Source organism: Diceros bicornis, chromosome 28 (assembly GCF_020826845.1).
Source record: "Diceros bicornis minor isolate mBicDic1 chromosome 28, mDicBic1.mat.cur, whole genome shotgun sequence".
In the NCBI taxonomy this organism is placed as follows: domain Eukaryota; kingdom Metazoa; phylum Chordata; class Mammalia; order Perissodactyla; family Rhinocerotidae; genus Diceros; species Diceros bicornis.
The window spans coordinates 4,670,422-4,731,369 of record NC_080767.1 but is presented as its reverse complement, the minus strand read 5'-3'; the positions used below and the strand labels follow the sequence as shown (position 1 = coordinate 4,731,369).

The following is a 60,948-nucleotide window of genomic DNA, read 5'->3' as shown; positions in this document are numbered from 1 at the left end:
CTAATGAAACAAAAATAAGCAGATCTTCAGCCTATATCCCTTGCCACCAGTCTGACTATGGGGGTCCCGGAGCACCAAAAGTGCAAGGTACATCCTTTATAAAATGTAGCAACAGTTTTCTATTATAATGTAGCTTAGATAAAATGTAATAATATTGATTTTTCCTTCAATCTCATGAAACTAAGGGTTCTAAAAATGTTGAGGTCTGTGACTATTAAGGAATCTTAAGTCCTCTAGTTTAATCTCTTCATTTTTCTTCTTTGCTCAAAGCAGTAGTATATCAGTAAATCTTTTGAATGTACCTGTGTGTGAAAACAATGTGAAAAAGACTCTTGAGATTTTGATTGTAGATTTTTGTTTCTACCTTCAAGAAACTCAGAAGAAAATAATTTTTCTAGTGGAAAATAAAGTTATCAGATAGAATGGTATATCGAAAACAGGGAGTTAACACTCAGACACTATCCTCCTACTTTCAAGCTACTGTCCTGGAATACAGGAAGAATTCAGAGCCACGTTTTTTTCTTCCTTTTCAGAGAGGCGGGGTTCAAGATTTAGTCAGGAATTTAGAGGCCTCTTAATGACTGTTCTGTGGCAGCTAAACCAAGAGAACAAGCAGCTGCTCTGCTCGTTAATTCCAACAACACCGGGGTACAGAGCTTGTGCTACGGGATGGAAATCAATGTGTATCCTTACTGCCAGTGGGGCTTTCAAGGACCTCATGTAAGTAACTTAGCAATTCAGTAGAGCTTTATCATCAAAATTGCAGTCAGCAAAAAGGAGGAATTATGAGGAGGAAGACGAAAGCTTTGGTTTTAAATCTATCACATCCAGGGGCCGGCCGGGTGGCGCAGTGGCTAAAGTGTGCATGCTCTGCTTCGGGGTTCACAGGCCCGGATCCCGGGTGCTGACCGACACACCGCTTGGCAAGCCATGCTGTGGCGGTGTCCTATATAAAGTGGAGGAAGATGGGCACGGATGTTAGCCCAGGGCCAGTCTTCCTCAGCTAAAAAGAGGAGGATTGGCATTGGATGTTAGCTCAGGGCTGATCTGCCTCACATACACACACAAATCTGTCACATCCATCATGTTTTTTAGATGTCATTTTTTTACTCCTAGCTCAGGTTAGTCATTCTGCGGTTGCTATTTGAAACTCATGGTCTCTTTGCGTTTCTAAACCGAAAGCTGGAAATGAATTCTTTCCTTTAGAGTCCTGATGCTTTCATCAGATAAAGTGGCTTTGCTTTTACATTTTGAATCTTCTGCTTCATAAATGCAGTATATTTCTAAATTACTGCAACTATTTTTATTTTTTCCTTTGCTTTTGAAACGGTGTATAAAGCTGCCTGGCTTATACTTCTTTTTCTCCCGTATAACTATTGACTGACCACGTTGGGGCCGAGAGTGCGTTTACTCTGAGTAAATTAGTATCTAAGCCAAATAAAATGGAAACTACCATGTTTATTAATATATAAATATGTCATATACTGTGCTATACTATAATGTAGTTTATATAACCTTTAATTTTTATTGAGGCATATGGAAATCCAGATGTTTTAGAAAATCATCACATTTCAATTTAGTGATTAAAAAATATATATTCAATTTAAAGATCATCTATAGTTAAGGAATGGCTTACAAGAACTTTTCAATCAAATGATGTCATTCTTGCAATTATTTTCAACATAGTCTACTTCTAGCTATATCGCTAATGCCTAATTTCAATTTGCCTTCTTCAGTGAGAATTTATTATTTTTATATTTTAGTAGCACTTGCACTCATATTTAAACTTAAGGTCAGACTTTCTGAGGTTCTCGTTGGAACTTCTTAGTTTTTTCCCCTCATATCTTCAATGGAATCTGCTAAAAAATAGTTGTCTCTAGTTACAAAGGTAATAGTTGCTCTGACTCATCTCTTCACCTATTTTTCACGTGACTGATTTTTTTAACACTCTGAAATTACCATTGCATTCATCTACCTGATGTGGTTCTACGACCACATCAACTCTGGAATACTCTCTGTGGCCTTTAAATTACCTTCTAAGGTATTCTCCCACTTAATAATCCAACCACATTCTCCGATAGTCCTTAACAAAACTTTTCTCCTGTCAGGCTAGTCTCCTCTATATGCTATTCTCACTCTCTTCTTATTACCTTCAATCACACCATATTCTCTTCTAGGAAAATGAAATGTAAAATTGAGAGGACTTCATGACGGACTGAATTTGAGAGATAAAGGAGGAGAAGTCAAGGATGCCTCCCAGGTTACTGAGTGGATGATGATACCATTCTCTGAGAATTAGAATGGAGAAAGGCCAGGTTTTGAGGAAGAAGAAAACTTCATTTTGGCCAGTTGATTTGAAGTGCCTGTGGAACACATCCAAATAAAGATGTCCTAAAAGGAGTTGGATAGTTGGGTTTGAATGGAGAAGACTGGGCTAACGATTCAGATTTAGAAATAATTTAAAATGGTTGTTTGTTAAGCCATGCAAGTGGATGAGATCACACTGTTTACTAAAATGACGCAAGAAAAGCTAAATACAGCATCCTACGAAACATGAACTTTTAAGTAGAGGTTTGAGGAAAAACAGCAGCCAGAGAGGTTGGAGTTAGTGGGAAATCAGGAGGTGTTATGGGCACCCGAGAAGAAGAAAGTTAAAGAATGAGGCAGTGACCAAAAATGTGAAGAAAGGGTTAAGAGAGAAGCTGGAGGGCAGAGAAGACTAGGTGCACGGGTGATTGGAAACAGTGAGTTGGAAAAGAGGGAACATGGCCAGGAAAGCACCAGAGAATGTTTAACATGAAGGGCAATAAACTGAAGTCCCTGGGTTTCCACGGAACTTTACACCCTATAAAATTAAATTTAATAATGTCTGAGTCTAATTGTCTAAGACTTAGACAACTGCTAGATGAAAAGCATTATAAAAAGAGTTCTGAATTGGCCAAGAGTAAAAGTATAACAATTTGGGAGTCAAGGGCATTAGAAAAAATCTGGTGAAACAGGTAGAACAAGAAATGTAGCTGAGTGCCTTGAGGCCAGTGTATTTCAAACAGTTGTAAATGTTCTTGGGTGAATTATGCCTTTCACCAATCTGTATCTCCAACTCATATCTTTCTTCAGATCCTCAATATCATGAAAATGTCCTGTAGGTGCTGCAAATTCAACACATCCAAATTAGAGCTCCTTATCTTCTTATCTACTCCAGCCCATCCCCAGACTGCTTCTCCTCTGTTGCAGATAACAGCACTGCCAGCCACCCAGTTGTTTGAAGTAGAAACCTCAATCATTCTCTTCCATCATCATCCCTTCTCCTTCATCTCTACCATCAAGTTCTGTCCATTCTCATCCACATTCTTTTGATTCTATCCTCTTGCTCTTAATTTCCACTACCACTACCTTAATTCAGGTCCTGAAATATTATTCCTAACTATCTCCCTTCTTCTAGTCCTTCCTCCTCTTCCCAATCCATCATCCACAATTCTTTTTTTTTTTCTTGAGGAAGACTGGCCCTGAGCTAACATCTGTGCCAGTCTTCCTCTTTTTCTTTTTTTCTCCCCAAAGTCCCAGTACATAGCTGTGTATCATGTTATAGAATTGTAGCTCTCCTATGTGGGATGCCTCCTCAGCATGGCTTGATGAGCGATGAGTAGGTCCACGCCCAGGATCTGAGCCGGCAGACCCTGGACCACCGAAGCAGAACGCGCGAACTTAACCACTGCGCAACCAGGCCGGCCCAATCGTCCACAATTCCAATTAAGCAAATCTGATCATGTCACTCCCCTGATTAAAAAATCTCCCAATTCTAGTGAGGAGAAAGTCTGACCTCCTTAGTGTAACATCATGCAAGGCTCTTGCTGACCTGGCCTTACCCCATGTCTTAGTTGCATCTCCAGTTACTTTCTGCCTCCACACATCTATCTTATAACGCCATTAAGTTTCTCCTTGTTCTTCAACTCACCATGCTCTTTCACACTTGATTCACTATAAAGACTGAGCAACAGTGTTGTACTACTAATGTCATAAGCTTGGGTGCTGGAGGAGGGTAGATGGGAAAAGTTGATTCAAGATACTTGGACTAGCCATAGAGAAAAGAAGAGGGATGGCAATGAATCTTTGATGAGAGATGTGATCCCCACCCTTGACTCAATACTTATTAGACTGTATTTCTTTTTTTTTTTTTTTTTGTGAGGAAGATCAGCCCTGAGCTAACATCCATGCTAATCCTCCTCTTTTATTTTGCTGAGGAAGACTGGCTCTGAGCTAACATCTATTGCCAATCCTCCTCGTTTTTTTCCCCCCCAAAACCCCAGTAGATAGTTGTACGTCATAGTTGCACATCCTTCTAGTTGCTGTATGTGGGACGCAGCCTCAGCATGGCCGGAGAAGTGGTGCGTCGGTGCACGCCCGGGATCTGAACCCGGGCCGCCAGTAGCGGAGCGCGACCACTTAACCACTAAGCCATGGGGCCTGCCCTAGACTGTATTTCTTAAGTAAGTTAAAATGCAAGGAACTATCAGGGAGACAAGTATACCCAACAGAGCCGACTTCAAGGACTTTATGATGTGATGGGAGGAATAGGACATACAGAGTGAGGTGACTAATGTGACTGATTTTCTCAGGTTCCTTATAAAACACGGGGCCCATTACTTTGCAGTCATAAATATATGCATTCAAAGATACCAGGTAATTAATAATAAGTGTGAAATGAGTAGTTAAGACAAGTGCTACAGGAATTTAGATGAGGAAGAGACTATTTTGGAATGGGTGTTCAGGTTAGGTTGCACAGCAGAGGTAGGACTTGGAGCCTGAGTGGGGTGTAAGTAGCAGGAGGATTAGCCTTCATTGTGGGGAATGACACAAACAGAGGCAGAGAATCTGTTCAGGGCAGAAGGACCTGGGTAGAGGAGTAATGTTGGTAAGGAAGAGGTCAGGGCATCATTGTGGCCGACCTTCAGTATCAAAATTGATCCCCTCGGCACCCTTCAGCTAGCAGGGAATGGAGAGACACTGAAGTTTTTCTTAAGCAAAGAAATGACTTAATGAAAGCAGTCTTTTCAGGAGATCAATCAGGCAGTAGTGTGCGGGACAGACTAGAGAAGAGAGGGAACGCAGGCGGGAAGAGCAAGCAGAAGCACAGTGATCTTGGTCTGAGATGCCATATCTTCTTAATTCTGAAACACTATTGAAATAACAGATTTTTGTAAAAAAACAACCTCAACATTAAATGTATACATTGGTTATAAATTAAATGTTGATTTTAGATATGGAAAATCATGAAAATCTAGGCATTTTCAGAATTAAGGAAATAAGAGGATGAAGATCTGAACTAAGGTGATGATGGTAGGAATGGGAGGGGAAGAGTAGATGCAAAAAAAAAAAAAAAAAACATTTTGAAGAATTTGAGAGATTGGATGTTGCAAGTCAGAGAGACAGAAGATTAAAATATGACTCCATGATTTTGAATCTGAATGAAAGTGGCAAGTTGGTACCATTAAAAGAAGTGGTGAAGTCAAGAGGAAAAAAACCAAACTAAATTTTATACAATGAGTTTGAAGTGAGGAAATATCTAGCAGGCAATTGAAGATAAGGGCCTAGAATTCGGAAGAAAGATCAGGCTAGAGTATGCATCCAGGGAATATCTACACAGAAGTCAAAATGGAAGACTTGGGAGTGAATGAAATTCTGAAAGGTCAAGTATGTAGAGGAGCAGGGGCAGAGGTGTCATCATGAGGGAGTGCCCACACTTAGGGACAGAAAGGGGGGTAGGGAAGAAAAACAGAAATGATTCGAAAGGTTGAATTAGATTCATTCCAAAGTGGGGGCATGAAAAACATGAGGAGAGGTTGAGGCCTTACGTTCATGCTTAGGATTTACAGACATCAGTTATGTGTACTTGGATGTGTCTTTGGCCTTCACACTGGTACTAAGAAGCCCACTTCAGTACTCCAAAGGAATGTCCATGGGGGACCCCCTTCATTCTCAGCTGCATGCTGATTACCAAATGTGGGTCGTTCCTCAGCCTATGTTGAGAAATCATGAAATTTTCCTAAAGGCTTGTTGCTGGAATTGGGTACTGTTGATCCTGGCCAGATTCTTTAAAATCCAGAACATACTCCCCACATAACTCTTTAATGAGCAGTTATTTTAGAACGTAATTTTGTTAATCCAACTTTTTATAACAGAGTCAAAGTTAAAGGCAAACTAGTTTTTAACACCTTTCCAGTTCTTCTGGAATAGCTGTGCCAATTAAACTTTCTGAACTCGTATTAGTCAGGGATGACTGAGAACTCTCTGGCCTACCTCATTTTCCCAGCTGACAGATAAGAAATACAATTATTTATTTGTTTAAAATATGATACCTTCATAGCACATAAAGAAAAATACATTTAAAAATCCCAATAAAGGGCAATATTTCACAAAAACAAACAAATAGTCATTGTATTTATTTGTACTTTTCTTCTATAACTGGGAAAGTTAGCACACAGAGGGCTTCCCTTTACAGGTGCTCTAAAAAGCTGATTGGCTGACATGATAAACTGATTAGTAATTGGAGATATGAATAGTGATTAAATGGTCCTGAAATATGAATTTCAAAAAGGCTTCTCTTCTTGTTATGGATATCTTAATCAGTACATTTGTAAGCATATTTTTCAGTCTTATGCTCTTGCAAACTTAAAGTTGACTCATACAGTTTAGGATGTTACTGAATTTTTTTTAGCCAATGTAAACTTAATCCTTACATGCTTTTCCTAAGGGGAAGAGAACTGCTTTCCCCTCTGTGTACTGTTGCCTCATCAGAGCAACAGGAGCAGTTCTCTCTGTTCTGGGGAGGCACCTCGATAACTTGGCTTGGCTATAAACAATCTGGCTTCTGCAGTGATATCTGGTTTGTAAGAGGTGCTTTACCTCTTTATATACTCAAGAGACTCTGGCAATTAAAAGTGTGCCTGAGCTATAGAGTGGGGTGAGGGGAATAGCTAAGGGAAGAATATTTATTAAACAGAAATATCCAGCTTACTATGGTGATTAATTGCTCAGTTTTTTCCATCTCTTGATTTTTTCATGATATTGGCTAAGGGCAGGAATGGAGGTACATGGCACCATCCCTGCCTCCCTTCCAACCTCCCCCAAAAAACAGCAGACACCACAATACTCTTTTCCACTGAACTTGGCCTCAGAGTCATTTTCCACACAGTTCTCTAGGCAGCCATTGCCAACTGGTTGGAGTTGGGAATCGAAATGATGGGGTTGGGGATTCTTCCTGGTTTACGGTTTTGTTGTTAGTAACTTCTGATTGCAAGGAACAGGACACCTTAAGAAAAAGAGGATTTATTTTAAAGATACCTATGGATTGAAGTCAGAAAGTTGTTCCGGATCCAAAGCAAGTCAGGGACAGGATTCTCTCCCTATGGCTCACCTGTTCTACCTCTCCTAGCATATCTGTGTCTATGTTTTTAATGTGCCCCATCTTTCAGTTCACTTCCAGCTTGCCAATCCTGTCTATATGCCACACTCTAAATGCTTCAGAGTGCTAGTTTAACATGTTTAGTTGATACCGTTGTGTCTATTACTAAGCATGGCCTTGGTGCTAGGTCTTTCCATGGGTCATGGATAGTCAGCCATTGGGTAGACAGCCCATGAATGCTGGTAATGTTTTCTTTTTTTATCTTAGTGGTAGTTACCCAGGTGTGCCCACTTCATGAAAACTCAGAATTCAACACATGCTTATTATGTACAAGTTTCTTTGCTATACTTCAGTAAAAAGTTAATTTTTTTTAAAAAGTGCCAAACGGATCTCATTTTCTTTCTTGAAGGCTTTATTAAACTAGTATAGGGGCCGGCCCGGTGGCGTAGAGGTTAAGTGCGTGCGCTCTGCTTTGGTGGCCGGAGGGTTTGCAGGTTCGGATCCTGGGCGCACACCCATGCACCACTTGTCAAGCCATGCTGTGGCGGCATCCTGTATAGAGTAGAGGAAGTTGGGCATGGATGTTAGCCCAGGGCCAATCTTCCTCGGCAAAAAGAGGAGGATTGGCATCGGATGTTAGCTCAAGGCTGATCTTCCTCTCTCATACACACACACACACACACACACACACACACACACACACACGCAACAAAAAACTAGTACATCAGGAGATTGTCATAGACATTGTGTATCGTGATTTTAAAGAAGATAATATTTAAAAATTTCTTAAGACATTTATGTGAGCAATTCAGTGAGATGTGGCCTGGATAACAGAGGAATTATGTGAATTCTTAACTAGTGGAACAACTTACCCAAAAATCAATGATCAAGATCAACCTGAAGATAGGTTTCTATCACAATGCCTAATGGCTCTGTTTAGCTTAAAGAGGCAATGCCGGGTAGTGACTAAGCATGTGAGATCAAGGGCTGGGCTCTTCTGCTAAACAGGTGTGTAACCTTAGGCAATTTCCCTTCTGTGCTTCAGTCTCCTTATCTATAAAATGAGAGTGATAGAATCTACATCTTAAGGTTGTTAGGAATACTGAGTGAATACAAATAGTGTTTAGAATAGTAAGGTACTAACACGTGGGTAGAACTTAAAGAGATGCAGAGTATTTTATAATTAAATCACCAAAGAGAAGAGCAAGACAAGTCCCCATTAGAATGTCCCCAAAGTGGCCAGATGAACTTCTGTCAGGGATGCTGTAGAGAGGACTCCTTCTCTGATGAGAAGCCTGGATTAGGTGATCTTTTAAGGTCTAGAATTCTTTGATAGTCTAATTATGCCCTGAATGCTTGAAGTTATAATTCTGCTTATGGAATAATCTATAGGAAAATCTGATTCATTATACTACAAAGGCGTAAGTACTTTGTGCAGTTTGTAGAGCCCTCAGATTAAAGCCAAAGGAAACCAAATCAAACAGACAAAACTTAATGACTTGGGAAGATTTTTGATGTGTTAATTCACATTGTTAAATAGCAAAGTAACAGAGATCCAGAAATGTAATATTATTTACCCATAAAAGAGTGATCCCCAAAAGCCAAGAGAAAATGCCTCCCACGGCTTCTTGCTGCACCTTCATCTCAAGAGAACATGGGGGAAAATTCTAAAAAGAAGGTATTTCATTTAAGGTTAAATGATTCTGTGAACACAGAACTACTAGACTATATGTGGAAATATAAAATTCTCAATATTGGTCAAACACACACAGAATTTACAAGTGGCTTCATAAGTGCACAGATTCTCAAAATGGTATTACCTATTATTTAAAGTATTAATATTTCTAGTTACATTTTTTCCTAGCTATAATGTTAAGCATTAGGTATTTTAAAAACATGTTGTACTTACACATACAAAATAGTGCACATATCTTAAGTGTACAATTCGAAGTTTTACAAACTAAGTACATCAGTGTAATAAGCACCCAGATAAGAAACTGAGCATTAACACTGTCTTTTGTGTGTGTGCGTGAGGAACATTAGCCCTGAGCTAACATCCGATGCCAATCCTCCTCTTTTTGCTGAGGAAGATTGGCCCTGAGCTAACATCTGTGTCCATCTTCTACTTGATATGGGACGCCGCCACAGCATGGCTTGACAAGTGGTGCATCAGTGCGCACCCGGGATTTAAACCTGTGAACCCCGGGTCGCTGAAGCGGAGTGCGTGCACTTAACAGCTATGCCATCGGGCCAGCCCCTAACACTGTTTTTGAAATTAATTTTTCATAACTTTCAAGAGAAAAAAATTAATGTTTTATTCTGGATATTTGGTGGTATGGCATGTAACTTGAAAAGGAATATGCCCATCTTGAACATCTCCCGGGACTTTCAATACCGTTTGTGGTAGGCAAAATAATAGCTCCCCAGAGATATCCATGTCCTAATCTCCAGAACTTGTGAATATGTTTCCTTACACAGCAAAAGGGGCTTTGCGAATGTGATTAAATTAAGGATTTTGAGATGAGAAGATTATCCTAGACTGAGTGGACCCAGTGTAATCATAAGGGTCTTTTTAAGTGAAAGAGGGAGGCAGGAAGTCAGAGAAAGAGATATGACAAGGGAAGCAGCGGTCAGAGAGGCCACAGCCAAGGAATGTGGGCAGCCTCCAGAAGAAGCTGGAAAAGGTAAGGAAACCAATTTTCCCTTGCAGGCTAAGGAAGGGAGACCTACTGATATCTTTTTAAATTGAGATATATTTGACATATAACATTATATTAGATTCAGGTGTACAACATAATGATTTGAGATATATATATATAGTGAAATGATCACCACAGTAAGTGCAGTTAACATCCATTACCACACAGTTACATATTTTTTTTCTTGTGATGATACCTACACACCTACTTTGATTTTGGCCCTGTGAAACCCATTTCAGACTCCTAACCTCCAGAACTGTAAGATAATACATTTATGCTGTTTTATGCCATTAAGTTTGAGGTAATTTGTTACAGCAGCAATAAGAAACTAATACACTATCTATAGTCTGGTGACTCTGTCCAGATTCATATACCATGCTGCCTGTTTAACAGCTTCCGTGTGGCTATCTCATAGGCATCTCAGATAGCCCATTTTAAAACTTTCCTCTTCACTCCCCAACCCTGCTCACCCCCCCAGCTTTTCTCATCTTTGTAAATAGCACCAATCACCCAATTACTCTCGCCAGATACCTGGAAGTCATCCTTGCTTCCTTCCTTTTCTCTGTCATCCCCTAATACCTAATCTATAATTAAGTTTCTTCAATTCTACTTTCAAACTAAATCTCACATCCATCCACTTCAATTGAGTTTCACTGCCACCATTTTTTTTACAATTAATTTCATCTTGTTCTCTTTAATACAGAATATGTGTATATACTACAAAATACAAAAGGTATTATAAATAGGTATTTAGTGAAAAATCTGTCACCTCCCAGCCCCCACAGATGCAATCAGCCGTACCAGTTTTTTAGGTATCCCTCCAGAGACTTTTTTTTCACTGCCACCATTCTTGACTCCCACCCAATCCGTTCTCCAAAGTGATATATTTACAAATCTGATGGCACTTCCTTGCACAAAACCCATCAATGTCTGTCCTTGTGTGGTTGATGTGACCCTTTAGTGGCTCCAAGCTAGCTGCAGGGGAACTAACAGTTCGTGAGTTATTCTGCAAATTAGAGCTTCATTATTAATTGAAATACATCAAGTGTAAAAGTTTGGTTGGATTTGAAATTCACTTTATGGCAAGAACTCATCAATGAGTTGTTACACTGTTTAAATAGTTTCACCTGTGGTAAATTATCTAATGGTTGTAAAAAATGTTTTAATATTTTGCACCACCAACTCGTTCCAAGTTTCTTGTCAATGGTGACTCAGGAGTTTGAAATCTAATATTAAAGTCTTTATCAGGAGCTGTGTCAGCCCTTTCCCGCCACTTTTTCTGCCTCTGCCACCACGTTCTGCTCCGATGTCCCCGGGCCAGGACTGGCTGGGGGCCCCTGCAGGGAGGCCCAGGCTGAACTCCTTAAATGATCAGCCGGCATCTGCCTTGCCTTGGTCATCGTCAACACTCCGTCAGAGCCTTCTAGCAGGCACGGTCCTGGAGGGGCGAGGCTTAACTCAGTAGCCGGCACTGGGGTGGACAGGCCACATGACAGTGTTGTTTGGTCACGGCCCAGGAAATGACCGAGGAATGGAAGGCAGGAATGGAAGGCGTAAGATATTCCACCTTGGGTGCAAGGCCAAAACCACTACCCCATGAGAAGACGCGCGTTTCCCAGCGGTCTCGTACGTGTGGCCCGAGGAGGAGAACGTTTCGGGGCGGGGACAGGAGCTGGGGGGAGCGCCGACGCCACGACAACGGAAGGCGTCCTCTGAAACCTTTCGGGAAGGGGGCGGGGCGCGGCCGGGCACAGCCAATCAGGACTTGCTCTCAGGCGACGTGAGCGCGCTCGCCGATTCGGTGCTCGGGGGTGTGCAGGGGCGCGCGGGGCCGGGGTCGAGCGACGAGTCATCGAGTCGCGTGGCCGGGTCCGGAAGCTGAGGGGTGGTCTTGCGCCCGGCCTGCCGTCTGCGCTGCCTTCGGCTCCCGCCTGCGAGGCGTGGAGGGGGCGTCGGACCGGCGTCTGGTGAGAGCCGCGCGTCCCCCGGGCCCTGGGCGAGCATCCTCCCGGCCCCCGGTCCTCCTGCTCCCGGCCCGCGGCTTCGCACCGCGCCGCGCCCCCGGGCGCGCCCCGCCCAGGCCTGCCCCGTCTCCGGCGGACCCAGGCGCCAGGGCCCCTCTCTAGTGACGTCACCGGCGCCGCCTTGGGGCCCGTGGAGCAGACAGGTTCAGGGCGCGTCCCGGGCGGGTACCCGGGGAGTTGGGGCGGGGGCGTGGGAGGGAGGCCCGGCTTGACCCCGGCCCCACAGACGGTGCGGTGCGGTCACGGGACGGGCCGTCCGGAAAGACCGGGAGTGTGCTGTCCCGGCGGTGTGCGAGGGGGCGGAGCTGCCTGGTTGACAGGTTGCCCTGGGGTGGAAAGGGTTCAACTAAAAGATGAACTTGAAGGTCTGCGCCCGATCGGGACCAAATTCTGTCTGGGCTTCCTTGGAAGTTTGATACGCGTTTATTTTTTCCTCCAAGCACACTTGTGAAATTGTTAGAGCACGAAAAAGTGTTTTTTGCTCCTCTGATAGTGGGGTACGGTTTGGCGGAATAGATAACTGGTTAACCCAACTGTAGAAACCCTGGAAGAAGCCAAACCGAATTATAGCTCAGGAATAGGGTTCTGAATTTTAGGCCACTTTTATGTAGCCCTCCGTATCTCTGCGAGTCTCGTCCCCTCCGCCCGGGGAAGAGTGCTACGTCGTGTTCTCTTCACGCTCATGGGGCCCGGCGGGACCTGGCGCAAGCAGCGTTCTCACTCGGGCATGTTAACAGACAGACACTAGGCAAACACTGCATGTGGCGGGATCCTGAGTGCTGGCTTTGATTTTCGGTTCTGGCAATTGTTAACTGTGATTTGGGGCAAGTAAATTATTTTCTCTGTACCCCGGTGTCCCCGTCTGTAAAATGGGACTATTAAGAGGGCTGTGAGGATGAAGAGTTAATGCTTGTAAACCTGCTACCACGGTGCTTGGCCCTCAGAAGTGCTTAGCAGATGTTTACTGTCATTGTTTCCTCTGCTCAGTGACTGCTTGGGCCAAGTGTTCATCTGTCTTTTTCCACAGTTGAGTGGGACATTATTTTTCTGGAAAGGGTTGATCACCTTTTGTCAGTATTTAGAATAGTCAGTCTTGAGAGAATACAGGAAGTAGTCTTCAAGAATTGGGTTTCTCACAGATTGCCAGTGGGTTCAAGATGAAGGCATACTTGTCTGGTATCTATCTATCTGTCTATCTGTCTATCTATCTATCTATCTATCTTTTAGTGGCTCTGGTTACAATCTTGGAATTGATGAGTGAAATGGGTACAAATATCTAGTCCCTTCTGACTCTCTGAGCTTTAGACTTGAGGGGACTATGGACAACACACCTACTTCACAGTGTCTATTTAAAAGACTTTTTGTTTTTAATAGTGAAATATTTCGAATATGCTGAAAAAGACAGAAGACAATATGACACCATCTACCAATCACCAAGATTTAACACACATTAACATGTCACCATGTTTGTTTCAGGCCTCTGCTTATAATTTAAAAAAATAAATGTTTCTATAGATAGCTAAAGTGCTATCAGCCCCATTTTCCTTTTCCTTCCCTCCCTTTCCAGAGGTAACTACTTTCCTGAGTTGGTGTGTAATTTTATTATGGATCAATAAACAACACACATATTTTTAAAAACTTATAGGGGCTGGCCTGGTGGCATAATTGTTAAGTTTGCGTGCTCTGCTTTGGGGGCACAGGGTTCGTGGGTTCGGATCCCCGGGGGGGGGCCTACACACTGCTCATCAAGCCATGCTGTGGCGGCGTCCCACATACAAAATAGAGGAAGATGGGCATGGATGTTAGCTCAGGGACAATCTTCCTCAGCAAAAAGAGGAAGATTGGCAACAGATGTTAGCTCAGGGCCAATCTTCCTCAACAACAACAAAAAAATAAATAAATAAAATAAAAAAAAATAAAAACCCCATAAAAAATGGTACCCTATTGTATCTAACTGTTTAGAATTTCCTGTTTTCCTCTAATTTTCTGTTTTTGAGATTTATCTATATAGACAAATGTAGACATAGTCCATTCATTTTAATTGCTGTTTGGGATTCCACTGTGTAAAGAAACTAGTGTTATCTTGTTTGCTTTACATTGCACTTTATGCAACTTATATTCTCGTATTATAGTTTAAATCCATTTTGTCACATTTATTCATTCCATACTGGTCATGGAGACTCTGGTCACAGTTCTCAGTATAAAAATGTATCTTTGGGCATGACATCTTATTCAGAACAAATAATAATGTATACTGGTCGGAGAAAAAAATTTATTAATTTTGTTTCTGGTGCTTCTATTTGGGAGAGTGAACTGCTTAAGATCTATTATGTGGCCTCGACTAGATTGTAAGTTTCTAAAAATGGGAGACCAGGTCTTTCTCAGCTCCACGACTCTCTCAGTTTTCTTTACAATGTTCTGCACAGAGTAGATGATTATTTTTACTTTCAGGCTCTCATAACCCTTCATATATTTGAAAAGTTGATGGCCAGCTGTTTTCAAAATTTGTCAGTTTTAGGTTTGATACTTCCAATACCTTTAAACTTTCCTATTTTACCATTTAATTCAGAAACATAATTAAAAGCATTTAAAAAGCAAGGTATGCACAACACAGTTTGTAGAATGTTACCAATTGCATAATATACACTATATGTATTTATAAGTAAATATATATGTATTTATTTATATATGCATAGTTTATCTATAGACAGGTAGATAAGAAACTAGTAACTCTTAGCTTCCAGGGAGAAGAACTATATGGCTGGGGAACACAGATAAGAAAACTTTTTGCCATATAGCCTTTTATGACATCTCAATTTTAAACCATGTGAATATACTACTTAATCAAAAAATAAGTAAATTAAAATTATTTAAAAAAAAATAATTCTCCCCTTAAAAAGGCATTTTACCACTATTTTCTTTTTTCAAGATTTAACTTCTTTCCTTAAAAAAGCTTTCGCCTTAGTAACATTATTGTATTTTTCATTTATTTATATGGCTAGCTTACTCTCAGTTTTGGTAGAATAACCTTTGAGTTACCTGGTAAATACTAAGCATTTTAGTATTGCCAAATGGAAAGTTTACTGTTCTTTTAAAATAAATACAAAGTGACCAACCATGAATGATTTGCTTTGCCTCACCCAGCAAATTAAATATCACCAACAATTTATTCAGCTCAAATTTAATGATCAGTGGAAGAAGGATTATGTTCAAGGGATTATGTTCAAGAACACTTAAGACAACCATTTAAAAAAATATTTTTGTCTCTTTAATGTTTAGGTAGTGCTTAGATCTTATGGATACAACTCTCTTGACACAATGCTCATTTCATTATTTTATGAATGCTTTCCATTGGATGGAATTAGCTTTTACAGGAGATCATTAAGTTCAGAATGGGCCTAATGATGGGCCAATTTGTATGCTCACAGAAGTTCTAGCCTACGAGAGATGAGGTACCAATAGCAGAGGGCTACTGATGGGATTTCCAGTGAAATTTCAGTGTTTACCCTGATCTACAGGGCAGCTTGCCTTTTACTGGCATCCTTACTCAAACTTCTCTGTATTCCTCAGTGCCAGTTCTAAATATTGATATACTCCATGAAACAGGCATCGAGATCAGTCCATGAAGTGGAATTTTATGTTGATAGAGAGAAGTTGAAAATGCTTCATAAAACATCTCTTTTATCCCTTGCCCCTGATTTTTACTCTTTGAATGGAGGGTATAGATGGCAGGGGGCTGGGGAGGGTGGGCAGAGGAGTTGAGCAATAGCATATATGTGTGTGGTAGGGCCATAGTGCTCAGAGGGAGGCAGCATTCAAAGGGGTGGGGTGAGGAAGAACTGAAGTTTAGGTAAAGGCTTTCCAGAAGAGGTGACACTTAGACTGAGTTTTGAAGGAATAGGAGTAGTCCAGGCAAGAGGGAACTTAAGTTTTAGGTAGAGGTACTTGCGTCTAAAAGGCATAGAGATAAGGAGACCCACTGGTTGAACTGCACTTCGATATGGCTTTGGTACAAAGTAAGGGTAAATGTAGGTAGGGGAGAAGTGATTGGAAGGATGGGCTAGGTCTAGATCAGCAATTTGGACTTTATCCTTAGGTGTATCCTGTCTAGCGTAATAATCAGATTTATGAACTCTGGAAAGATCACTCTGAAAGTTTGTGGGAGGCAGGGCAAGACTAGAGCCAGGCAAACCACTTCGACAGCTGTTACAATAGTTCAAACCTAAAAGGAGGACTTGGACTAGGGGATGTCCTGGTGGGGATGAAGAGGAGGAGACAGATTTGAAAGATATTCAGGAGGTGGAATTGGTAGGGCTTAGGAGGTACAGGGTGGGAATAGAGAAGACCAGGATGTCAAGGCTTGTGGATGAATGGAAGTTCATAACTGAGTAAGAGAACAAGGAAGGAGGAAGAGGTTTGGAAAAGAAAATAAGTTTAGTTTAAAACACTGACTGTAAGATGTGTATGGGGCAGGAGATAGCTGGTAGGCATGTGGAGTTTGTAGGCACTGGCTATAGGTGCTAATGAGGCCTTGAAGGTAGGTTTTTGTTTTTTAATCTTACTCATCTTTCTCTTCCTCAACATTAATCACAGTCCTTTTTATATAGGGGGTATATATGTGAGGGTGGATAGATTTCATCCCTTATAAGATGTGATCTTGAATCTTGGGGAAGTAGTTTCCTCTCTCAAGACTTGTGTTTCCCTTTCTGTAAGTTAGACAGTTGAACTAGATCAGTTCTCCAAGTTTGCCATAGTCTGGTATGTTGGGATCACTTGTGAGGTATGGCACGTAATTTTTAATGATAAAGGATTGATGTTTGCTTGCCTTTTAAATGAGAGTAGATTTATGTTACTCTTTCTTAATTGCATTCCAGTGTGTTTTCTTAAGTATGAGAGAAAGGAGTGGAGTTATAGGTGATCTGATGGAATTTCATAGCTCTGGACATACCAGTGGATGTGTCACACAGGCGTGTTAGTGGGAAAAAAAGTTAAGAATCACTGTATTAAATGGTAGTTAAGGACTTAGAACTGCAAAATTTATGTTTATATTTAGGACCTATCGTTCTGATTATAAATAATTTTTATTTTTGCAACTCTAGGAACTCTATTTTAAGAATCTCTTAAAACGAGAAAAACAAGTTATGGAGAAGAATGGGAAGAACCGAAAGCTTCGGGTTTGCGTTGCTACTTGCAATCGTGCTGATTATTCTAAACTTGCCCCGATCATGTTTGGCATTAAAACAGAACCTGAGTTCTTTGAACTTGATGTGGTGGTACTTGGCTCTCACCTGATAGACGACTATGGGTAAGACGAAAGCATTTTCTTGTGAAACTCTTCATTGCAACGTGGTGTCCTGGAGAGAGCTTGGATCTTGGAGCCATGCGGAACTAGCTTCAAATCCCAGTTCTACCACTTCGTTTTTGTGGGGCCTTGGAGAGGTTGCTTAGCATCTCTGAGCCTCAGGTTCCTCAATTATAAAATGGAGTGAAAACCTATGTTGTAGGTTATTGTGAAGAATGGAGATAGGGGTATAAAGTATCCATCACACTGATGCTGCTTAATAGATGCTTGATAAATGATAGCTATAGATATTTTTATTATTTTTTGTTATTTGTTATTACATTCAGGAGAAATTAAATATATATTGTGTGACTATAATAATGTGATTCCATGTAATCTGTTTTGTGAGTTCTAATGGTAATTCTACATTAAAACTGGTATAGAGATCAACAGCATATAAAGTAGTAGATATGGGGGCCGGCCGGGTGATGCAGCAGTTAAGTGCACGTGCTCTGCTTTGGCGGCCCAGGGTTCGCAGGTTCAGATCCCGGGCGGGCACCGACGCACTGCTTGTCAGGCCATGCTGTGGCGAAGTCCCATATAAAGTAGAGGAAGATGGGCACGGATGTTAGCCCAGGACCAATCTTCCTCAGCAAAAAAAAGAAGGGTTGGCATCAGATGTTAGCTCAGGGCTGGTCTTCCTCACAAAAAAAAAAAAAGAAAAAGAAAAAAAAGAAAGTAGTAGATGTAGAACAAGATTTTAAAAATCTAATTGATCTACAAGGTAAAGTAGAATGTTATATTACCATTACCATTGGTATTTATTATTTTGGTGACATTAGGTTCGTTAATGATCACAATCTAAATTTGAAAAATGAAAGTTGGGAAGTCTTTGAGGGAGCAGAATGTATAAACCAAAGATGAACACGCGTTTTGTTGTATGTAATAAAAGGTCATTTAGTGCACCCTTGTGGCATGAAAATGTTAGTGCAGCCTCCACAGATGGTCAAAAATACAGTATTATACAGTCATGCGTCGGTTAACGATAGGGATATGTTCTGAGAAATGCTTGTTAGACGATTTCGTCGTTGTGCAAACATAGAGTGCACTTACACAAACCTAGATGGTACAGCCTACTACACACTTAGGCTATATGGTTCTAATCTTATGGGACCACCGTCCTATATGCAGTCTGTTGTTGACCAAAATGTCATTATGCGTCGCATGACTATATGTGAAAGAAGCTTGTCTTAAAGTAAAATTGTCTTTTTCAGACTGTTCTTTAAAAACAAGACAATAACAACAGCAAAAACAAACAACACCTGCCTCCAAAAACCAATTTGCTCTAAGAAAATACTTAAAGAGTAGAGAAGAAACTTATGGATAGCTCAAAAAATACAGAGATTTTAAAAATATGACATGATTTCTGGCTAGCTAAGAAAATCCACTGCGTTTCCTTACATACATAGGACAAAGATAGGACAAAGTAGAAGAGAAATTTTAGCTAGAGCCTGAGATGAAAGCCTAAGTGGGTTCTTTCACTTCTGTGAGAAAAGTCGGACAGGAAGACTAGTGGGAGAGAGGCTCTCCTGGGAATCGCGGTAGGTGTCTTATCTGCCTACTGCAGCAATTAAGCGTGGAAAGGTAGTATTTGTCTGGTGAGACTGTTAAATAGGAAATTTGACTAGGACTTAATGGAAATGTATGTTTAAAGTACATTCTAATATAAGAAATTGGTTGCTTTGGGGGAGGGGAACTGGATGACTGGGAAACAAAAGTGAGAAGGTAGCCTTTTCACTGTAGAATCTTTTGTGTCTTGAATTTTAAACCACGTGAATGTATTATCTATTTTAAAAAGATATTAAAACAGCAGAAAAAAATCAGCTATCTTCTATTTCAACTACTTAGATATTTTTTTAAAAAGCAGCATTTTTGCACTCTTAAGAATTGGCAAAAAAGCAAATCAAGTAACAACAGACTACTTAGAAATTCATTTGTTCATTATTTCATATATGAGTTGGTGATACAAAATATTAAAACATTTTAGAGCGGTTTTGAGTCTACAGCAAAACTGAGCAGAAGGTACAAAGGTTTCCCATATACCTCCCTGTCTTCACACATGCATAGCCTCCCCCCATTACCAACATCCCCCACCAGAGTGGTTCATTTGTTACAATTGATGAACCTATATTGACACTTCATTATCATCCAAAGTCCATAGTTCACATTAGGGTTCAAGTTGGTGGTGTAAATTCTAAAAGTTTGGACAAATGTATAAATGACATGTTTCCACCATTAGAGTTTCATACGAAGTTGTTTCACTGCCCTAAAATTCTACTCTACCTATTCATCCCTCCCTACCCCTAATCCCTGGCAACCACTGATCTTTTTACCATCTCCATAGATTTGCCTTTTCCAGAATGTCATAGAGTTGGAATCGTACAGTATATAGCCTCTTCAGATTGGCTTCTTTCACTTAGTAATATGCATTTACATCTCCTTCATGTCTTGATAGTCCTTTCTTTTTAGCCCTGAATAATATTCCATAGTCTGGATGTACTACAGTTTATTTATCCATTTACCTGCTGAAGGACATCTTGGTTGCTTCCAAGTTTTGGCAGTTATGAGTAAAGCTGCTATAAATATCCGTTTCGCAGATTTGTGTGTGGATACAAGTTTTCAGCTCCTCTGGGTAAATACCAAGGAGCACGATTGCTAGATTGTATGGCAAGAGTATGTGTAGTTTTGTAAGAAACCGCCAAGCTGTCTTCCAAAGCGGCTGCACCATTTTGCTTTCCTACCAGCAGTGAATGAGAGCTCCTGTTGTTCTACATCCTCTCCAGCATTTGGTGTTGTCAGTGCTCTGGATTTTGGCCATTCTAATAGATGTGTAGTGGTATCTCATTTTTGTTTTAAGTTGCATTTCCCTGATGACATACGATGTGGAGCATCTTTTCATGTGTTTATTTGCCATCTTTATATCATCTTTGGTGAGGTGTTTGTTAAGGTCTTTAGCCACCCCCCCCACCTTTTTTTTTGAGAAAGATCAGCCCTGAGCTAACATCCATGCCAATCCTCCTCTTTGCTGAGGAAGACTGGCCCTGAGCTAACATCTGTGCCCATCTTCCTCCACTTTATATGGGACGCCGCCACAGCATGGCCTGACAAGCGGTGCATCGGTGCACATCCAGGATCCGAACCCGGGCCGCCAGCAGCGGAGCGCGCACGCTTAACTGCTATGCCACGGGGTCAGCCCCCCATCTTTTTAAAAACTTATAAAAGAAAAAGTAACCATTGTTAAAAGTTTGGTCTCTTTTTTTCTTAATAAAAAACGTTCTCCGTCAGATGTTTCTCCCTCCAGGTATTGATATTGACCGGGACAGGGCACAAGTGAGACTTCCAAGGTGCTGGATGTGTTATATCTTGATCTGGGGTATTCAGGTAGAATAATTAGTTAAGCGATCTGTACATTTATGGGCTGTGCTTTTAACTTTTTTCTGTAAGTTATACTTTATTTATTTTAAAAAGTAAATTTTATAAAATACTTTTCCTTTTAGGGTTGATGTTAAATTACTTTTCTCATATGTTTTTATGGCTGTATGTTTAAGAACATGCTCTCACATCTTTGTTTCTCTCCTGCTTTAGAAACACATATCGCATGATTGAACAAGATGATTTTGACATTAACACCAGGCTACACACGATCGTTAGAGGGGAAGATGAGGCAGCTATGGTGGAGTCAGTAGGCCTGGCCCTAGTGAAGCTACCAGATGTCCTTAATCGCCTGAAGCCTGATATCATGATTGTTCATGGAGACAGGTTTGATGCCCTGGCTCTGGCTACCTCTGCTGCCTTGATGAATATCCGAATCCTTCACATTGAAGGTGGGGAAGTCAGTGGGACCATTGATGACTCTATCAGACATGCCATAACAAAACTGGCTCATTATCATGTGTGCTGTACCCGAAGTGCAGAGCAACACTTGATATCCATGTGTGAGGACCACGATCGCATCCTTTTAGCAGGCTGCCCTTCCTATGACAAACTTCTCTCTGCCAAGAACAAAGACTACATGAGCATCATTCGGATGTGGTTAGGTACGTATCAGACTTTATTCAGTCTAATGGTTGTTTTTGTCAGTGTTGGGTATGTTTCAGTCCTTTCAGAAACTATTGTGGATAGAATATTCCATTAGCAATCAGAAGGCTAAGATTTTAGTTCATAGATCTCGCCCGATGGTATGACTTCACCTCTCTGAGACTCACCTTTTCTGTGAAATAGGGTTAATGAATTGAATTTTTAAAATCTATGCTATAATTTATAGAATGGAATGCTTTTAATCCATTAAATATAATGTTATGGGTATTTAGTTACAAGGACAGATCCTGATATAATAAAAAGGAAAAAAAAAGCAAACTACAAAATTACATGGATAATATGATGCCATTTTTATAAAAACTGTAATATAGTGGAAAGGTTAGGAAGTATGTACACCAAGTCATTTATAATATTTATTTCTGGTTAGTAGAATAATGGGTGTTTTTATTTTTGTTTTCCTGTATTTTGTTTTTTAGTACAATGAAAAAAAATTATTTTTAATTTTAATGCTTGTCTTATGGGATTGCTGGAATACTCAGATGAGATAATAAATGTTGAAAGCAGTTAATAGGCCATAAGTACTTATTAATATAAGAGATTATAATTATTATTATTAAGCAAAAGTCATAGTTGTACGATTAGAGTTTATTATCACTATAAGTGAGCCTGAAGGTCTGAAATCATCACTGATCAATGATCTAGCTGCCTGGAAATTACCTTTTGCTAATCAGAGGCGAAGAAGATAGGTTAATAAACAGAATGTCACTTGGTTAATTTATAGTGAAAGTACTATCTAGAGGACAAATCAGGATTGATCATCTATTTAGGTATGTAAGACTCTCCTTTTTTAAGAGGTAGATCTATTGAATAATGAAATTAATGAATAGAAAATTGATTTAGTGATTGTGTATATTTTTAATCCAGATCACATTAGAACAGGAAAGGCAGCAGGCTTTCCTACTATGTAAATTAATCCATTCTATATATTTCTTATCCTTGGACAGATTTGTAGTTACCAGGGAGCCTGTCTAGATTATGCTGGTGGAGCAAACTTCTGCCTCTTCAGTCTCTCTTTTTTATATGTTTCTAAGTAAACAGTCTTGCATTTTGTTCTCATTATACTGTTAGCTGTCTTTGTATTCTGAAAAACTTTTTCTGAAAAACTTGTGATGAATAGAAAATAACCCTTATAAAGCAGAATGCAGCAAGATTGTACTTGTAGGGCTTAAGGTTCTATTGGAACCATTTAAGCAGTTTCTGTATGAAAAGAAGGATGAAAAAATAGGTTTTTTTTTTTTAAACCAGTGAAAAAGAAAACACCACACAGTGCATTGGAGCCTCCCACCCCGGCAATAATACATTTTGTGCAAAGCCTATAACTGCTTCTCGACCTGCAACTTCTGATGTATCACTCTGCTTATAGGAAGAATAAAGTTGAGTAGGCCACTCAGAACATGCAGGTTATAATCAGAACGTTAATAAATAACAGTCCTAATAAAAATATTAGCAAAGTTAAAAGGACATGTTAAATTCCTAATAATGAAAGAAATACCACGGTAAATATAGAACTTTACAATACAATACAAAATGATGATACCTTAATGGAAAGGGTGGGATACCTTAATGGAAAGGGTGGGGAGGAAGGGCTGAAGCCGCTGAGTTCTGGAGACAAAGGCAGAGTGATGCTGTCAGAGTTGCTGAGAAGTTACTGAGAAGCAGGTGCGGGCTTGCATAAAATGTGTCCTTGCGGGGGATGGGTAGCTCAGGCTCATTGTCGTGCTTTTGCTTTTTTACTGGTTTAAAAAAAGCCATCTAGTTTTTGCTCTTTTGCCATCGTTCTTTTATAAAGAAGCTGCTTAAATGGCTCCATATAGAAGCTTAAGTTACAAAGTGCAATCTTGCTGCATTCTGCATTCTATGGTTATTTTCTATATACTACAAATGTTTCTTTATCACACTTAACATAGAAGATAAATGAGAAGTGGAGAGCTCTCATGGGGTAAACTGCTGGAATTTTTCTTCCTTTTCACCTTTCACTTAGCCCTTAGCCATAAGTTGTAGCAATAAGTTGTATAGAATGATGCTCTGCATGGGACTGCAGAAGCTCCATAACATCCTCACTCTCAAAGAAAAATTGTCACCAGAAAGAAAGCACAAAGATCAGAGAGACTTGCCCTAAAAGTGTTCTCAAGACAGAGTACATGGACAAACTGAACCAAGAGAGAGCATGTGGGGTGAAGGGGCCTTGTGACAAGTACTGTGTTTTTCCACAGCTTGTTGTGTACATTTACAGTAAGGTTCTTTGGATTCAGCAGTGAGGAATCATGTATGAATAACTCAACTACTACATTAAAGGCTGCCATCATTCCTCTATTTACCAGTCCCAGATGAGCTAAATTCACATTGTAGAAACACACATTATAGTGGGACCAACTTGTACCTGTGGTCAGATTGTGACATAGACATAATATTTCCATATCCTTTACAGTGAAGAAATATCTTTTATTGCTACTCCTCCCCCCAAGTTTTTAATTCTCTTTGAAATAGTTTCTTTCTAATGGTCCTGATCTATATCTGGTAGATTATCTGAATTTATGTTGATCTCATCTTTCTAGACTTTTGTTTCTGATGGATTCTTTTAGGCCTTTAGGTCTTTTTCCTGCTTTGTACAAAAATTTATTAATTATATCACCCCCACTCTCAGTTTAGAACATAATATGGGACTAATAATTATTTAAAATAAAATTTTGGAGTCTGTAGTCTTTTAAATCAAATACTACTGAAGATTCTTAGTAAAAATTCTCTGTTACCATTAAATCATAAAAAATAACTGCTACTGGTTGAGTTTGGAAATTAATGATGAACTTATATAGTTCATGAGAGTTGATCATTAAAATTAATATCACAAAGAAATATATTCTTTCATTAAAAATAAGCAAGTGGAGCTCATTTTCAGTTTTATGGGATAATATAGGTCTGTTGATAAATGTTTTGTGTTATTTGGCATAGCACTGTCCATTTGAACCTTTTACACTTTAAATTTTTGCTGAGGAACTATCCTTGGTATCCCCGCCTGGGGATGAGTAAAACCTTTCTAGTTGCTTTGAATAGAGTTAGAAACACTTGCCATTTGTTGAATCTTGTGGGCAATGGTATGGGGAAGCTCTTATGCATTATATGAAGTATATTGAATGCTCATTCAGTCTCTAAATGCCCTGATCTGCAACGTTATTATTCACTAAAATTTCTGATAATTCATTAGAAACACTAGTTAGAGATTGGGAAGATTCACGTTTTTCTAATGCTTTGAAATATTTCGGATTTTAAAACAATGAATTCTAGTGTCTGCTATTTAAAATTGTGTATTTTGTTTGTGGTATCAAGCACTTAGCAAAATGTTGTTTGCTTAATCTTTGGACTTATTGCTATAAGTTCTCATTGTTTGATCCAAATTTGGATGCCCTGCTTAGAGTGTGACAAACTGTTTTTTCTTTAGAATTTTTAAAAGCGCAGACTTTGGGGTCTTGCTTTTTAGAATTTGCTTCTTCCTCCTTTACGATTCTTAACTAATGAAGCAATGTGGTTTGATTTTCTTTAAACAGGTGATGATGTAAAATGTAAAGATTACATTGTTGCACTACAGCACCCTGTGACCACTGACATTAAGCACTCCATAAAAATGTTTGAATTAACATTGGATGCACTTATCTCATTTAACAAGCGGACCCTAGTTCTGTTTCCAAATATTGATGCAGGTAATTGAACTTGAAAAGTATGCCAGCTGCCTGTCCCGTTTTATGTTTCTAGTATCTCTTCTTTTGACTGCCCTTCCTATCTTGTTCATCTCATCATTGAAGCCCACTCTATTCTGAAATTTATTCCGATTTTCAAAGGATCACCATTTTTGCAGTAGATCAGAGACTTTGTGATATTGTTGTCAAGTTTAGTAGAAACTTAATGGGAAAGAAATAAATACTGAAAAAAGTAGTCTCTAATCTCCACTTTAGTTTAATGTTTAGTCTCTTCCCTTCAGTTTCCACCAGCGAGAAAATGCAATAGCCAAGAGACATAAACCTTAAAAGGTGAAAGAGTATCTGTAGAAAAGTAATGATCCCACTGGCTGCAGTATAATAGCCATTCTTGTTATTTTGTGTTCTCTTGCTTATCTGTGATACCTTAAAATAATCTTGAACTTAAGCAATTTAGATCTGGATTCCCCAGCCAGTTGGTCCTCAAGCCTGACATGGTTGATCACCTACTGGTGGATGGTACTGTCGCTTTGGTGCTGTGAGACCTTAGGCAGGTTAATGGGGATATGAGGTATAAGTGAGAAATGAAAGAGTAGGACCTGACACTGAGGAACTTGCAAATACTGGTTATTATTAGCCAACACCACTTATTGCTGAGCTCTTAGGCATTTTTGATAAAGGAGGCAGGACCCCTTCTCTGCTGTGCCAAGATGTCACTATCTTACTCTGAAAGAATCCTTCTCTTAGTGTCTCTTGAATAATGTTTTTGGTTAGGGGAAACAAAGTAGGGTGTTAGTTGAAAAAAAAATTAAGAACCCCCAGATTTTGTCTAGGGAATGTGTCATATTTCAAAAACCTTAATATTTATTCTTTTCTAATTCTTTAAATTTTTGTAGAAATATTTGTAATGTAATTATATATCTCTCGTTCAATATTCATTGTCACTTATATTCTGTTTATAATATTATTTCCTGATTGTACACACTTTAGAATTAGAGATATTTTTTCCCTATGAAAGTAAAGGGTCCTAGGAATGCCTGAATCATGTCTGCCACTTGCCTCTCCTCCTCACAGGGTTTTTGATAAAATATACACAATGAACAATAGGGAAATAAGAATCAAGGCATCACTTTCTCATTATCTGGCTTAGTGCCCAGTTCCCTATGTAGGGTTCACTGGAAGACAGGATTAGTGCCTGTGGTTTAGGCTCTAGGCCAAAGAGAAGCCTTCAGCTGAGCCCAAATCTGAATCCTGGAATAGCAGCACCTGGTGTGCCCTGTACTACAGTAATTATAGGTGATGACCGGCATGCTCTGCAGGAGAGAAGTGGCCTGAGAGAAGTGGCCTAAGAGAAGTGGCTGTGAGGACTTAAACCTTGAGTCTGTCACCTACCATGCCACAAAGAGAAAGAGAGAGAACGCATGCATGCCCAGCTTCTGTTAAATCAGTGGCTCCTGCCCATTGGTGAACTTCATGGTATGGTCGCTGTCCTGCCTTCTAACCAATCAGATTACCAACTTTGCCTCCCTTGGTAATCGGTAGCTAGAAAGGGGTGAGTAGAGAGGCAAGCAGAGAGGCGTTAAATATTGCCTCCCCCTCATGCATCTGTAACATTTTTTAAAATCATGCATTTAAAATAAAATATGAGCCACAGTATCAGAATCTATCTTTATTTTCTTGGAGCCTAGTCCATGTAAGTGGGAGTGCTATCCTGTTGAACTACTGTTGTTGTAAATGTGTGCATAGCTGAGGCAGATGCTGTCTGATCAGCTGGGTGTGTGGAGCCCGAGACCTTTCCATTTAGGAATTCCCAGCTTAAGAGATAGACTGTTGGCCTGTCTTGAGCCTCTTACTTGTTGTGTAAAATAAAGGCTTTAACCGGGGCATTAATAGACAGTATTTGCTTTGCTGGGTGCTGTTTGAAAGATCCCAACTGCTGCTATTTAAAGTTCCTAGATGAGTTGAAGCAGAGAGCTGATCAGATATTTTAGATATTCATCATTCATGAAAAGATCAGTAATTAAAATTACTATCTCCCTAATAACCAGTGTGAATTTTTATAGGGAGATTTCTTCAAGTGGGGCCATACTTGCCAATGAAAATAGTTTCTTTATCTCATAAACCATTTAACAATTGGTTCTTTTCATTTTCACAGGGAGCAAAGAGATGGTTCGAGTGATGCGGAAGAAGGGCATTGAGCATCATCCCAATTTTCGAGCAGTTAAACACGTCCCATTTGACCAGTTTATACAGCTGGTTGCCCATGCTGGTTGTATGATTGGGAACAGCAGCTGTGGAGTACGAGAGGTGGGAGCTTTTGGAACACCCGTGATCAACCTAGGAACACGTCAGATTGGAAGAGAAACAGGTATCTACCCTTGCTTATATTTCAACTGAGTAGGCTTGATACATACGTGAATTATTACAAGGTATGCAGGTATCAGTGCTGGCACATGTTTTTATGAACGAGTGAATGAGGTTAATGACCACTTGTAGTGTAAAATCTATAAATAGCACACGGTGATTACCAGATGTTTTTAGGGCTCTACTTACATTTTTATTGTCTTAGTAATACCAGTTAGAGCTAAGAGTTTCTTAGTTAATTATCTTTCATTTTCTGGGCCCAGTAGAGTCCCTTTAGTCAGTACTTTAGAGCGCAGCAGTTCTCAGTAAGATGACCCCATAATAACTAGCGCATAAGTAGGATTATTATTAATGAATTTGCTAACTGAGCTAGATCCTGTTATTAACATTAGTCCAAGTTCTAATCTATACATGGAAATATGTTTCTGTAGCTAGTGGAAAAATGTATGTAGTTTATGGGAAAAGAACTGGACTAGAATCAAGGAGATTAGTTCCAGCTCTGCTTTTTCTCTGTTCTTCATAATTGCTACTCTAACTTTCTATTATCTTTAGACCTTCTCCTTTCATTCCCAACATATTACTTTGCTCCCCACTTCACAGAGAAAATAGAAGCCATCAGATGGAAATTCTTTCAACTTCAGTAATTCATTCATTAAGAAAATATTTAATTAGTACCTATTATGTGCTAGGCATTGAGTTTGGCAGTAAACTAGACTAACAAGGGCTGAGCTCTCATGTAACTTCCATTCTAGTGGGAGGGGAGGTAGATGATAGACAGAAAAAAAGAAAGAAAAATATCAGGATTTCTGTGTGCTTTGCCAACTATAACACAAGGTAATATGATGGGCTACGTTAGATTGGATAAGGGAAGGCATCTTTGATGAGATGACACTTAAGCTGAGATCTGAATAACAAGGAATCAGCTATGTGAGGATCAGAGAGAAGCAGAGGGAACAGCTAGTATGAAGACCTTGAGGTGGGAACAAGCTTGATGTATTTGAGAAACAGAAGGGCCAGCATAGCTGTAGAGTAGTAGGCAAAAGGACAAGTGATACAAGATGATGATAGAGAAGGAGGCAGGCCTCTGTAAGCCAGGGTAAATGACCTGGGATTTTTTCTAAGGATGATGGGAAGCCATTTAAGGGAGAAGATGACACGATATGACTTACATTTTGGAAAGATCACTCTGGCTGCTCTATGGAGAGTGGAATGTGGTGGGACAGGAGTGGAAGCAGGGTGACCAGTCAAGGGGTTATTTCAGTTCATGTGAGAGATGATAGGGGCTTAGACTACGTGGTAATATTACAGATGGGGAAAAGTTAGATTTGGGGTTTGTTATAGTACTTGCTGATGCTTGGATGTGAGCAGTGAAAGGAAGAAAGGAATCAACAGTAACTCTCAGATTTTTGTATTGAGCAGTGGGGATACTCTTTTCTGACATGGGGGATACTGAGGGAGGCACAGATTTGGGAGGGGATGGAAGTAAGATTTCTCTAATGGCCATGTTAAGTTTTAAGTTTGAGATGCCTATTAGAACTCAAATTGGAGATAGCAAGTAAGCAGCTAGATAGTTCCAGAGAGAGTTAGAGTTGGAGATATAAATTTGAGAATGATTGGCATATAGATCGTGTTTAGTTAGGATATCAGGTCTGCTGCTGTAACAGAGAGACCCAAAATAATAGTGTCTAAGAGAGTTAGATTTTCTTTGTTTCTCATTGGTATGGCAGCTCCACAGTCATCAAAGACTTAGCCTTCATCCATCTTCTTGATGGGTGCTCCGGCTCTTGCTGTCAAGTTCACTTTTTAGCCACTGGGAAGGAGGAGAGTGGAAGATGTCAAAGATGAACAAAATCACAAGGCCACATCTAGCTGCAAGGGAAGCTGAAGAATATAGTCTTTAGCTGGGTGATCAGACACCCAGCTAAAAATTCTGTTACTGGCACAGAGAAAAGATATTGAGGATAATGGTGCACTCTGCCAGAGATGGTATTTAAAACCAAGGGGCTAAATGAGATTACCCCGAGGAGAACGTGTAAATGAGGAAGAGACTGGAGCCCAGCACCAACCTGCGGAGCCCTCCAGCATTCAGAGTTCTGGTGAGGAGGGAAGGGCCAGCACAGCAGACTGAAAAGGAGCTGCCAATGAGGAAAACCAGGAGTGTGATATCATTAAAGCCCAGAAAATAAAGTGTTTCCAGGAGATGGTGTTGAATGCTGCTGACAGATCAAATAAGATGTGAACAGTGAATTGAACACTGGATTTGGCAACGTGGTCTTTTTTCAAAAGCAGTCTCTCTACTTTCTGCGACCACACTTATATAAACACATGCCCATCCATCCTTTCCTTCTTCCCTTCTTTACATTGGAGGGTCTGGAGTGTGGGGTCTCTCCTGCCTGTCCACTGCTCAACTTTCTACCTGTGTTCTAAATCCCCACACCTCCTGCCTTCTCAGGGACCTGTCAGTCATCCTTTTTCTACCATGTAGCCTCTTCATCATTTAAACATGCCTAAGCCTCTCACATCTTAAAAATAAAACAATGCAAAACAACCCCTTCTGTGACCCCACACCTCTCTCTAGCCGCCACCCTTCTGCTCTTCTCTTCTTAGCCAAGTATGTTGAAAAACATGGCTATTTTCATTGTATTTACTTCCTCACATTGGTCAGAAAATGTATGGAGAAAAAGTGACTGCCTGAACAGCTGACTGGCTAATTGACTAACTGCCCAACCTGGCCTGACCAGCTGATTGAACGACTGGCTGAGTAGGTGGAAGGCAGGGCAGACTGAAAGACTGGACATGCTAAGGTGACTAGATGAGTGGTAAGTGGATACTAGATTAATCCACCTTATTTATTTCACTAAACAAACAAAAACTTAGTTTATTCTCTTTGGGAATAAAGGACCCTAGTGTCCTTAAGTATTTGATATATGGAAATCTTGCTGAGAGTGCTTTAAAGGGTAGAAAATAGAAAAGTTGATGTTTCTCTAATAAAAGAAGACTCATTTGAAGTCCTCCAGGTTTCAAGGTCCATTGTGAGCACAACACGCTGCTAATTTCTTTATTCTTTGGATATTCCCACTTCTGAATCATTGTAACGTGTCACTGGATTTACCTAGGAGAGAATGTCCTTCATGTCCGGGATGCTGATACCCAAGACAAAATATTGCAAGCGCTGCACCTTCAGTTCGGTAAACAGTACCCTTGGTGAGTATATACCCTTTTAAAAAAAGTGATTTAAAAGAAGAGCTGCCTCTGGCACCATTTTCAAGCTGTGATCACCATTTAATCCTTGTAATAGAGCCCTCATTCTACCTCCCTAGGATCTCTAGCTTCTGGTGAGACAGGGCTTGCTAAGATACCCCCTATTTCGCCACCAGGGGTTCCAATGGAGAATAATGTTTTTATTTGTCTCAGTTAATTAATATAGCACTTCTACTAGGAAATACTTCTTTAGGCTACTTTGAATCTCTGTAAATATTAGAAATTAATGTAACTGATTTTCTATAAAATGTCTCATTCAGCATTTTAATTAATTTAGACTACCCTCCTTTCTGTTTCAAATTAATGAGATTTCCTGTATTTGGATGTTTTTTTCTGAAGGTAACTTTTCCCCCCACAGATGTGAAGATTGAAAAGCTAAATAAATAAATAAATAAATAAATAAGTAAGTAAATTCACCATCCCAGACAATGTTATATTCTGAAACTGGCTTAACAGAGAGAATTTTTTTTTGATGATACAGGCATTTTGTTAATGGTTTATCAGGCTGGAACTAGTTGTATTTCAGTCAGCAATGGAATTAGCCGTTGCACTGGTAATATGTAGGTCCTTAGTTGCTATGTTGCTGAAGAGATTAGATGTTATTTTAAAAGGAAGAAGCACAAACTATTTATTACCTGTAGTCTCAGATTCCATTAATACCCTGTTCTCAATATCACTTAAGATGTATGAGAGAAGCATTTAATTTAATTGCCTTTTTGGATATTACAGTTCAAAGATATATGGGGATGGAAATGCCGTTCCAAGGATTTTGAAGTTTCTCAAATCTATTGATCTTCAAGAGCCACTACAAAAGAAATTCTGCTTTCCTCCTGTGAAGGAGAATATCTCTCAAGATATTGACCATATTCTTGAAACTCTAAGTGCCTTGGCTGTTGATCTTGGTGGGACGAACCTCCGAGTGGCAATAGTCAGCATGAAGGTGAAATAACTCCTAAGATCTTAACTTTATATCCTATCTGAGTAATTGAGTTTTAAAAAGTATGGTTGGAAGGTAGGACTAGAAACATACATGAGAGCTTGTAATAGTTTGCCCACAGTATTGACTTGGATCCAGTACAGTGTTTGTCTCGCTATTTTACCATCATTAACATTTTAAAGAAGTAAAATTCTCAAGGAATCCAAGTTAATAGACTTGAGCTGAGAGTGAGAGACCCTTTAGGCACCAGAGAGTGCTTTTGCCACCCAGGAGATCTGAAATTCCATACCTGGTAACAGCTTGGAGTATGGAGTATGCTGATTACTACCACTACCCAGGGGAGGGTTTCAGCAAATGGTGAGGAGGCTTGCGTCTCCTCTAGAACATGACTGTAGGTGAGTAGCACAGCATACCTTCAATCCCTTAACCACACCCCATCACCACAGTGTTGACAGAGGTTGAGAGAGCCTTCATAAAAACACCAAACTGTCCATGTTAAAATCATCTCTGATGAATTCATAAGGAAGAATAAACCTACCAGAAAAACCTTTGTTTGAAATATTATAGATGTATAAAGTTTCAGGAGTGCATGAGAAGTAGCAAGGATTTTAAATACAAAGTTGTTTAGGTTAAATAAAGAAAAGCAAAACAAAATATGATTTTCTAAAGAGAAGCCAAAAGGTCTCCTTTATAAATACTCTCTAAAAAGTATTAATAGAAGAATATTTTCTTAACACAAGATGATCTAGTCCATATCAATGGCCAACACCCTTTGTAGTGGTGAAATTCTAGAGATGTTCCTGTTAAAATCAAGAAGAAAGGAAAGATGTTTTCCACAACATTATTTAACATAATTCCAGAAGTTATGTAGGGAATAAAGCAAGGAACAAGCAGCAAAAATGGAGATTGTGGGTGCCAGCCTGCATAGCGGTTAAGTTCACGTGCTCTGCTTCGGTGGCCCAGGGTTCGCAGGTTTGGATCCTGGGCATGGACCTATGCACCGCTTATCAAGCCATGCTGTGGCGGCATCCCACATATAAAATAGAGGAAGATGGGCACAGATGTTAGTTCAGGGCCAATTTTCCTCAGCAAAAAGAGGAGGATTGGCAACAGATGTTAGCTCAGGGATAATCTTCCTCACAAAAAAAAAAAAAAAAGATTGTGGACAAGGTAAAACAAAAAATACTACTTATAGACAATATAAATAAACCAAGAAGCTTGTAGGATTAATAAGACAATTGAGTAAAATGGCTAGATATTATGATAAATATATAAATATCAATAACTTTCTACTTATATGAAACTGTAGGCAAAGATTTGAACTTTCCTCTAGGTGAGTATCTGTCAACCCTGACTGCACATTAACATTACCTAGAAGCTTTAAAAAATATATAGAGGGGGCTGGCCCTGTGGCGTAGCGGTTAAGTGTGTGTACTCTGCTATTGGCAGCCCAGGTTCGGATCCCGGGCGCGAACCGACGCACCACTTGTCCGGCCATGCTGAGGCGGCGTCCCACATACAGCAACTAGAAGGATGTGCAACTATGACATACAACTATCTACTGGGGCTTTGGGGAGAAAAAGGGGGGAGGGGGAAGTTAAAAAAAAATATACAGATGCCTGGCTCTCACCCCACACTAATGAAATCTCTAGGGGTGGGGCCAGGCATCAATATTTGTTCAAAGCTTGCCCAGGTGATTCTGTGCACAGTGAGGATTGAGAAGCACAACTTTATTTTTAATGACAGTCATTAGTGACAGCTTTAACCCTCACAAATGGATAAAATTCATTAATAATAAAATAATGGAAACAACAGAACAACAAAAACTTCTGAGAATAATCTAAACCAGAAAGCTATGTGATCTATATGAAGAAAATTGTAAAACTTTACTGTAAAATATAAAGGCTTGAAAAATGTCCTAGATGGGAGTGCTGAGTATTTTTAAAATTTCAGAACTTTCCAAATTGAATTATAAGTTTAACATAATTCTAGTCAACGTTTCAATGGGATTTTTTTAAGTTCAACAACATTACTCTGAAATTTACCTAAAATAATGCACAAGTGAGAAGACCAAAGAAAAATTTTAAAAACAAGAATAATTAGGAGGGACTATCCCTGATTGGTGTTAAAACATACCACAAAGCACAGTAATTTAAACATCATGGTACCATACCTTTATTGGCTTCAGTTACAGAAGATGATTAAAGCTTAACTACTTAGGATATTTATTTAGTTGCCTCAGTATTTAAGCAAGGAAATTTTGTCAACCTGAAAGAGTAAAACATGACCTTTTAATGAAGATTCAGATTAGCCAACATTCACCTTACGCCTAAGAGAGGGGCCCATCTGGTTGGCTTGGAGTTGTCATTCTTCAACAGCCGTATGCCAGGATGGCTTCCCAGGAAACTACTTGGGCATATGCCAGGGCCAGCCCAAGCCAGACAGTGACTCCCTTCCCAAGCAGTCATATCAATCTGCAGTACTGTCCTATAGCAAGGTCTGATTTATTATGAAAAAGCTCAAAAGACTGACCATATGCTCCTTAGGTAAGACCAGTGTGACAGATCTTGTTGTTTTTTTCTCTTTTAGGGTGAAATAGTTAAGAAGTATACTCAATTCAATCCTAAAACCTATGAAGAGAGGATTAATTTAATCCTGCAGATGTGTGTAGAAGCTGCATCAGAAGCTGTAAAACTGAACTGCAGAATTTTGGGAGTAGGTGAGATTGTGAATTACATACCCAAGAAATACTCATTTTAATGTCCAGAGTTGACTGAGTTCTGATGAATGACTGAACATTGAGTCACTGTCTGCCCTGTGTTAGATGGCCTCAGGTCCTGTCTGTGGGCCCCAAACATGGGAGAAGCTCCCAACAAACATTATGGGGGAAGCATTGATGGTGCTGTAAATCTGTGGGAAGCTACAGATTTAGCTCAGAATTGCCTGACGTTTCCTTGCAGTCCTTGGTAATTTTGTCTTAGGAGATCTTGAGTGACTTAATTTGTGTTCAAAGCCCAGCAGGTTGGCACACTTTTCTAAGATTGCTAATCAGAATTATTTTCCTTGCGTTTGTGGTGGAACTCAGGCATTTCCACGGGTGGCCGTGTAAATCCTCGGGAAGGAATTGTGCTGCATTCAACCAAACTGATTCAAGAATGGAACTCTGTGGACCTCAGGACCCCCCTGTCTGACACTTTGCATCTCCCTGTGTGGGTGGACAATGATGGCAACTGTGCTGCCCTGGCAGAGAGGAAATTTGGCCAAGGAAAGGGCCTGGAAAACTTTGTGACACTTATCACAGGCACAGGTAAGAGGAGTAAGAGAAAATTGCTTCAGGAGCCTAGAGTGTGTGTTGGGGCATGCCTTCAGCACCCAGCCAGGCAGTTTACAACTCTGCCTTAGCCTTCACTTCCTGCTTGAGTAGAGCCTGAAAGTGAGCCACACGTGAGAGTTTAGGGCCTGCTCAGGTCTTTCTGTGCATGTGCCCTGCCCTGGGCTTGCTGTGGCCTTCTAAATTCCCAGGAACTTGTCAGAGCTAATCAAAGCCCTTATTCCCCAAAGCTTCTCATTCCCCAGCTTTTCCTCTCAATCTTTTTGGTTAGTATATTGTTTGCCCCAATTGTTATCCATTGCCCTAGGCAGCACAGACTAATAAATATGTTTTGCCTTTAAATGTTTTTGACAAACGCCCCCCTGGGTAGCCCCCTCAGCCCTGGGAGAGTTCTGAGGAAGTCAAGATAAAGGCAAGCCCTTTGAGCTGGTCCTCCAGGGGCTGCCAAGCAGGTCAAAACAAACCACTACAATTCTTTGAGAATAAGGTTCGTCCTGCTCCCTCCAGTGCTGCCATTTGTACTGGGAACGTGGGCTGTTGTTCCATGCCACCACCAAGCTGGGGAGTGGGTGGGTGATGGGACCAGAAAATACCAGAAAGCTCTCTTATAAAGTTTCAGCTGTTCCCCCCCACCCCCGCCAAAGCCCCAGTAGATAGTTGTATGTCACAGCTGCACATCCTTCTAGTTGCTGTATGTGGGACGCGGCCTCAGCATGGCCGGAGAAGCGGTGCGTCGGTGCACGCCCGGGGTCCGAACCCCGGCCGCCAGCAGCGGGGGGCGTGCACTTAACCCCTAAGCCACGGGGCCGGCCCTCAGCTGTTTTTTCTTAATTAAGCATTCCCCTGGTGTTGCAAACTTTCCATTAGTTTCTAGAGTTCCAAAGAAGTTGATTCTGATAGTTTTTGCCAGTTTATTCATTGCTGTAGTGGAGGGATGGACTTTTGGGGTTCCCTACTCTGCCATTTTTGCTGTTGTCCCAATTTGTGTTTTTTTTTTTAGGTGACAGCTTGATGAATTTTTTTTTTAAAATATATTCAAGTTTTATATTCTTATTTATTATATGGAAATTTAAAATTTACCTTTTTTTATTTTATTTTATTGCAGTAACATTGGTTTGTAACATTGTATAAATTTCAGGTGTACATCATTATACTTCTATTTCTGCACTGATTACATCATGTTCACCACCCAAAGACTAATTACCATCCATCACCACACATATGTGCCTAATCATCCCTTTTGCCCTCCTCCCTCCCCCCTTCCCCTCTGGTCAAATCTCTATCTCTATGTGTTTGTTTGTTGTTGTTTTTTATGAGTGAAATCATACGATATTTGACCTTCTCCCTCTGACTTATTTCGCTTAGCATAATACCCTCAATGTCCATCCATGTTGTCACAGATGGCTGGATTTCATCGTTTCTTATGGCTGAGTAGTATTGCACTGTGTATATATACCATATCTTTCTTCATCCATTTGTCCCTTGATGGGTACTTAGGTTGCTTCCAAGTCTTGGCTATTGTGAATAATGTTGCAGTGAACACAGGGGTGCATGTATCTTTACGCATTGGTGTTTTCATGTTCTTTGGATAAATACCCAGCAGTAGAATAGCTGGATCGTATGGTAGTTCTATCCTTAATCTTTTGAGGAATCTCCATACTGTTTTCCATAGTGGCTGCACCAGTTTGCATTCCCACCAGCAGTGTATGAGTTCCCTTCTCTCCACATCCTCTCCAATACTTGTTGTTTCTTGTCTTGTTAATTATAGCCATTCTGACGGGAGTGAGGTGATATCTCATTGTAGTTTTTTTGGTTATTTTTATTTATTTATTTATTTATTTAGTGAGGAAGATGGGCCCTGAGCTAACATCTGCAATCCTCCTCTTTTGCTGAGGAAGACTGGCCCTGGGCTAACATGCGTGCCCATCTTCCTCCACTTTATATGGGACACTTGCCACAGCATGGCCTGACAAGCAGTGCATCGGTGCACACCCGGGATCCGAACCGGCAAACCCCGGGCTGCCGCAGCGGAGTGCGCGCACCCAACCGCTTGTGCCACCAGGCCCTCATTGTAGTTTTGATTTGCATTTCCCTGATAGTTGATGATGTTGAACATCTTTTCATGTGCCTGTTGGCCATCTATATATCTTCTTTGGAGAAATGTGTTTAGGTCTTTTGCCCATTTTTAATTGGGTTGTTTGTTTTTTTTGTTGTTGCCCAATTTGTTCTTTCTTTATTTATTTATTTGTGAGGAAGATTGGCCCTGAGCTAACATCTGTTGCCAGTCTTCCTCTTTTTGCTTGAGGAAGACTGTCCCTGAGCTAACATCGGTGTCCATCTTCCTCTATTTTGTATGTGGGATACCGCCACAGCATGACTTGATGAGCGGTGTGTAGGTCCACACCTGGGATCCGGACCCTGGGCCGCCGAAGCGGAGTGTGCGAACTTAACCACTATGCCACTGGGCTGGCCCCCCAATTTGTTTTTTAAATGAGGTAACAGACTCAGCTAGTAAGTGGTTGAGCCACCATTTGATTGCAGATACGTTTAACTTCAAAACTTATGTGCTCTTAAGCGCTACATTATACTCCTTCCTCTTTAAGCTCATGCACTTCTTCCTAGTCTTGGACACAGTCTTAGCAAGCTTGGATATCATTTCCTAGCTCAGAGCAGATAATGAGCTGCAAATTAGATGGGTGGAGGTTGAGGAATAAGTGCCACAAGAAGTAACAGATGGCAGGACAACTCTAAAAAGCAGAGCCTTCTAAGGCAAAGTGCTCTTTACTCCTTAATAACTCCTAAATTCCAGAACAAAAGATAGTCATTGATGTTCGTAATTACTGAATCATCGATTTTTAGACATAGTGGCGTAAGAAGAGGCAAAATCATATTTCATATTTTCTGTTTAAGAAAGCAGGTGGTATATGATACATTTTGGAAAGAGTGTCTTATCTTAGGTTTCCCCCAGAGCAGAGCCTGAGACAAGGATTTAGGTGCAGGTATTTTATTTTGGAGGTGATCCTGAGAAGCAGGAGTGAGGGAGTGGGAAGAGTAGAACAGGCTAGGAGGAAAGCCATTAGAAGATGCGTTCTTGAAGTTGCCTTGAGGGCAGTGGGGACTGAAATCTACCAGAAGCTCCCAGGAAGCCTGCAGAATACCATCCAGAATTGTCCACTTGAATCTGCTGGCTCCTGTCTCACCCTGGTTGAGGATTGCCTCTGGGCACGGTGCCTGCATGGCTGACTAGGCTCTTAGTTTAGGGTTGGAGAAGGCCTTGGTGAGAACATGGGTGGTGTGTGCTTGAGGTGGCACACTCTCATTGCAAAGTGAGTTTGAGCTCGCATGGAATTGTCCGACACAGCTGTGGTTGAAAGCATAGTGAGCCAAGCAGAGGAGACACAGGGCATCTGAGGATCTGCTAAAAACATTTCCCTCCAAAATGCTCCCAGATAAAGTTTTGGTACTTAGTAAATTTCAGCTCTCTAGGAAAGTAGGCATTATATAATACCCCACATTCCAAAGCTTTGCTAAACACATGAGGCATTGCCATATCAGTTTTCTGTTTCAGGTGAAGCTGCGCCTCAGTGATTGTTCTCTCTCACTCTAGGAATTGGCGGGGGGATCATCCATCAGCATGAATTGATCCATGGGAGCTCCTTCTGTGCTGCAGAACTTGGCCACCTTGTCGTGTCTCTGGATGGGCCTGATTGTTCCTGTGGAAGCCATGGGTGTATTGAAGCATATGCCTCTGGAATGGCCTTGCAGAGGGAAGCAAAAAAACTGCATGATGGTTGGTTTCTTTCTTCTGAGGAATTAGATAGCCAAATGGTCGACAAGTACTTCAAAGGAGATGTTCCAAAGAGAGCTGAACCCTGAAGCCAGAACCTTTAACCTTTTCAATGCCCAGAGGAAAGCAGAAGCTTTTCCTGATGCTGAAGCTCCAAAGCCCTCTCAGTCCTGGCCCCTGTTAACACTTCTTCTCCCAGGTGGAGATGGGTCTTGAGCTCCAGGATAGCAGGGAAGATTTCTTTCATTTTTGTTTTCTCAGCCTCTAGCACAGGGTGGGTACTTAATACACATCTTAATGAAGAATTAAATGGATGAACATATTTACAGTTTTTGAACTCTGACAGTCTATTTGAATTAAAGCTGGTTCTGGACATGTTATAAAAGTCAGGATGGTTTCTAGTCTAATGCGAGAGGGAGTCATTTAATATCATTTTAATAAAGTGTGTCAAGTGCAATGAGAATGGTGGCCAAGGATGTAGATGCAACCCCTGTGTTCCCTCCTCGCCCTCTCTATACAGGGAAGGGAGCGTTAGGGTGCCATCCTGGGGGTTGAGAGGCAGACGACAAATAGAATTAGCGAGGCAAGTTTGGATGAGCAAGAGAGCACTTCCAAGCATGGGAAACAGCAGTGCTGGTGCATAAAGGGCAAGGCAGGGATAGTGTAACAAGAGGTAGGCTAGGACCAACAGCTGGTGGAGAAGCCACTGAAAAATTTTAGGGGAAGGACATGGTCAGATCTGAATTTTAGATTCTTCACTAAACTCTAACTTTTTGTTTTCTGGGGGGAAAATGATAGTTGAATGGAGGATGGCTTTAAGTGGGACAGTTGTAGAATGACTTCCAGTTTTCTGGTTGGACTTGGGATTGGGAATATAAGAGGAGGAACAGGTTTTGGCAGAAGATGATGGATGGTTGCTTGTGAGATATCCAGGTGAAAATGTGTAGAAGGCAGCTGGCTATAGGGGTCTGATGCTCAGGAGAGATGACTGGGCTAGAGGTAAGGACTGGCAGTCTTTGAGGTGGTAGTTAAACCTAGGAATGGGGCTCGGAGTGAGGCAAGAGTCAAGGATGGAATCCTGTGAAACATCAGCATTTGAGGGGCAGGGAGGAAAACCAGGAAAGGGTGAAGTTAGAGAAGCCAGGAAAGGAGAGCAGTTTCAGAGAGGGAGCAGTTGGTGTCAAGCGCTGCTTACGAGTAAGAGAAAATCAGAAAAGTTCGCTGACGTTGGCGATGAGGACATCATTTGAAGCCCTGAAAGCTGTTTTCAACCTTGTTTTTATCATCACCCCCTAAGGAGCCTGTGCAGACACTTTTTCCTAATCACCCCACCCCATAAAACTAATACCACAGATATATTGTTTATCTGTTTGTGTTTATGTACCATCTGTATAAAAAGAGTAAGATTTTTTTTGTCCCCAAGAACCAATTTTTGCCCCTTGGGGGCAAATATATGTCTTAAGAAAGAAGTTCAGTCAAAGAGTGGGAGCAGAAGCCTAACTATACTGAGTAGGAGGCAAGAAGCTTTGAGGACATGGAATTTGTGAGCACATACCGATGGAAAGGTGCCAGTGGAATGGAAGTGAAGGTTGACAGTGCAGGAGAGAGAGGGTAGTCGAGTTTCTACAGTGAGGCCCCTGAAGAGGGGGAAGAGATGAGCTGCAAAGTCCGGGTAGAGGGCCCAGGAAAGGGAAAGAAGGAGCGAAGGTGTGCAAATACAGATGTGTTCCTGGGTGGGGGCAGAAAAGTAAGGGAATCCCCACATGGTGTGTCCGCCTTCTGCAAGGTCAGAAGTATGGAGATCTCTTGGTAGTGGGGGTCGGGGGAGAAGGTTTGAGGAGGTGAAGGCTTACAAGAGCAATGAGCGGCAATGGGAGAGTGAGCTGGCCAGGGCAGCTGTGAGGGCCCCTGGAAGATAGGAGACCACCAGTCAGTCTCTAGGGAACAGTCTGCACAGTTGAGATTTCCTCCCAGCAGGACCCAAGTATAATAGCAGATGAGGAGGCAGATGATCCCTCTGATGAGGGGCAGAAAGACAAGAATGACTGATAACAGGAATACCTACTGTTTGTTTGGTTTGTTTGTTTATTTACTTATTTATTTTTTTGTGAGGAAGATCAGCCCTGAGCTAACATCCGTGCTAATCCTCCTCTTTTTGCTGAGGAAGACCAGCTCTGAGCTGGCACATCCTTCTAGTTGCTGTATGTGGGACGCAGCCTCAGCATGGCCGGAGAAGCAGTGCGTCGGTGCACGCCCAGGATCTGAACTCCGGCTGCCAGTAGCACAGCGCAAGCACTTAACTGCTAAGCCACAGGGCTGGCCCCCTACTGTTTATTTAGCATTTACTCTGGCCAGCACTTAAGTACTTTATGTCCATTATCTCATTTAATCCCTGAAAGAATCCTGCTAGGGTGGGTATTATTACCCTGCTTTTATAGAGAAGAGAAAGGTGTAGAGGGGACGTGACATGAACAGGGTCATGCAGCCAGTAGTTGCAGAACTCGCACTGCACCCTGGTCTGTGTCTGTTCCTTAGTCACTGTGCCTTCCTGCCTTAGACTGCGGGGTGCCAGCAAGTAATGCACCAGTGCATCTGGGATGGATAAGGAAGGAGGTGAAAGCAGAGGAGTCTGACAATTTGGGGAAAAAAACACTTGAAGGACTACATTTCATATGAGTTCTTCAAGTGAAAAGTGAAGAAGCTAGAGGGGTGGGGAGGAGGCTCTGGTCAGAGTTGAGGATTTTCCAGTTAGGGAAGTTCTGGATGATGTATAACCAGACAGCAAGAGGGCAGCAAAGGCCTCTGGGGCAATGTATGTAGACTTTTGTGGATGAAAAGAAACTTGGCCAATGTGAAAAGAAAACACTGTCTCCGTGGAGGCTTGCTGCCCGCAGGCACAGTTGTAAGCTCGGCTTCCCCACAGGGCCTCTAGAGCTCAGTAATGACAGCTTTTCCTTCTCACCTCTGCTCACACAGAAGACCTGCTCTTGGTGGAAGGGATGTCAGTGCCAAAAGACGAAGCCGTCGGTGCGCTCCATCTCATCCAAGCTGCAAAACTTGGCAACGTGAAGGCCCAGAGCATCTTGAGAACAGGTGAGCGTGCGGTTCTGGGCAGCTCTGCTGCAGGGTCCAGCCCTCCAACCACCCGGGGCTCCCACAGATGATGCCAGCTTCCCCCAGGACCAGCTCTCTGTCTGTTCAGAGGTATTCTTCCTGCTTACTGGGAGAGAACAAGGGAAGTGCATTCAAGGCGTTTAGCAGCATTGCCTTTTTAAACAGGTGTTTTGTTTTGTTTTACAACTATGCAGAGACTACTTGTTCATTTATAGGAAATTTAGAGAAATACAGGAGAGTAAGAAAAAGTATCACTTCAAGTTTTACTGTTCAGAGATATCAATTGTTAACATTTCCTTCCAGTCTATTCTTTTACATAGTTCAGATCATACAGTGTAATATGTACAGTTTTATACGCAGCTTTTTCCTTTCAAAGTATCATATGATCATTTGCTCCTCTTAAGAATAAATCATAAACAGCTTTAAAAGTAGCACTTCCCATTACGTAGTGTGAATGTACTAACTACTCCTGGCTGCTAGCCCTTTCCACCTTCCTCTTTGGTGTTTTTATTTTGGCTTTCTCCCAAAAACTTATTTTCATTTTTGTTTTCCTGTAGCTGGAACAGCTTTGGGTCTTGGGGTTGTGAACATCCTCCACACTATGAATCCTTCCCTTGTGATCCTCTCTGGAGTCCTAGCCAGTCACTACATCCACATCGTCAAAGACGTCATCCGCCAGCAAGCCTTGTCCTCGGTTCAGGATGTAGACGTGGTGGTTTCGGATTTGGTGGATCCGGCCCTGCTTGGTGCTGCCAGCATGGTCCTGGACTACACAACTCGCAGGATCTACTAGGCCTCCTGGGAGCAGACATGACCAAGACTCAAGAGCTCCTTAGTGGAGTCAGGCTGTCTCTTAGATGAGCATTTCTTAAAAAGCAAATTTGGTATTTGGAAGGCGACTTTGGCAGAGAGGTTTTTGCTTTTAGTCTTCTCTTCCAAAGTCACCTTTCCCTATCTGCATTTTTGTAGATGATGCTCTTCCTGGGGTCATTTCAGCTCAAACCCTCTATGTATCAGTCACAATTTTCTGTGCAAAAAGGAGCTAAAATAGTAGACGAGGAAGCCTCAGGACCCTGCTTACTAGATGTACCACTGAGACCTGCAGGCCTTGCTTGGGATGTGACCTAGATACTGTAGTTTGGATTATTCATCTTTCCTCTCACCCTAAACTCAGATCACAGAGAGGAATCCAGTCAGGGAACAGAAGGAAATCTCACCATGAAAGGCTTATGTACGCTTTTTTTAAAAACAGCTTTACTGAGGTATTTTTTAGGTGCACAATTTGATAAGCTTTGACATATGTATATACCTGTGAAACCACAATCAAGACATTGGACACATCTGTCACCCCCAATATTACTTGTTGAAAGATGTTATTTGTTATTACTCTCGCAGAACCTTAAGCAACTTTAGACCTGGGATCTGAATTGCAGTGGCCTTAGTGACCTTGTCCTTACCTTCTTAAGGACAGCTGAGAAGCCACTAGGACTTAAAGCCTCTGAAACGAGATTATCTGTTCTAACAGGATCTTTGCTACTGACAAGCAGACACCTCTCCCTTCAGTAGCTTTTCATACTACATTGAATGTGACCCTGGAGTGTCTACTAAGGTGGTGTTTGTGTGTGTCATACCCAGAGCTCACATCTGTGAATCTGGATTCTGGCTGAATAAGACTCCGTGCTTTCTCTGGTGTCAAGATACAAAGGCGAAGGTTCTTGCTACCAATTGCAACTTGCAAGAAATACTAATAGCCACCATTTATTAAGTGCCTACTGTATGCCAGACTCTGAACTAGGTGCTTCATATTACATTTTTCAAATTCTCACAACCTGTGAGGTAGGTATTTTAATTCCCATTTCATAGAACCCCAAACTAAGTCTTAGTGTGTTTAAGTGAAGCACCTAAAGCTGTGTGGCTAGTGAGTCTTAGAGGCAGGGTGTGATCCCAGATCCCTCTGCTTTTGCTGCTAAGCCACACATCCTCTGGTATCAAAAACTTTCAAAATGCGTATCTATTCTGATTTACTTCAGGCTACCAAAAGCTTTAATGAGAATATCTCATTAGCAAATGACTCAGTTATCCTTGACACTCTCAGCGGTGAATTTAATCAAATATTCCTCTGTGCTGTGGAAATGTTGCCAGTACAGTATTGGTCTAGTGACAAGTTTTTAATGGGTACTTTCAGATGACCTAAAAGAGCATATGTATATGGTTTTCAGATTGTTTATTATTTTAGGAAAACCTGAAGGTTTCCACAATATATTGTTTCAGTGTTAGCATATTTAAAATAAAGTGAAGGAATCAATACTGCATGTGAACTGCTTCCTTGCTGGTGGGTTAATGTGAAAAGACAGGTTGGCTGATTGCTAGAACTCTGCCAGCCCTGGAATAATCTTCAGGTCCTGGTTACTGTTGAAACATTCCACGGTGATTCCTGGGAAGGAAGCTAGTCTGCTTGGCTGTCAGTGTCTGGGGTGAGATGGTGTATGGTGAGGGTAGTATCAGTTGTGCTGTGGGGAAATCTATAACCACTCTATACCCCAGACCATTGCATTGCCACCAAGTTTCATACCAAATATTTGGAAAGATGGTACTGAATCTAAAACCAAATCTTAGTTTTTATTAAATTCATGGAAAGGCTAATATAGTCCAACATAATTATTACATGTAGTTAAATAATCACATCTTAATTTATTTTAATGTAAATATTTTTATGTTATTGTTCTGAGCCAAATTCTAAAGAAAAAATAAATATATTTCCTTGTGGAAATCCTAGCACTTTTGTATTTTGCTTTGTTCTTAATTAACTCACTAGCTAAAAGCATTTCCCTTTACAGAAGAGATTTATATTGTTGCAGTGCTTCTTTTTTGAAGGTCATATAACTTCAAGGCATCTAATATTTGATTTCTTAACCAAAAAAAATTTTTTGATAATAAATAGAAAGCATTCTTATATAACATTCAAAAAAATATTGAAAAATGATCACCACAGTAAGTCTAATTAACACATCCATCACCCTACATAGTTATAGAATATTTTTCTTGTGATGAGAACTTTTTAGATCTACTCTTATAGCAACTTTCAAATACAGTATTGTATTTTTTTGTGTGTGTGTGAGGAAGATTCACCCTGAGCTAAAATCTGTGTCAATCTTCCTTTATGTTGTATGTGGGTCGCCACCATAGCATGGCCGCTGACGAGTGGTGTAGGTCGGCACCCAGGAACCGAATCTGGGCTGCCAAAGTGGAGTGCACCGAACTTAACCACTAGGCCATGGGGCCAGCCCCTCAAATACAGTATTTTTAACTGTAGTCACCATGCTGTACATTACATCTCCATGACTTCTTATTTATTTTATAACTGGAAGTTTGTACCTTTTGACTCCCTTTACCCATTTCAAGCCCCCCACCGCCAGCCCCTGTCTCTGGCAACTGCCAATCTGTTCTCTGTATATATGAGCTTGTTGTTTTCCTGTTTTTTAGATTCTATATACAGTCGTCCCTCAGTATCTGTGGGGGATTGGTTTCAGGAACCCCTGCAGATACGAAAATCCATGAATGCTCAAGTCCCATATATAATGGTATAGTACAATAAATACAATCAGCCCTCCATATCCACGGGTGCGAAACCTGCAGATATGGAGGGCCAACTGTGTAAGTGAGCTCATACAGTATTTGTCCTTCTCTATTTCGCTTAGCATAATGCCCTCAAGATCTATCCATGTTGTTGCAAATGGCAAGATTTCATTCTTTTTTATAGCTAATACTCCATTGTATACGTATACGGTAGTCCCCCCCCCCTTATCCGTGGGGGATACGTTCCAACCCCCAAAACCGCGGACAGTACCGAACCCTACATATACTATGTTTGTTCCTATACATACATATCTATGATAAAGTTTAATTTATAAACTGGGCACAGTAAGAGATTAACAACAACTAATCATAAAATAGAACAATTATAATATACTGAAAAGTTATGTGAATGTGGTTTCTCTCTCCCAAAATAGCTTATTGTACTGTACTCACCCTTCTTGTGATGATGTGAGATGATACAGTGCCTACGTGATGAGATGAAGTGCAGTGAATGATGTAGGCATTGTGATGTAGTGTTAAGGCTACTATTGACCTGAGGATCATTGAGCTATGACAATTGATGGCTGGGGATCCGACAAAGAAATGATTCGCGTCCCAGGCGGGACAGAGCAGGAAGGTACAAGATTTCATCACACTACTCAGAACAGTGTGCAATTTAAAACTGATGAATTATTTCTGGAAATTTCCATTTAATATTTTCAGACTGTGGTTTACTGCAGGTATCTGAAACTGCAGAAAGTGAAACCGTGGATAAGGAGGGACTGCTGTACCACATTTTTTTTATCCATCCGTTGATAGACACTTAGGTGTTTCTATATCTTGACTATTGGAAATAATGCTGCATTGAACATGGGGGGGCATATATCTTTTTGAGTTAGTGTTTTCATTTTCTCTGGATACATTCCAGAAGTGGAATTACTGGGTCATATGGTAGTTTTATTTTTAATTTTTTGAGGAACCTCCATACTGTCTTCCATAGTGGCTGCACCAATTTACATTCCCACCAACAGTACACAAGGGTTCTCTTTTCTCCACATCCTTGCTAACTTATTTCTTGTTTTTTTGATAATAGCCATTATAACAGGTGTAGGTGTTATCCTCATTGTGGTTTTGATTTGCATTTCCCTGATGGTTAGGGAGCTTGACCAACTTTTCATGTACCTGTTGGCCATGTGTGTGTCTTCTTTGGAAAAATGTCTATTTAGATCCTCTGCCCATTTTTTTTTTAATTAAAAAAATTTTTTTTGGTGCGAAAGATTAGCCCTGAGCTAACATCCGTTGCCAATCCTCCTCTTTTTGCTGAGGAAGATTGGCCCTGGGCCAACATCCGTGCCCATCTTCCTCTACTTTATATGTGGGACGCCTGCCACAGCATGGCTTGATAAGCAGTGCGTAGGTCCACACCTGGGTTCCGAAACTGTGAACCCCGGGCCGCCGAAGTGGAGCGCGTGAACTTAACCACTACACCTCTGGGCTGGCCCCAGGATCCTCTGCCCATTTTTTAATTGGATTTTTTTGGTTTTTTCCTATTGAGTTGTATGAGTTCTTTACATATCTTGGATATTAACCCCTTATCAGATATATGATTTGCAAATGGTTTCTCCCATTCAGTAATTTGCCTTTTCATTTTGTTGGTTTCCCTTGCCGTGCAAAAGCTTTTAAGTTTGATGTAGTGCCACTTGTTTATTTTTGCTTTTGTTGCCTTTGCTTTTGGTGTCAAATCCAAAAAAATCATCACCAAGACCAACGTCAAGGATCTTATCGCCTACGTTTTCTTCTACGAGTTTTATGGTTTCAGGTCTTACATTCAAGTCTTTAATCCATTTTGAGTTAATTTTTGTGTATGGTATAAAATAGTGATCCAGTTTCATTCTTTTGCATGTGGCTGTCAAGTTTTCCCAACACCATTTATTGAAAATTATCCTTTCCTGATTGTATATTCTTGGCTTCTTTGTTTTAAATTAATTGAGCATATTTGTGTGAGTTTATTTCTGGGTTCTCTATTCTGTTCTGTTGATCTATGTGTCTCTTTTTATGCCAATACCATACTGTCTTGTAAGCTTTGTAATATAGTTTGACATCAGGGAGTGTGATGCCTCCAGCGTTGTTCTTCTCAGAATTCCTTTGGCTATCTGGGGTCTTTTGTGGTTCCATACAAATTTTAGCATTGTTTGTTCTATTTCTGTGAAAAATGCCATTGGTTTTTTGATAGGGATTACATTGAATCTGTAGATTGCTTTAGACAGTAGGGACTTTTTAACAATATTAATTCTTCCAATCCATAAGTATGGAATATCTTCTCATTTATTTGTGTCTTCAGTTCCTTTCATCAATGTCTGATAGTTTTCAATATACAGGTTTTTTGGTGGACTCTTTAGGATTTCTATATATAGTATCACGTCATGTCATAGTGACAGTTTTACTTCTTTTCCAACTTGGATGCCTTTTCTTTCTTTTTCTTGCCCAATTGCTCTGGCTAAGACTTCTTTTTTTTGTTTGTTTGTGAGGAAGATCAGCCCTGAGCTAACACATGCCAATCCTCCTCTTTTTGCTGAGCTAACATCTATTGCCAATCCTCCTCCTTTTTTCCCCTTTTTCTCCCCAAAGCCCCAGTAGATAGCTGCATGTCATAGCTGCACATCCTCCTTCTAGTTGCTGTATGTGGGACGCAGCCTCAGCACGGCTGGAGAAGCGATGTGTCGGTGCGCGCCCAGGATCCGAACACGGGCCGCCAGTAGCAGAGCGTGTGCACTTAACTACTAAGCCACGGGGCTGGCCCCCTAAGACTTCTAATACTATATTGAATAACATTTTAAAATTTGACATAAAAAACAAACTGGCTCCAAGAAAGAGGTCTGAAACTAAATGATGAGCACTCACTGAGTCCCTGGACCAACTCCCTCCTTTTTATGAAGGCCTACGGGAGTAATGCAGGCATCAGAAACAATCCCAAGTTACTAGTGCTGTGTAACAAACCACTTCAAAACTTAAGAAGCTTAAACAGCAATCATTTTCTCTCTCATGGCTTCTGTCGGTCAAGAATTTGGGAAAGGCTCTACTTGGCAGTTCTGACTCAGGGTGTCAGATGTACTTACAGTCAGACAGTAGCGGGAGCTGGAATACAGGAGGCTGGAATACTAGGGACTGGTCAGGCATCTATCTGTTTGTAGTTTCAGGGTCTCTCCATGTGGTCTCTCCATGGGGGCTGGTTTGGACTTCCTCCAGCATGGTGGCTCCAGGGTGGTAGAGCTTTTTACATGGTGGCTTAAGGACTACCAGCTTGTATGTTCCAACAAACCAGCCATAAGCTGCGTTGCCTTTTATGACCTAGCCTTGGAAGTCTTCTAGCATTACTTTCGTCATATTGTCTAGTCACCTCGATCTTGGGAATATTAGAGACGCTACTGACATTTTACAACTGCCACACCCACTCTCAAGAAACCCATCTGGTGTTGGAGGCAACACCAGTTCAGATGACACCACCAAGATGATACCAAAAGGTAAGCTGCCAATGTGGAGGAGGCCTTTGAGCTAGTTCTTAAACTGGATTTTGACATTTTGAATGGCGTTAGCAAGGTCTAGAAGTAACAAATGGTCAGTGAACAACAGTGCAATCAGAGGTGGCTAAAGGGAAGGAATGAGCAAAGAAGTCAGAACTGTGGGCCAGATCAAGGAATGCCCAAAGCAACAGCTTGGAAAGGGGGAGGTAGGTGGAAAAGTCATGAAGGTTCCTCTCCCCTCCAGGCATAATTACCATAGGAGAGATGGTGGACTTGCTTTCTTGGCAATGGCAAGACCAACCCCCCTCCTGAGTATGGTACTATAAGAGTTTATATCAATCTCCAACTTGGAGATAGTATTAGGTAACTATAAGCAGATTTCTGAAATATGGCTTTATTAGTTGCTCGAACTATCACCGAAAATGTGAGAGGTTCTGAGGGCTGATAATGCATTGATGCCTGAATGGAGCAGTCTCCATGAGGCACCTGTTGTGTAGATCAGTGTGATCCACAACTTTCTGTGATGATGGAAATGTTCTGTATTCTATAATCTGTGCTGTGCAATTCAGATGCTACCTAACCACATGTGGCCATTGAGCATATGAAATGTAATTAGGGCTAGAAATGTATCTTTAATTTTTATTAATTTAAATAGCCACATCTGCCTAGTGGCTGTTGTATCGGCCAGCAAGGTCTAAATGAAGGATGTGACAATAGAAATGAGTCAAGTACTGGGGCTGGCCCGGTGGCGCAAGCAGTTAAGTGCATGCATTCCACTGCGGCGGCCCGGGGTTCGCCGGTTTGGATCCTGGGCGCGCACCGATGCACCACTTGTCAGGCCATGCTGTGGCAGGCGTCCCATATAAAGTGGAGGAAGATGGGCATGGATGTCAGCCCAGGGCCAGTCTTTCTCAGCAAAAAGAGGAGGATTGGCAGATGTTAGCTCAGGGCCAATCTTCCTCACACACACACACACACAAAAAAAGGAAATGAATCAAATACTAGGGATGGTACAGACCCCAACTGTGCTACAGGAATCCAGAGTGATGCGGCTAGCCCCACCCTAATGCCATCCTGACTCAGGTTTACTGACTAAATCCAAAGGAGTAAAGGTCTCACTACAGTTTCTATACCCCAGACAGACCCTGCTGAAATACACTAAGACCCTAAAGTAACGGACAGTGACAGAGAGCCATCTGGGAGAAAATGTCTAGGCTGGTAAGGGGATTCACAGTTCTATTGTAGGTGGCAATGATGGGTTAACTTTTGGCCGTGGAACTCCCTTTTCAAATGGAAACTTCCACAGAATCCTACTCTAGACAACAGAAACTTGGAGCTATTTTAGTTGAAGGCAGGGGTGGGGTACCCAATGGCTATGCCTCCTCAGCCCTAGAAACGATAAAAGGAAATTTCTCATCACTCCAAACCACAGCACATCTTGAGGTCAATAATGAAGCTTCGTGTTTGTTGTTTGAAACAGAAATTTATTCTCAGAATAATGCACAAAAGCACAGGTGTGGCTATGTGGGAGGCTTCCCTCCACTCCTCCGCGCCTCTCCCTCCCTCCCCTCTGAATGCCAGGGAGAACACAGGTAAAGGAAACATGCAATCACAAACAATGATCAACTCTAAAGACAAAAGGTTTGGTCCAAAAGAACTCAACATAATTAATCCAATTACTGTGAAGAGCTTCACTGAGTAGGATTAAGATATTGCAGATGTAGTGTTTCCACAGGTGGCTCTTCAGTGCACCAGGGGAGCCTGCTTGAGGGAGATGAGGACAGAGCGCATGCGGGAGACGTCTTTAGCCTGCTTGCTGGACTTGGGGTTAAAGTCACACAGCCGGGCCACCCGTTCCCACTCAGTGCCTGGGGACGACTCGTCAATGTCATTTACAAAGGCTTCTTCTGCTGCCCTGGAAGCAACAACAGAACATGTTGGTTTAATGTAGAACCCCCTGTGAGCTCCCTGGTGACTGCCTCTTCATGATTCACTCAATGGCATTCCGGTTTTCCAGAGAGCACCAGTCCTCAGCCCAGGGCAGACTCGGGAACAGACACATGGTCAGCTCTCCTAGGCACAGGGTGCCCAGACTGCTGTGTAAAATGTTGGAATACAGGTGTTTGGTTTAGGGCACGCTCGCTCTCTGTTGATACAGAGCGTTAAAAAGCAGGTCTTGAGCCCGCTGCACAATGCCTTCATTAAGACGAGCAAAGCAGCTTGGAGAGTAGTTTATACGTTGGGCTGTACGGAGTTTCAAATAAATTTAGAGACTTTTAAAAAGCCCACAGGTCATTGCACAGTAGCCTCTGGATTAACTCCTAAGGCTGGAGAGAAACAGGGCAGATCAAAAGGAATTCAAGACAAAGCTCCCATGCTAGCAGGCACTAGAGACTGAAGCCATTCTGTAAAGGGGTGTGTTAGGACATTCTCCAGTTCAGCCACAACTCGGCCATTTTCCCTCCAGCCAGGTGCCTTGGGCCACTCAGGGCAAGCTCTGGCAGGGGTGGGTGCCCAGTGGCTGGAGAGCCAATCACCGTCAGTTGCTTTTTGGTAGGATGCTGCTCTAATATTCTCTCACATCAAGGTCGGCCCACCCCCATTGGGGAACGAACTGGTGGGAGTTACAGCCCAAAAGGTCAGTGGTAAGAGGAGGGCAGACACACTATATTCATCTACTCCAACAAGCATCACGGGCAAAGCGAAAGCAATGGAGATGACTGGCCTGTAGGGATGGAGGGGTGGCACTCTCACAGGGATGGCCGTGGCAAACACTGCTGAAGCCCAGAGCCACTACAACACTGCGACTTCATGGCACACACAGTTAGGGGCAGTGAGAAAGGTTTACTTAACTGTTCTAGGCTGTAGCAAGGATGGTTTATGTTTGTGCTTAAAGGCGAAGAGAAGAAAAGAAACAAGGAGAGAAACTTTAGGTCAGATACAGAAAATGAGAATGAGCTCAATGCAGATGGTCAATAAGCTAGACATGCCCTTGCCACTCTACACTTGGGAACGTGCAGCTGGCTTTGCTGGGCCACCCTGCTGCCCAGCAAACCCAGACTCGACTTGTCCAGTCTCCATTTCTACTCCAGAGAGAATGTGCAAAAATAAAATCCAACACCACCTGTAAGTCCAGCATTTCACAAGTCTCATTGCAAATGCACCTGGGGACCCAGGAAACCCAGTTCTGTCTTCTAACGGGATGAACACCTGAAGGTCACAAGCCCTAAGAGGCTCCACAGACCTCAGCCTATTGTCTACCTTCCCAAAAGTTCCTTTCTTCCTCCATTCCACCCTCATCTCCCTTATATCAAAAGCGAGACCTAATTTTTGAGGAGGAAACAGCAAGAACTGTTTCCAAGTCTTCAGCAATACTACTTTGATAACAGGACCTTAAACAAACAAACCAACCAACCTTTTCCAGAGAAGATGCAGTTTCCTTTGGGGCGAAAAGCCAAAGTGGCCCCTATCAGACTTTGGCTATCCTAACCTCAAGGCTGGGGCCCCTTTGTGCCAGGGCATCAGAAGCTGGCCACTAAACAACAATTTCCGCCATGTAAGACCACAGAGAAACAATTAGAGATCCCCACTGGAGACAACCCCCTTTGCTCTGGACTCTTCTGCCCTGAGGGAGAGGCAACCAACCCACATTCTTCGAAGGAACCAAGTATAGAAAATGCTGCCCTCACTGGCTCCTAACCTGAGACTTCCACCTCCCCCAGGTGGGGACACTTCCCCTTCCCACCTGGGGTGGGGAGGCAGCAGTGGTGGCAGCAAGAGGTCAGAGCCCACCCAGTCCCAAAGCCTTCCCAGACAAGATCACGAATGACCCACATTTTGAAAGGGAGTCAGCTTCCTTCCCTCCAAAACCCCGAATACAAAAAGTGGCCGAATTGCAGGGAGTCATGATTCTGCAAGACAGCCAATGGATCAAACCCCCAGTTTATCAGCTCTTAGGCAGCCCCCACAGTGCCAACTTGAAATAACTTAAAAGGCAAAGCAATTTGTGACACAAAAGGAGCATTAACTCTAAATGAAAAGTAGAAAGAATCAAAACAAGAGAAGGAATTAGTTTTGCAACATACACATAACCAATCACGTCAGCGAAGGGTTGTTTGTAGAAAGCTTCATCTGCCACCCTAGACAGCAAGAGGTCCCAAAGGCAGGCAAGCAGGCAGGAAAAAAGAGAGAAGATTGAGAAGCAGAAACATCTCAAATCCACAATAGAGGCACCGCTGTGCTCTGGGGAGCTGCTCCCAAGGCTCCGTCCTAACCCAGAAGGCTTCCGGAGCCGGAGACTGCAGCAGGCGCGGATTCCCCGCTGGCCTTCCCCACGGGGTCTCTCCAGAATGAGCACAGCTGACGTCACCCTGTGCCTCATACCCCAGCAACCAGGAGCATTTCCGAAGCTTCTACTTAGGAGCTGAGCCCTTTGACAGACTCAATCCTCAACCCCAACAACCTAGGACACCAAGTGTTCTCACTGCACTTTACAGACGAGGCAATGGAGGCCTAGAGTTGAAACAACTTGCTCAGCAGCAAGTGGAAACAGGGCAGCAGTCACAACCAAGGCTGCTGGCTCTCTTCGCTGCACATTAAGGCTTCTTCCCAGCTGCTGTGTGCTCAGGACGCCACGCCACCTTCCTGCCTGCCTCCATACCTATCCCTGGGCATGAACACTGCCAGACATCAGACACGCTAGGTCCCAAAGCTAGTTTTATCTTGGATTATCTAACTACTACTTCCTCACACTGGCTGGGGGGATCAATTCTCAGTATCCTGGGAACACACATGGTCATTTCAAAATCCTCACCTTAGAGAATAAAGCAGCTGGAAGCAAGTGGTCTGGCTCTGGCCCTGGCTCTGCGTGTCCCTGAATACAACTGTCTGTCTGCTCAGTCCACGCCAGCCTTGATGGCTTTGACAAGCTGCAGCCCAGGAGCCAGAACGTCACCCTCCTCAACTCGCCCACTGGGAGTGGATCAAAATGGTAGGGCTCTGGGACAAGAAGGAAAGGGGCATTGGGGGGTAGAGGAGTTCACACTGCAGGGGACAGGCTGGCTTGGTCTCTGTTGCCCCCAAGCTGAATCCCCGGGGCCCAGCCAGCCCACTTTGTCCACTGTGGGTGGGCAGGGAACCTCCCTCAAGGAACCTCACCCTGTCCTGTGCCAGGTCAGTTTGGGGTGCAGAAGTGGAAGGGACATTTTTTAAGGACAATCATGCCTGGTTATTAACCTAAACTCACATATTTATTTGTAGGAAAATTCTAGTAATTTTAATTTCAGTTTATTTTTCAACTCACATACACCCTTCCTTCTTTCCCATTTTGGTTTGGACATAGGAATTGTTTTGTATAAATTTAAAGAAAGCAAAAACAACAGCCTGATTGTAACTCAAAGTGAGTCAGCAGGAAAACAGAGAGTTGTTTGTGGGCAGAACGAGTGGGAGGGAAAGGAAAGGCAGGTCCGATGTAAGCCCATAATCCTTTTAGTCTACACAAAGGGCTAGACCTAATCAACTTCAACATGTGCTTGCTTCCCCCGAAGAAAACAAGAGAGCTTGTTGGAACAAATGGGAAATCATACACAGCACAGGCAGCCTGTCCACCTGTTTGTTCTTTGCCCACCAGACAGAGGCGCCTGAAAGCAGCAATCCTCAGGCAAGGCGGGAAGGGCCTCAGGAAGCAACCACAGAGCACTCAGGAGGCTGACACACATAATAGCCCAGAGTGGGGCTCAATTTGCCATCGCTGAGAATCGTGGACTCCCCAAACTTTTACAACAAGCCTTGAAAGAGGTGAAAAGTCTGCACCAAAGCTACTGTAAAAGGGGAAATGTTTCTCTTACAGTTTGGAAAGGAACATGGTCTGGGGTTGTTCTCTGTGAGTTAAACTCATCTAACTGTAGGAGGCAGTCACTGTTCTGACTGGATCCTATGAAAAGAGAATTCTTTTCCATGGGCTGTCACTTAATAATTCATGGCTCTCACGCAGTGACATTTAGGCCCCAACTTGGGATAAAAGGAGGGAGATGCAGTCTGAGAACTGACACCAGACTACAGATGCCGCGAGGGCAAGGTCTGTCTGTTGACTGGTCTGCCCACCGGCCAGCATAGTGCCCAGCACATATGTGCTCCTAAGGCCTCGGTTGAAGGCATCTGGAAGGCAGGAAGCCTGATGACACACACTCATAAAAATAGGCCCTTGCTACCCCTGAGCTTCTCTTTCAAACTTATCTGCTTTTTTGCCTTATCTCTCTGGTCCCCTTAAATATCCAGCTGCCACAAGAGTCATCCAGGGAGAATGACATTTGCTTGAAATGAGCACCCTCATTTTCCTTTCTCAAAATATTCACTTTTTACCTGTAAACAGACAATGAGAAAGATGAGTCACTTTACATATATATATGGGACTCATTCCTTTAGTCCCATGAGACTCTAATGTTTTAGAGTCAAACATGGACAGGGGAGCAGTCAGCAATGTCAAAATCTCCAGGGGAGGATGTATGCCCTTGGAAGAAGTCCCCCAAAGTGATTCTAGAATGGCTCCCACCCCAGCCCACTGGAGAATAATTGGAATCAAGTGTAAAAACCATCTCATCTGTCCTGGAACCCTAGTGACAGTGACTAGTGTGCCACTAGCTTTCCACACTCAGGGTCAGCCCTGTGCTGCAAAGTTTCTGTAGGGCAAGTGACCTGGTTTCTAAAAGCTCTACATTCTCAACAAGCGGGGAGTTTCAGTTTCTTCCCCTCTCTAGAACTTGAGAAGTTCATCTATGAGACCATCCAATACAACATTCTGCAATCCTAAGTAAAGAAAGGTAGCAAAGCCCTAACCCAATGCCTGGAGGGATAAAACCTTTCAGACTGAGCTCCTCAAAACAGGTGTGATCACTCTCTCCCAGGACAATTGATTCTGTATCGACAGGCATCCTTTGCTTTACAGAAGGGATACCGTTTAGCAAAACTGCCTTGAAAAAATTTCTGCCATGGGAAGCCTGTTCCCAACATAATCATAGTCTAAGTCTGAGAATCTGTATGTCAACTTGCATTAGCACCAGGGACTCTAAACAGGGAGGGTCAGGCCAGTTTTGCCAAGTACTTCTGAGCAGACTCAAGGGCCAAGACAACTCGCTAGGGGAAACAAGGCCTCGCACAGTGCTTACACAAAGTGCCCCTCATCTCTCTCTAGAGATCTGGACTTGCATCTGGGGGATATCATCTTGAATGAGTACAGGATAAAGGAGCGTGGACTTGTCAGCACTTCAAACTGACCACAAGCGCAGCAGAAAGCCCGGGAGCAGACGCCACCCTCAGCAACTCAATACCCAGATCAGAGAGCAGTCCTCACCACACTTACCACAGCACTCCCAATGGAATCCAACAGGCATGCCTCGAGTGCGCCCCCACAGGAAGGCAGCCAGGGCAGAGGCTCAAGCCTGGTGTCTGAGGGCAGCGAACACAACCGAGGATGGCTGACAGGAGAGAGGCAGCCGAAGGCTGCTGTACAGCACAGGCTATCTGTTCTGCCACAGGTGCCCAGCAATGGCATAGGCTGGTTGGCAAAGCAGGCAGCTCCCTCTTTTCTGGCAGATTTCCATTTAACAGAGCTGCCAGAGACAAGGGCACTTAAACCCACTTCTGCCTCTGAGGATAGGAACCTAGGGCTCTTTACCCTCAAAATCAAAAATATCCCCAGGCCCAGTCTGGCCTATCTTTACACTGAAGTGAGTGAAGAAACTGAAGTGAAAGTGGGACTCTGGGTCCAGCAGGGAAAGCAAGCCCATCAGCCTACACCAGGTGAGCAGCGCCGCCTTGGCCTTTCTCTCTCTGAGCCACTTCCAAGTGGACTCCACACGTGGAGCGTCAAAGACCACAGCTGCAGATCGGTGCTGATGTGAGAATGAATGTGTTTCCCCCCACAACTATTTAACCTTCAGTAAGTGAGTAAATTCTGAAAAGGGCATTTTTAAAAAGTCAACTCAAGATTTTCTTAGACACAGATAAGTACCTAGAGAACCCTTAATTCTGAAGTCACTGTGTTGGAACACCATTGGTCATCTAGTTACAAAGCACATTTCCCTGCTAATGGAGCCCTTCGTGAAGCAGCTTTCAGAAGGCAGGGGTGTGTTCAGGGGACGCAACGTGACCAAGTCTACAATCGTCTCCAAAATACTGAGATCCTGGTAGAGTCAGGAAAGCGGCCTTTCAGTTCAGGGTTACATTTTGACACGTGACTTGATCCCTGAAATAACTTTTCCTTTCGCTGTATCATACCATTACAGGTGGTGCACATTAACCAAAGACTGAGTTGAAGAGCTAAACGCACTATGAGCGGGATGGCTAAGAACGGCTGAATTGTGTTCACAAAAGAGACGTGCAGCCCTGATGTTTCCAGCACTTTTTTGAAAACCTGCAAAGACATTTCACACTAAAAGAGACAGCAGCTGAGAACCTACACTGGCTGTTGGAAATGGATTTGACTGAACCTTGGAAACCAGCTGTTGCTGAAGCACCAGGACTGACCTGTTGTTTGCTTTTGTTTTCTGGAGCTGCTCGTCCTGCCTCGCATACCATTCTTCTAGCTCCTTTATTGCTTTTTCTTTCCACTCTGCTTCTTGCTTCCGAGAGTTGGCATCTTTGAAGGGAAGGAAAGGAAAGACGATAAATGAGGCAAAACACAAATTAAAGTTCATTTCATCAGTTTATTTTAGTCTTATTCAACTTATGCTGTGTGCAGGTGCATGCATGTGTGTGTGCTGGAGGGAGAACAGTGGGGAGGGAAAACAAAATTCTATTTTCCTGTTGGTACATCCAGCTCTTGGATCTCAGCAATTCTGTTCAACATGTTTCACCGCATTTTATCCCAGTCCACTGACAACTCAGTAAATCACTAGTTTTGGGGTTTTTTTGGGGGGAGAAGGGGAGGTAGGAATACTGACTTTTAATAGAAAAAAGCCTTTTGGGGCACCAACTGGGGAAAAAGCAATTATGAATGATTCTTTCATAATGCTGCTAACATTAGTTCAGGGTGAACTATTAATATTAGATAACTTGTGTGTGTGTGTGTGTGTGTGTGAGGAAGATTAGCCCTGAGCTAACACCCATTGCCAATCCTCCTCTTTTTGCTGAGGAAGACTGGCCCTGGGCTAACATCCGTGCCCATCTTCCTATACTTTATATGTGGGATGCCACCACAGCGTGAGCTTGATAAGTAGCGTGTAGGTCCGCGCCCGGGATCCAAACCCGTGAACCCTGGGCCGCCGAAGCGGAGTGCGTGCACTTAACTGCTAGGCCACCAGGCCAGCCCCTAAATAAGCTTTTAACAAAATCTTCTCACAAACTATATTCCACATCCCAGGTTTGACAACTAATGGTTTTGTAAAACACGAGGTGGCATTCTCTTAACCAAAGACAGTAGAAGCACTTCTATTGAGAAAGAAGGAGCTATCAGGAAAATTACCAGAGGTATGGAAGATTCAGGAAGCAGGGAACGGTAGAATATAGATGTTAGAGTTGGAGAGGACCACAGAATATCTATTCCTGCTTAGACAGCAGAGTGAGTTTGTGGCAGAGCTGGGAGAGAACTAAAAGAGAAACTCCAATGAAAAGAACCGCAGGGGGTGGGGTGGGGTATCCTTATTAACAGTTATGCAAAAGGTGCCAGAAATTAGAGAAAATGCACACCTAGCAGATTTGCCAGATTGGATTCCAGAACATGAAGTTTCTTAGGACTAAATATGGACTTCCCTAAGAGATTTGGCTAAAGAGACAGATGTCAGTAGATGGTGGGAAAGAAAGAAATACAGGTCATAGCTATTACTTGCAGTTGACCCTTGAAGTTACTGATGCTTCATTTTAAACATGTTCTAACAACGTCCTCTCTGGTAGGTGTTTTATAGGCGTCTCATTTAATCTTTACAACAATCCCAAGAAGGTAAACTCTAGTCCCATATTCAGCAGTGAGAAAAACTACAGCTCAGAAAGTTTGAGTAAGCTTTCTAAAGGCTATAGTAAGTGGCAGAGCCAAGACTCAAACCCAGGTCTCACTCTAAAGCTCCCGGTTTTTACTTCATTATGCTGCTTCCAAAGCAGGGATGGAAAGGGAAGCAAACCTAGAAATACAAGATGTGACTAGAAGGTGGTGACCAGTGGTCCAGACAAGAGGCCACAGCCAGAGGCCAACCTGTAATTAGTGTCTTCGAGGACAGTAGAAAACAGTGGTGGTGGCGAGTAAGCACCTGAAGGGAAGAAATGAAGCATTTTGGGGCACTTTTAGGGCCTTGGGAGGAAACGTCTTATACTAACAACCTGCAAAAGGCTGTGTCTGTAATTATGACAAAATAGCCTAATAGCAGCTGGAAACTCCCCCAAAGTTTCAGATTACACAGGACTTTTTACCCTTATCTATCTCATCAGAAGGTGACCTATCACTCAGAAGGAGAATTATTTTACTCAGATTTTCCACCAATGATTCAAATATACATAGTAAACTTCTGATGTGTGTCTGTCCACGGCACTAAGTGTATGTGGAATGGAGGGCACTATGATGCAATGAGAGATGCTGCGGGCCAATGGTGCCATGTGGATAAGGAAACGAAAAATACCAAATTATACCAAATTGGTGAAATTACTTCCAAAAACATTACTTTTTGATTGGAGAGTGTTTTCTTTCCATGTAGTCTAATGATCATTTTAAAAACGTTATCATATTATCAGAAACAAAATATTATGGAAACTTATCTCTGAAAAATGAATCTTATTTAAATAAAAATTGTGACCATCTGCAGATGGTAGTTACTGCATAAAACAGTCCCTTTTTAAATTGTCTTCTTGCTTTTATAGATTTATGAAGTGACACTGGCAATAAGAATTTAGAATTCTTAAACGTTTAGCTTGATGGGACTAAGATGCAAGCCGTGATGCAATCTCTTTGAATCTGGGAGGGAGAAAGGGGAGGGAAGGATGAAGCGTCCCCTCAGAGAGCAGGGCACACTGGCAGCTGTTTTCTCCTCTGAACACCCTCACTACTGTTCACAGAAAAGAAAATTACTTGACAATGTGGCCATCAGCTAAGCTGAAAACCACTGACACTGGTTCTCTATTTTTAGCATCTTGCGCTTTCTCACAGTTCTTGCAAGGAAAAAAAGCGATAGTGAAGAAACACCTAGTTCATGGACCAATTTAATTTGCTTCAATTGGAATGCAAGGCCAAATGTTTGACTTCCCTTAGTAAGGAATCTTGCGTGAAGAAAACAACACTTCATGGAATATTCCCCAAATGCCCAAAAGACAATGCAATTTTTCCAGACACTGAAGTGTGCTCGCTCCAATGGAGAACTTTGCTAAACTTTGGGGAAAGAGAAAAGATAAAGTTGGGTTCTGAAACATGAAAAATACTCCAGCAGTACTAATATGAGCTAACTCTTGCCCCTAAGCCTACTCAGAAGAGATACACAAAGAAGGAGCAAGGACCAAGGCTGCTAGCACCAGAGACCTATTTTCATCTTTTTAAAGCTGTACTATCCAGTACAGCAGCTACTAGCCATACGTGGCTATTTAAATTTATTAAAATTAAATAAAATTTAAAATTCAGTTTCTCAGTCATACTTAGCCACATTTCAAGTGCTTAGTGGCTACATGCGGCTGGCTGGTGGCTACCATACTGGACAGCACAGATACAGAATATTTCCATCATCAAAGAAATTATTATTGGACAGTGCTGTAAAGCTTCAAATATAAATGTGCCCTTTGTTCTGAAAGCCACATAAACTGGACTGGTGAGAGAACAGATCTGGCACTAATGG

At 42.0% G+C, this 60,948-nt stretch overlaps 2 protein-coding genes across 6 annotated transcripts in view; one reads left to right on the top strand and one right to left on the bottom strand.

Annotated features, from left to right (window-relative positions):
* Nucleotides 1-620: 620 nt before the first annotated feature.
* On the top strand, nucleotides 621-44,822 carry GNE (glucosamine (UDP-N-acetyl)-2-epimerase/N-acetylmannosamine kinase). 5 transcript variants are annotated; one of them, XM_058523520.1, is made up of 12 exons: nucleotides 623-720; nucleotides 17,225-17,430; nucleotides 21,052-21,503; nucleotides 25,107-25,259; nucleotides 27,409-27,621; nucleotides 30,734-30,821; nucleotides 31,608-31,818; nucleotides 34,405-34,534; nucleotides 34,901-35,122; nucleotides 38,754-38,936; nucleotides 41,910-42,026; nucleotides 42,605-44,822. In XM_058523520.1, the coding sequence occupies exons 1-12, from the start codon at nucleotides 670-672 to the stop codon at nucleotides 42,838-42,840; spliced, it is 2,262 nt and encodes a 753-aa protein (XP_058379503.1). In that variant the 5' UTR covers nucleotides 623-669; the 3' UTR covers nucleotides 42,841-44,822. The 5 variants fall into 5 exon arrangements, with proteins under 5 accessions (XP_058379504.1, XP_058379503.1, XP_058379505.1 ...); XM_058523524.1 differs by lacking the exon at nucleotides 623-720 and adding an exon at nucleotides 11,948-12,068; XM_058523521.1 differs by lacking the exon at nucleotides 17,225-17,430 and having other exon boundaries at nucleotides 621-720.
* A 5,785-nt stretch (nucleotides 44,823-50,607) lies between these two features.
* Nucleotides 50,608-60,948, bottom strand: part of CLTA (clathrin light chain A) — a 21,684-nt gene continuing 11,343 nt past the window's right edge. The window contains exons 4-5 of the mRNA XM_058523519.1: nucleotides 57,668-57,779; nucleotides 50,608-51,059 (exon numbers count right to left, since the gene is read on the bottom strand). Of these exons, the coding sequence (XP_058379502.1) occupies nucleotides 50,888-51,059; nucleotides 57,668-57,779 (284 nt within the window). The 3' untranslated portion in view covers nucleotides 50,608-50,887. The remainder of the gene's footprint in view (nucleotides 51,060-57,667; nucleotides 57,780-60,948) is intronic.

What these genes read in the sequence shown, in the direction of transcription:
- GNE (XM_058523520.1), top strand. Translation starts at nt 670, where the DNA reads ATGGAAATCAATGTGTATCCTTACTGCCAGTGGGGCTTTCAAGGACCT. An exon ending in TTCGGTAAACAGTACCCTTG is followed by an intron (nt 30,822 to 31,607) that starts GTGAGTATATAC and finishes TGGATATTACAG; the next exon opens with TTCAAAGATATATGGGGATG. An exon ending in GACACTTATCACAGGCACAG is followed by an intron (nt 35,123 to 38,753) that starts GTAAGAGGAGTA and finishes CTCTCACTCTAG; the next exon opens with GAATTGGCGGGGGGATCATC.